We start from the raw sequence: 72089 nt of genomic DNA, 5'->3' as shown, positions 1-72089 counted from the left end.
ATGGGTTGAGAAAAGAACAGTCAAATAAACTGAAGTATAATACAAAACTACTACTACTACCACCAATAATAATAATGATAAGGGAAATAACAAGGGAGAGAATATAAAACTAAAAAGGGAAGAGGAAAAAAACCCCAGTAAACACAAGCGATGCACATTACAATTACTCACCACCCACTGACCGATACTCAGCCCGACCCGAGCAGCGATCTGGCCCTTCAGGGTGACTCCCCCCAGTTTATATAATGGGTATGATGTGCTGTGGTATGGAATATCCCTTTGGCTAGTTTGGGTCAGGTGTCCTGTCTCTGCTCCCTCCCAGCTTCCTGTACCCCTCCTCACTGGCAGAGCATGAGAGACTGAAATGTCCTTGATCAGGGTAAGCATTACTTAGTAACAACTAAAAACATGGGTGTGTTATCAGCACTGTTCCCAGACTAAAGACGAAAATACGGCATTGCACCAGCTACTAGGAAGGAGAAAAATAACTGCTACAGCTGAACCCAGGACAGTATCCACCCCCTTATTCCATACCATTCATGTCATGCTCAGATCCCACATTTTTCAGTATACCATCGTTTTTTGTTTCGTGTATATATATACACACAAAGAGAGCGATGGCATTCCTTAGTCCATGGACCATCCCTATAAAGTTTGCTGAATTCATCCAGTCCATGATGTCAGGCTCCATCTCTTGTAACAGTCTTTGAGGGCAGGAGAGACGGTGTGTAGTGTTGGGTTGTTGCTTCCTGACAACACTGCCGAACTCGTCTGGTTTCATTAAAGTTCGTTCTTTGTTGAGGTGATGATCGGAGGGAAGTCAGGGTCAGTTGATGGTGACCTGAGGACAGTTCTGCTGCTGCTGGCTTTTACCATGACTTTATTCTCCGCTGATGATCATGACAGCACATATCTTCTTTTCAAAGCCCAGAGTGTTGGAGATGGGTATATAGCTGATGGGCTATAGAAGTGTTATATAGCAAGCAACAGCATATAAATGAGTTCATTGGCTGTTTCCCCCCAAATTAAATCCCCTTGAGGTACACACCGGACTTCCCCATCTTCCCGCATTACCCACCAAGTATATCCGTGTCCCTGAGCGAAAGCAATCCCACGAGTGGGTTTGCCTTTACCTGAAGCAGGAATAACCCAGACTGTCTTCCCCAGCAGATTCTTTCTGTGCACCACAGGAACTTTATCCCCCTCTACAGTACGTAAAAGTTCTGATGGGGCTGGGCCAGCCCTGTTGGCAGATCCCCTAGTGTTGAATAATCAGGTGACTTGTGGTAAATCTATATGTCAACGTTTGAAAGTCCTACCACCCATTGCTCTCAGTGTAGTTTTTAGCAGCCCGTTGTACCATTTGATTTTCCTAGAGGCTGGTGCTTGGTAGGGGATGTGATATACCAACTCGATGCTGTGCTTTTTGGCCCAAGTGTCTATAAGGTTATTCCGGAAAAGAGTCCCATTGTCCCACTCCTTCTGGGGTGCCGTGTCACCACAAGCCTTGTTTCTCAAGGCCCAGGAGAGTGTTCTGGGAAGTGGCATGGGGCACAGCATGTGTTTCCAGCCATCCGGTGGTTGCTTCCACCATGGTAAGCACATGGCGCTTGCCTTGGCGGGTCGGTGTGAGTGTGATATAGTCAATCTGCCAGGCCTCCCCATATGTGTTCTTCAGCCATCGTCCTCCATACTAGAGAGGCTTTAACCCCTTGGCTTGCTTAATTGCAGCACATGTTTCACATTCATGAATAACCTGGGCAATAGTGTCTATTGTTAAGTCCGCCCCTTGATCACAAGCCCATCTATATATTTGTCGTGGTTTAAGCACGGCCGGTAACTCAGAACCACACAGCCGCTTGGTCACTCCGCCACTTTATACTTTAGTTCATTTGACTGTTCTTATCTTGACCTGTGGGACTTACATTCTTTCGATTCTCCTCCCCATCCTGCCAGGAGTGGGGTGGGGGAAGAAGGGGGGGGAGTGAGCGAGCGGCTTCGTGGTTCTGAGTTTCCGGCTGGGCTTAAACCGCAACAGTCTTCTACTCACTTTTTGGTACACCGAGTGCACTTGCTTAATTTTCAAATTACTGAAGTTATTTTGAGTGGGTGGTTTCAGTGAGTTGGATTAATCTTGACTGAGTTTCTGAGGGTTCTGCGCAGCCCCTCACACTCCCTTTGCTGGTTTTGTTGCAAGACTGCACATAAATGTATTAATGCTCAACATGTGGATGGTGTGAGGAGGTGTGCTGTGCTGGGGATGTCCCATCCTAGGGTGTGTTCTAGCTATATGATATTAGGCCTGGGTCAGTTGTGAGGATTTAACCCTCAAACTATTACAAATCCCTTTCCCCCTCAATGTGCTGATTCTTTTGTCCTTATGTCCAAGCAGAACCCAGCAACTGAGGTCGTTGCCTGAAATTTTTCAGATATCGTATTTCAGCATGTATTGTTGTTTCTGAATTTTAAGATTTTTGCCTCGTGGAAGGTATTTCAGTGAAGTATTTTCTAGGTTTATATTAGTTTTCTGACAGATATATTAGCTGAAGCTTCAGGGGAAAGAAGATAAAAGCCATGGTTTGATCCACAGGCCTAGTCAGAGACCGGCCTTTCCAGATACTTTGAAGGATGAGACCAGTCACCTACATGGGGGGAGGAAGTATTCTTCCAGTTCCTGATATTGATGCTCTTGAGCATGTGTCTCTGTCACTGGGCTAATAGAGGTCATCTCAGGAAACATTTGTGATCTGCTTAGGCACCATCCTTTATTGACAGTTACTGTTTGTAGCCTTCTAGCCTGGAGTGATAAGCAGAGCAAAAGGAGGCTGGGGACTCTCCAAAATATTTTGCAGGTTGCATGCTAGTGCTCCTGGCCCATGATTTTTCTGCTACCCATGCATCCTGCATTGCAAGTGGGAGTATCTGAGCACAAGAGAACAAACCAGAATGTGAACAAATAGTTTCATCATATCTACCTTTAAATGAGTGTATTACTATATCGTGAGTCCCAAAATGAATACCGCATTGATTAATCTGAACATAGTTCACTGTGTACGCCCTTACTGTAAAGATAAATCACCAAATTATAAAATTATCAGAAATGTTCCTTGTACCTTGCCATAGTATGTGTCATTGTTCATCCTCCTCCTTCAAAATGCACCTGGTCCAGTCATTTTGAGCATTTGGAAGTAGGGGGGAGAACTACATCTGGGATTTGCATTCTGCCTGGATATGACAGCAGCACATCTAAACTTGTATTAATACTGTAGCAGAGTGTCACCATAGTGCAGTAACAAGTGATGGGTGATAAACTGGTTCTGAACATGTGCTAAAAAGGTAAGTTGGGGTCACTGTCCATTTTGCTTGAAGAATATAAACATACAAACTTAAAACCTGTTGTTTTAATAGTAAATTCTAACTTCAAATCTTTTCATAAGAAGGTTTGAATACTTTCAATATAGGAGATGCGACCAAAGTGACTTGTGGCTCACTTTTATATTCCTTGAATGCTCCAAAACTGAATGTTAGAATATGTTGGAAAACCTTAGGAATGTGCAATGATTGCCAGGTGGCATACTGACACTTCAGATTTAATTTGGAAATGTTCTTATGCTGGAGCTGAAGAGGTATTAACAAACTGCAACTGTGGCTAGTTATTGGACTTAATATTTTTATATTATTTAAGTTTGATCTAATGTGTTACTGAAGCAGAGGTGTTCAGAGTTTTATTCTATTCTTGGTTTTCCTGCCTGCTTAGCAGCTGAAGAGCAGGCTTGCTGCATGGGTGGACGCAAGGAGGCTTTCTGGAGTGGGCACACCGCACTTCGGGGTGTGCGTTACAACTTAGGGACACGTTTGTAAGCACTCCTGGTTGCCACTAGGAACTTGGACTTTAAACAGCTTTATGACTTGGCTTTGAGGTGAATGATGTAACCTGGCATTGTGGGAGTGTCTCCTTTCCTAGGGACTGGTGTGGGCTTATTTGGGATTTAAATCAGTTCTGATGGAAGGAGATGGGAGTTAATTACATCGCTCTCCTTCCTTTCATTCAGTTAATCTTTCAAGTCAAATAACTTATCAGGTCATAAATAAGAATATTTGCCAGGCAGAACCTGCTGTGTGTGTGAAAGCAGAGGCCTTTTCTCCACTCTCCTCTGTGTCATGGAATCATAGAATGGTTAGGGTTGGAAAGGACCTTAAGATCATCTAGTTCCAACCCCCCCGCCATGGGCAGGGACACCACACACTAAACCATGTCACCCAAGACTCCGTCCAACCTGGCCTTGAATGCTGCCAGGGATGGAGCATTTACCACTTCTTTGGGCAACCTGTTCTAGTGCCTCACCACTCACAGTAAAGAACTTCTTCCTTATATCTAACCTCAACTTCCCCTGTTTAAGTTTGAACCCATCACCCCTTGTCCTATCGCTACAGTCCCTGATGAGGAGTCCCTCCCCAGCATCCTCATAGGCCCCCTTCGGATATTGGAAGGCTGCTCTGATGTCTCCACACAGCCTTCTCTTCTCCAGGCTGAACAGCCCCAACTTTCTCAGCCTGTCTTCATACGGGAGGTGCTCCAGCCCCCTTATCATCCTCATGGCCCTCCTCTGGACTTGCTTCAACAGCTCCATGTCCTTCTTATGTTGAGGGCACCAGAACTGCACACAGCACTCCAAGTGGGGTCTCACAAGAGCAGAGTAGAGGGGCAGGATCACCTCCTTTGACCTGCTGGTCATGCTTCTTTTGATGCAGCCCAGTATATGGTTGGCTTTCTGAGCTGCGAGCGCACACTAAAGCCGGCTCATGTTCAGTTTCTCATCAACCAACACCCCCAAAGTCCTTCTCTGCAGGGCTGCTCTGAGTCACTTCTCCGCCCAACCTGAAAGCCCTGGTTTGAGCCCCATGCCAGGCTTGCCTGACTCATGCTGGGTGACCTGACGTACATGCAGGTTTGACATGGTAACAAAGGGCTGTGCTGTGAGTTTTTTAGCTCTGATCTGAGTCTTCTGACGGAGGCTTTCTTTAGAACACACATTATCCATCGGAAGTGCTCATCAGCCTGCCAGGAGTGTATTAGTCTTGCTTCTGCCCAGATAGCATGTGGTGTCACTGATTGGCAGGTCACAGATTATTTGTTTATGTGATGATATTTGCTACATTAACAAAATAGTAGCAATATACTAATGATGTATAAAGAACCGTCCTGCTTGCCTGGCTTTATGAAGACGAACAGAAAGGTGTATTAGCTGACCTGCTGTATCCCTCTGTTCTGGTTTAATAGTAACACTACTACTGATACTGATAGTTAATTTTACTTCTTGTTAAGCTCCTGTTTAAAAAAAAGAAGTAAAAATTGTTGTTTGGTTGTCTTGAGTGAGAGCATTTTAAGCAAGGGGAATTGGCAGGCTGAGGAATTATTAATTTCCCACTATAGGAAATAGATACCTTTAACTTCTCTGCGGTTTTAGTTGTTTGGAAATTTACTTCAAGTTGTAATTACAGAATATATGAAGTACATGCTAATAATTACTCTTTAAACTTAAAGATATATGTAAATTATGAGGTTGCAAACTGCATAGCTGGTCTGTATGTGTAACTGTTCCAACAGACTAATACTTTTCTGCAAGTGAGCTAAAGAAAAACCTTGTGGTAGTATTTTATAGGAGATGTTGGAATTATTGGTGTGTTTCAAGATAATTAGATATTGCTAGAGTTGAAGCCTTTTTGTCATTATGAAATAAAAGAGCTATTTGCCATCTCTGCTCTTCCCACTTTGTTTTTCCTGCATGAAACCTTTTTCTCCTGCTTCATCTTGTTCTTTTGTTAGTACTTTTTCTTTCAGCTTGGTTGAGGTAGCTGTTTCTTTTTAGTTATTTTTATTTTTCACTTCTCTGTTAAGTAAAACACATTGCCTGGGAGAAGAGAAGTAGCAGACTCTCATAGCACTTGCTTACAGAGATGCAAAGGAGGGACGATATGTACATACTTTACAGGGAAGAAATAGAAGACTATTCCCACACATTCACATGTAGTGATTCAGCTAGATTGTTGTTGTGTATAGTATCATTAAAAAAAAGGCAATGGGAAGTCAGGGTACTTCTCAAAACGGTCTTTTCAGTTGGCATTTGATGTTTTTGCTGGAAATGGTGTAAAAATAGAGAGCAAGACTGAGTATGTGTATGGCATGGGTTTAAAAGCCAGTGGATCAGTTGCAGAGTTATACTTCAGATCGCTTATTGGTAGGACTAATTCAAACATTTGATTTTTAATTAAAGTTCAGTAGGATTTTTTTCCTCTTAAAAGACAAATTTCTTCAGGAAAAAGTCTAGTACATTTGAGTGTATTTTAGGAAGGCAAAGTACACACTGCAATTTATAAACAGACAAAAAATGCTCACTTCTACCTTGATAGGAAAAAAGAGTCTCTTACATCTTGACTAAAGAATGTGCTTGGCACTTTTAATTAGAAATAACTTGAATGAGTTTAAAGAAGATAGCATTCATCTAGTTGAAGCAAAGGATCTATAAAATAAATAAACTGAAAAGATGGAGATAACAGTTGAAATAATTGAAAGGAGCTGCCCACATTGCTTCTTTCTCCTGTGTTCTAGTGCCTTTTATGGTGCAGTTAAACTTGTAAGTTAATGTTAAATCCAGAACATAAATAAAAAATACATTAATTTGAGGGGTTTGGGATGATGGGGGCTGATTGGGAGGAAGAAAGAGGAAACCGTGCTATATACTTTCAAGTATTTGTGCAGGATAGGTCTTGTAATGTAGATTTAGTGGCATCTTTATTTATTTATTTATTTATTTTTACTCCACAGCATTTGAAGAAACGTTCATAATCAGTCCACCATAAATTGTTGAAATGAACAAACTAACTCCATTCAGAAAAGTGTTTTCAAACTCACTATCAGAGTGATTAGATTAATCCCGAAAAACATTAGTTCTGAAAACAGGATGTGGGTTCCTGAATTATTTACGTATTTGTGAAAATTTTGCTCTCCCTCAGTTCTACAAGGCAATTCTGTGAATTACTCAGCAGACAACTAATGCTAGTCAGTCAGAAAGGTCAAGCTGTTCTTGGGTAAATACCAAAAGCCACTCAAATACCTGCGGGGTTGCCAGAGGTGGTTGTCTGGGTGAAGGTACACCAGGTGAAGGTGTTTCTTCCACTGGCCTCTTTTCACTGCTTGCTGCCTGGGTGGACATGACTGCTGCTGCCACTAGCTTCAGGGGCTCCTCTTCGGGCTCCCTGCTACATTTAGAAGTTGGCTGCTATAGCTGAAGGTGGTGGGAATCAACTTGGCTAACTTTGCCTTGGATGGATCAGCGAGTTTTGTGTAATCCTGTTGTAATAGACCTTGTCTCTGGGAAGCTGGGGAGTGGTAACAAGCACCTGGGCTATAGTGGAAGGGGATGGAAATAAATCTCATTTGCCTGGCACTCCACAAAGTGAAATGCTCCATTTGCATCTTAGGAAACTGTTTATACAGTAGATATCCTGATTTTTAGTGATGTTTAGTAATCGTATGGCAGTGGAATACCTGTTTTTTATGCATGTCTGGTTTTAGGTAAACTGTGAAAAGATGATCTGTGAAGCTGTATTTCAGATGGGTGAACTGAAGAAAAATGTGTGATACCAAAAACCCAGCTCCTTGAGCTTTTCTGGTTTTGTCAGGTTACTAATATCGACATCTTCTGGGATGTTTCATTTTAAAGCTCCCATAGGGCACATGTGGCTCAAAATACAGTTAGTATGTGACCTGTAATATATTAATAAGGTTCAGTAACTAGGGATATAAAAAGTGGTGGTCAAAGTCTCTGAGGCTTTTGAAAATTGTTTGCTTTATTATGCACAATTTTAGTTTCTTATGAGGACTGATGTATCAGTCACTGTTAAACTTAACTGCCTATTAAATCACCTGCAGATGCAGTTAGGTGTGTTTTTTTCAGTAGCTTAAACCAGCAAATATTAAAAGAATTTGCATGCTACAGAGGCCCAGGTGGTTAGAGAGAGGACCTCAGCAGATGCTTTGTATTTACAGTTCCCTTCACAACTCTAATGATAGGTTTTGCTTGAGTTTGTAGGTGGGAAAATAATTTGTGATCCTTACAGTGTCTGTTGTTGTTCCTGCTTCATCATTCAACGTGTGTAGATGGCAATAGTAATCTAGAAATTATTTTATTAAGCTCGTGAGAGACTAATGTTAAAATGTAAAGTTAATTTGGGAAGCTATTGGATTCCCCATCTTGTAGAGTGTCAGTGTTGCTTTTAAAATAAATATAAAAAAACCCAAAACAAAACAAACTCAAACAGTTGTGAGGAGGAGAGGGAGGATTGGGCTCTCTGTGTCTTTCCTTTAGTTGCAATTTTGTTCAACTGCTTCAGCACCAAGTAGGTTGCAGATGGGAGAGGGAAGAGCTTTGTTTAGTTCATGAAACTTCTGAAGGATCAGAATTTCCTGCCATGATTATTTTTTTTTATAGTGGCAAAACTAGTACCATGTTTTTCTTAGTAAAACACCTTGGGAAGCTTCAAACTGGAGATGATATTCTGTCTTCTCCTGTGCAATGCTAGTTTTCCTCTCAGGAGCGGAGGGATGAATGCAGTTAGGACTCTTAAGTATTGATGCTTTGAAGAAGCTAAAATACCTCAGGTTCCTTCTTCACATTCTTCCCCAAAGACACCTGGAATAAACCTGAAATTCTACAATATTTCTCCTTGTTGCCTTTGGTGGTTCCCCCCCTCCCCCAGAGGAGACTTAAAATGGTAGGGGCAACTAAACACTGTCATATAGGAATTATTTATCCAAAGAAAATTTGGATACAAAAGGCTAATTTAGTGCTACAGGAGTATGTTGCAAATATCCCATCCAAGTGTGGATGTAAAATCAATAAACTCTTAAATCAGAAGTGATTCATTTCAAAGCATGGAGTTGGAAGGCAAAAGTCATCACCGAGTTGTTTTTAACCACTGGAGCAGAAGCTATGGGTAACACCCTGATGAAATTAGAACATGCATGCCTGCATAATTTCTCCTATGAAATGAAGAGTGAAGAAGAGCCAGAGGAGAGTGGAAGCATAGCACAGTTCCAGAATGCAAAAGCAGGAAATTTTTCATTTAAAACTTACTGCTCTGGTTAGTATAATACTGCATAGTGGTATGCAAAGGCAACACTTCACTACTAGCCTGTGATTAAGCAAAAGCAGTCAGAATTATCGTTCTCTGGCTGGCTGCTGTGCTTAGCAGGACTGTGCTCTGCTGCTCAGCTGCTTGGGGCAGGTAGGGAAGGTCTGTGGCATGGATCCTAGTGCAGAGGAGTGAAACTTGTAGCATCTCTAGTTACATTTCATAAAGCGATGTACCTCCCAGTATCACTCTTGGTTCCAGTTCTGGACTTGCAACAGTAGCAAGTTGCGCTGGTTTATGTGTCAGGTAACTGAAGCGTATGGTCAAGTGTATATGCTTGTCCACGTATCTGTCTGTGTGCTGTGCATATAAAACAGAAATAACATTTTGTTTGTACGTGATTATTTTTTGATTGCTGGAGGTGCAGTGAGATCCATACTCCAGAATAACAACTGGATATAGGTAAACTCGTTTGAGAATCCTGAGTTGCACATTTAGAGCCCACAAGTTGTGGCAGACCTGTCTTCCTTGTGGTGCTATTTGGTGATGTTACGGTGGGAAGTTCTTCTGATTACAGCTTTTGCAGCCATAATTTATTTTGTAATGAGGCATCACTATCTCTGTCAGGTAAACATAACAGACACTGTAATCCACTAACTTTAGTGGCCTCTATAATCCTGTTCTGTCTGTGAAATTCTGATGGAATAATCTAGGCTTGAAAACAGGGTATAATGCAGTTAGTACTTTGTTTTAAAACATACTCAGAGAAAGTGTAAGAGACTATTTTATTTTTCTTTTTCCCACGTTAAGATTTCCTGAAGTACAAAACAAAGACCCACTTGTACTGCTATTTACTGTAATAAAACCAGGAAACTAATGCTCTTAGGTATTGCAGAGAACTATCTCCATGCATCCTAAGTAGGTCTTGAGTGTTGCTATGCTTCAGTATACCACTATATAGTATATGCGCTATATTCAGTATATACTATACGCTATTCAGTATACACACTATAAAGACAAATAAAATATCTCTCCATAGTGAAGTCGGGTTTATTACAGTGTAACTTCCTTCTAAAATCAAGTCTCCTTTTAAGGACTTTTATCTAAAATAACTAATGAATGTAATGGCATTAAATAATAAAAGACTGTTATGATGCCGAAAATAACTCCTCAGTCTCTTTGATCTTCATTTTGGCTAAAGGTATAAAATTCCACTAGAGGCTTTTGTAAACAGACTTCATTAATACAAGCAATTTTTAAATTTTTTTTTTTAACAGCAACTATAATAGATTAAAACACTAAATAACCTTGAGATTTAATTTTCAGTACAGCTGGAGTTAACTCCGTGTTAATTGGAGTCATGCCTCTAAGTCCTGTTGTACTGCTCTGGAATCCGCATGTGGCTACTTCTGTTTGTCTTGGCTTTACTCAATCATTCCCTTATTTCTTGGCAGCAGCCATTATTGAGCAGGTAGATACAGTTCCAGGTTGTCGTGGTTTAAGCCCAGATGGTAACTCGGAACCACGCAGGCATTCGCTCACTCCCCCCCTTCTTCCTCCCCCCACTCCCAGAGGGATGGGGAGGAGAATCAAGAGAATGTAACTCCCACAGGTTAAGATAAGAACAGTCCAGTAATTAAGGTATAATATAAAACCACTAACTACTACCAACAATAATAATAATGATAAGGGAAATAAAAAGGGGAGAGGATACAATTGATCACCACCCGCTGACAGATACCCAGCCTGACCCGAGTAGCGATCTGGGCCTTCCAGGTAACTCCCCCCAGTTTATATGCTGGGCATGACGTGCCATGGTATGGAATATCCCTTTGGCCAGTTTGGGTCAGGTGTCCTGTCTCTGCTTCCTCCTGGCTTCCCCTCCTCCCTGGCAGAGCATGAGACTGAGAAAGTCCTTGGTCGGAGTAAACATTACTTAGAAACAACTAAAAACACTGGTGTTCTTCAGCCATTGTCCTCCACACCAGAGAAGCTTTAACCACTTGGCTTGTTTCACTGCAGCACGTTTCACATTCGTGAATAACCTGGGCAATAGTATCCATTCTTAAGTCCACCCCTCGATCACGAGCCCATCTATATGTTGCATCTCTGCCTTGATGGCCTGAGGTGTCATGGGCCCACTGGGCTAAAAATAATTCACCTTTATGTTGCCAATCTAAGTCCACCTGAGCCACTTCAATCTTAGCAGCTTTATCCACTTGCTGGTTGTTCTGGTGTTCCTCAGTGGCCCGACTCTTGGGTACATGAGCATCTACATGGCGTACCTTCACCACCAGGTTCTGGACCCGGGCAGTGGTATCTTGCCACAGTGCAGCAGCCCAGATGGGTTTACTTCTGCGTTGCCAGTTGCTCTGCTTCCATTGCTGCAACCACCCCCACAGGGCATTTGCCACCATCCATGAGTCAGTAGAGAGATAAAGTACTGGCCATTTTTCTCATTCAGCAATGTCCAAGGCCAGCTGGATGGCTTTCACCTCTGCAAACTGACTCCATTCACCCTCTCCTTCAGCAGTTTCTGCAACTTGTCATAGGGGACTCCACACAGCTGCCTTCCATCTCCGATGCTTTCCCACAATATGGCAGGACCCATCAGTAAACAAGGCATATTGCTTTTCACTCTCTGACAGTTCATTATATGGTGGGGCCTCTTCAGCACACGTCACCTCCTCTTCTGGTGACATCCCAAAATCTTTGCCCTCTGGCCACTCCATGATGACATCTAAAATTCTTGGATGACTGGGATTTCCTATTTGAGCTCGTTGTGTAATTAGTGCAGGCCACTTACTCCATGTAGCATCAGTTGCATGATGTGTAGAGGAGACCCTGCCTTTGAACATCCAGCCCAGCACAGGCAACCGTGGTGCCAGGAGGAGCTGTGCTTCAGTTCCAATCACTTCTGAAGCAGCTCGAACCCCTTCGTAGGCTGCCAGTATCCCTTTTTCAGTGGGAGTGCATCTGGCCTCGGATCCTCTGCATCCCCAACTCCAAAACCTAAGGGGTCGACCTCGAGTCTCCCCTGGAGCTTTCTGCCAGAGGCTCCAGGTAGGACCATTCTCCACAGCTGCAGTGTAGAGCACATTTTTCACATCTGGCCCGGCCCAGACTGGTCCAAGGGCTACTGCATGAACTATTTCTCGTTTAATTTGTTAAAAGGCTTGTTGTTGCTCAGGGCCCCATTTGAAATCATTCTTCTTCCGGGTCACGTGATAGAGCGGGCTCACAATCCGACTGTAATTTGGGATGTGCATTCTCCAGAACCTCACAACACCTAAGAAAGCTTGTGTTTCTTTCTTGTTAGTTGGTGGAGACATTGCTGTTATCTTGTTGATCACGTCTGTGGGGATCTGGCGACATCCATCTTGCCATTTTATTCCCAAAAATTGAATCTCCTGTGCAGGTCCCTTGACCTTATTCCGTTTTATGGCAAAACCGGCCTTCAGCAGGATTTGGATTATCTTCCTCCCTTTCTCAAAAACTTCTTCCGCTGTATCACCCCACACGATGATGCCATCAATGTATTGCAGGTGTTCTGGAGCTTGCCCCTGTTCCAGTGCAGTCTGGATCAATCCATGGGAGATGGTAGGGCTGTGTTTCCATCCCTGGGGCAGTAGGTTCTAAGTGTACTGAACGACCCTCCAAGTAAAAGTGAATTGTAGCCTGCACTCTGCTGCCAAAGGGATTGAGAAGAATGCATTGGCAGTATCAACTGTGGCATCCCACTTGGCTGCCTTTGACTCCAGTTCATACTGAAGTTCTCGCATGTCCGATACGGCAGAACTCAATGGTGGTGTGACTTCATTTAGGCCATGATAGTCTACTGTTAGTCTCCACTCTCCATTAGACTTTTGCACTGGCCATATGGGGCTATTAAAGGGTGAGCGGGTCCTGCTGATCACTCCTTGGCTCTCCAGTCTACGGATCAGCTTATGGATGGGAATCAGGGAGTCTCAGTTTGTGGCATATTGCCGTTGGTGCACTGTTGTGGTTGCGATTGGCACTTATTGTTCTTCAACCTTCAGTAACCCCACAACAGAAGGATCCTCTGAGAGACTAGGCAAGGTGGACAGCTACTTAATTTCCTCTCTTTCTTAGGCAGCTATACCAAAAGCCCATCGATGCCTTTTTGAGTCTTTGAAGTACCCTCTCCTGAGATAGTCTATGCCAAGGATGCATGGAGCCCCTGGACCAGTCACAGTGGGGTGTTTTTGCCACTCCCTCTCAGTCAGGCTGATTTCAGCCTCCAGTACAGTCAACTCTTGGGATCCTCCTGTCACTCCAGAAATATAAATGGGTTCTACCCCTTGATACCTTGATGGCATCAGGGTACACTGTGCACCTGTGTCTACTAGAGCCTTATACTCCTGTGGGACTGATGTGCCAGGCCATCTGATCCACACAGTCCAGTAAACCCGATTGTCCCTCTCCTCCACCTGGCTGGAGGCAGGGCCCCTCCAAGAGTGATCATAAGATTGTCCACTTATGTCTTGTAGAAAGGGATTAGTATTCCTTATCACAGGAGCTGGAGTAAAATCAGCTCTTCCTCTCCATCTGATAAATTGCTCACCAGAGACTGGAGCAGCAACTTTCATGGGGGGATCATCCTTGACCATTGTTTTCCTCTTCAGTTCACGCACCCATTCCTCCAGAACTGAGGTAGGTTTTCCATCCCACTTTCTCATGTCTTCTCCGTGATCCCGCAGGTAAAACCATACGGTGGCACGTGGCGTGTACCTATTATATTTTCTCTCTCAAGCAGTAAGGCACCTTCTGTTAATAGCTGAGACATGGGTTGGTAGACGTGGGGAGCTGGATAGATCAGATAGATCGTCTCTCAATTGTTTGAACTCCTGGGACAGTTTTTCCACAGCTGAAATGATGGAAGGGGTGAGATTGTCTTTGAACTCTCGGAGCTGATGAATCAGTTCATCCACTGTTGATGGTGTTATGTCATTCCAGGTTACTGATGCCAATGATTGGGCATATGATGATCGCGCACTCCGTACAAGTTTCCGCCACATGGGTCATGTACATTCGACTTCATCCTGATCTACAGATGCATTCCCAGCATCTGGCATAAGATAGATCATCTGTAGAATGGCTGATTCTCTTAGGGACTGGATGCCTCTCTCTATCATGGTCCACTTCACTGAGCAACTCATAATATCGTCCTTGTAGGGAAACCTTTCCTTCATAGCTGCCAAGAGCTGCCTCCAAAGGCTGAGGGCTTGCTTCTCTCTTGCAATCACTTTGTCAATTCCTCCTTCCCTAGCAAGTGATCCCAGCTGCTTGGCTTCCCTACCTTCTAGTTCGTGACCATCACCCCCATTGTCCCAGCATTGGAGCAACCAGGTGACAATGTGCTCCCCTGGAAGACTGGTGAAATCTTTTTGCATATTCCGCAGCTCAGTCGAGGTCCGGGTTCGACAAGTCACCTCTTCTTCCTCTTCCTCTGATCCACGTAGTAATAACTCTTGTTCAGATGCTGTTCCGTGTAGTAATTGCATTGGGATTTCATCTTTCTTCACTGCAGGGGTTGCTTTTTGTACCTCTCATTTGCTTTTCCCCTTGCTTACAGGGGCAACCAATATTGTCACAAATTGGCCATTTGGTTTAGCTGCAGTGTGTATCACTGTGGTTGGAGTGGCTGCAATGTCTGTTGCCAGGGTTGGTGCACCTGCTGTGCTTGGGGGTTGATTAACACCAACAGCTGTGTTGTCTGTTCTGGTCAGGGTTTGAGCAACTGCTGTGCTTGTCACTGGGGTTGGTGTAGCTGCTGTGCTTGGAGTTGGAGTAGCTGCATTGTCTGTTGCTTTGCCATCAGATCCAGAGACATGTTTTTCCCTTTCAAGGTGCTGGATAGTGTTGAGCAGGGCTCTGTAGGCATAGGCCAAGCCCCAGCACATTGCTATGATTTGTCCCTCTCTGGTATAATCAGGATGACAGCACACTCTGTTTAAGTGTTTTATTAGTTTTTCCGGATGTTGCACTTGTTCAGTGGTGAAGGTCCAAAGCACTGGAGGGGCCCACTGGCCTAGATACTTGCCCATACTATCCCACACACCCTGCCACTCATGACTGTCCAGCCTCGGGGAAAATCTCTTGGTGGTCCTCCTATTTCGTCGTCTAACCCTAGACCTGACTTGAACCCGATACTGCTTAACTTTTGAGATCAGACGAAATAGGGTGTTCCCAGGGTGGGATGGCCATGGGTAAAACACACTCCATATGTGTGCCAACATGCTGATCCCCAGCACAATCAGCAGGCAGGTTTCAAGGGTATTCAAAGGCCACCCAAAACCTTCAGAACTCTCAAATGCTATTGTAAATAGCCTGGTGGGGGAGCGGGGTGTGTAAGGGAATGCCTCCTTCGTAGGTTGACCCCCCGAGGAGAAAAAAAAGATATGTAATTGTAAAAAATTTCATTATACCTCCCAAAGTGTAGCAGTGATGACCATGCTGGGAATGCAAGCCAGACCATTTTCATGATAGATGAGTCTATTGTATTACAAGATCCTGCAGGTAAAACCATAGGGTGGCCCGTGGCGTGTACCTTCTATGTTTTCTTTCTGGAGCAGTAGGGCGCCTTCTGTTAATAGCTGAGACATGGGTTGGTACGCGTGGGGGGCTGGATAGATCGGATAAATCGTCTCTCAATTGTTTGAACTCCTGGGACAGTTTTTCCACAGCTGAAATGATGGAAGGGGTGAGATTGTTTTCAAACTCTCGAAGTTGACGAATCAGGCAATCCACTGTTGGTGATATTCCGTCATTCCAGGTCATTGATGCCAATGTGTGGGCATATGATGATGGCGCACTCCGTGTAAGTTTCCGCCACATGGGTCATGTACATTCGACTTCATCTGGATCTACGGATGTGTTCCTGGCATCCGGCCTACGATAGATCATCTCTGGAATGGCTGATTCCCTCAGGGAGTGGATGCCTTTCTCTATCGTGGTCCAGTTGGCTGAGCGACTCATAATATCATCCTTGTAGGGAAACCTTTCCTTCACAGCTGCCAGGAGCCACCTCCAAAGGCTGAGGGCTCGCTTCTCTCTTGCAATCGCTTTGTCAATTCCTCCTTCCTTAGCAAGTGATCCCAGCTGCTTGGCTTCCCTACCTTCTAGTTCATGACCGTCAGCCCCATTGTCCCAGCATCGGAGCAACCAGGTGACACTGTGCTCCCCTGGAAGACAGGTGAAATCTTTTCGCATATTCCGCAGCTCGGTCGAGGTCCGGGGTCGAGAAGTTACCTCTTCTTCCTCTTCCTCTGACCCATGTAGTAGTAACTCTTGTTCAGATGCTGTCCCCTGTAGTAATGGCATTGGGTCTTCATCTTTCTTCACTGCAGGGGTTATTCTTTGTGCCTCTCGTTTGCTTTTGCTTACAGGGGCAACAGACATTGTCACAAACTGGCCATTTGGTTTAGCTGCAGTGTTTGTCACTGTGGTTGGAGTGGCTGCAGTGTCTGCCACTAGGATTGGAGTGGTTGCAATGTCTATTGCTGGGGTTGGTGCAGCTGTTGTGCTTGGGAGTTGAGTAACACCAACAGCTGCATTGTCTGTTGCTGTCGGGGTTTGAGTAGCTACTGTGCTTGTCACTGGGGTTGGTGTAGCTGCGGTGCTTGAAGTAGCCATATTGTCTGTTGCTGTCGGGGTTTGAGTAGCTACTGTGCTTGTCACTGGGGTTGGTGTAGCTGCGGTGCTTGAAGTAGCCATATTGTCTGTTGCTGTCGGGGTTTGAGTAGCTACTGTGCTTGTCACTGGGGTTGATGTGGCTGCGGTGCTTGGAGTAGCTGTGTTGTCTGTTGTGGTCAGGGTTTGAGTAGCTGCTGTGCTTGTAGTTGGCATAGCTGCGTTGTCTGTTGCTTTCCCATCAGATCCAGAGACATCTTTTTCCCTTTGAAGGTGCTGGATAGTGTTGAGCAGGGCTCTGTAGGCATAGGCCAAGCCCCAGCACGTTGCAGCGAGTTGTCTCTCTCTGGTATAACCAGGACGACAGCACACCTCGTTTAAGTGTTTTACCAGTTTTTCTGGATGTTGCACTTGTTCAGGGGTGAAGTTCCAAAGCACTGGAGGGGCCCACTGGCCTAGATACTTGCCCATACTATCCCACACACCCTGCCACTCATGACTGTCCAGCCTCAGGGAAAATCTCTTGGTGGTCCTCCTATATCATCGTCTAATCCTAGACCAGATTTGAACCTGATACTGCTTAACTTTTGAGATTAAACGAAATAGGATGTTCCTACGACGGGATGGCCGTGGGTAAAACACACTCCGTATGTGTGCCAACATGCTGATCCCCAGCACAATCAGCAGGCAGGTTTCGAGGGTATTCAAAGGCCATCTAAAACCTTCAGAACTCTCAACTGCTGTTGCAAATAGGCTGGTGGGGGAACGGGGGGTGAAAGAGAATGCCTCCTTTGTAAGTTGACCCCCTGAGGAGAAAAAAAAAGATGTGTAATTGCTAAAATATTTCATTCTATACCTCCCAAAGTATAGAGGTGATGGCCACGCTGGAAGCACGAACCAGACCAGTTTCATGATCAATGAGTCTATTGTATTACAAGTCATTACCATGAAGTACAGTGAAACAAGAACCTTAGCCCAGGCCCCCCAGCCGATAAATGCTAAAACAGCAAATAGTGGCTGTAAGTAAGGTACAACATGCTGAAACTCTGAGATCAAGCGCAACAAGTCTGAGAGCCAAATAATCACCATTGTGACGAGTAGTAACAATGAATGCTTATCACAAATATGATTAGACACACTCTGGTCAGATCTGTCGTTATCTCAACCCTTCGTGCCCCACGCTGGGCGCCACAAAGAACTGTCGTGGTTTGAGCCCAGCCGGTAACTCAGAACCACGCAGCCGCTCGCTCACTCCCCCCCTTCTTCCTCCCCCTGCTCCCGGAGGGATGGGGAGGAGAATCGGAAGAATGTAACTCCCACGGGTTGAGATAAGAGCAGTCCCGCAACTAAGGTATAATACAAAACCACTACTGCTACCACCAATGATAATAATGATTAGTGAAATAACAAGGGGAGAGGATACAATTGCTCACCACCCGCCGACCGATACCCAGCCCGACCCGAGCAGTGATCTGGGCCTTCCGGGTACCTCCCCCCGGTTTATATACTGGGCATGATGTGCTGTGGTATGGAATACCCCTTTGGCTAGTTTGGGTCAGGTGTCCTGTCTCTGCTTCCTCCCGGCTTCCCCTCCTCCCTGGCAGAGCATGAGACTGAGAAAGTCCTTGGTTGGAATAAACATTACTTAGCAACAAGTAAAAACATTGGTGTTATCAGCATTGTTCCCAGGCTGAAAGTTAAAAAACACAGCACTGCACCAGCTACTAAGAAGGAGAAAAATGACTGCTATAGCTGAACCCAGGACACCTAGCAATGTCAAAATAAATGCTGAAAACAGCATTCGCCAGTATGAATATTGCAGCTGTGTTCAGAACATCCTTGTGGTACCTGAGGTGACGTGTGTGAACAGGGCATGGTGCCATTTTGGCAGTAAGGGGGGAGATGGGAGATGACACCTTGCATTTTTGCAGGTGATCTTCTAGGGGGGGCTTGTTTTGTTTTAGTTTTTAGTTTAAGTGTTTGTAAGGCTCCTTCTGTAGGTGTCAGAGGAGGAGAAGCTTCTCCAAAGGTTGATTAAGCTGTCTGAATTTTGGGTATCTGTCTGGATTTCCCTTTGGAGGAACTCTCTCAGAGTTTTTCTCTTTGTGTTAGCTATAGAGAGCTGTGGTGATGGCCACCACCAGTTGCTATGCTCTTTTGACTATTCCTCTAACCGCGTGTGGGGAAAATTTCCATAAATGCTCAGCGAAAAGTAGCATAAATATCTTATTTCTCTGTCTCTGAAAGAAGCTCATGTTGTTCATAACGCTGCAGTACCGAAGAACATAATGCAGATGGTTTGAGTTTTGTCCCTACCCTGACACTGTTAAATACAACTTTCAGATATTTTAATATTTTGTTGACACCTGTATTCAACTTCCAGTTATTAACATTTGATTTAAGTGTGTATGCAGTGGGGAAGTATTAGATTCCACATCTCATCTGAGGGCTTGCTCTTAATAAATTGCTCTCTTCTGATGGTCCCTCAGAACTTTAAGAGGAGATGCAGTTTTATTTGGTAACTAGAAACAATACATTTTTAAAAAATAGCTATTACTGTAATGCAGGAAACAGATGAAATTAATTTAGTTACTCTGTGGTTGAAATTAAAGGGTTGTGTCTGTTTTTCTAAATACATTTTTAGTCAAGATGATGTGTTTATGATATTACGGAAGCACAGAAATTTGTGGCACTGTATGAAGACATTTTTATTTCAGCTCTAATCATAGGTACTCTAAACACAACTTATTGACTGACATGTAATATGGTAAACTGTCAAATATATGGGTTAACTGTCTGTCAATCACTTACTCTTCTGAGCCACCACTGCTGTATGTGTACTACTTATTTTCTTGTTATGGGGGGAGAGTGCATAGTTTGTGTCTTTAAGCAGTAAAAGAAGCATTTTTTTCTAGCTCTAGTACTGGCACAATTACTATCAACTTTTTAAAAGCTTGGTACTGAACACAGACTGATGCCTGAAACTCCTTTGCTGGTGCCAAGGGCTGACTAGGAAGTGTTGGCTGAAAACCTCCTGTTTAAATTTTTGCAAAGTGTGTACTCAGAGCTTACAGCTGTGTTCAGAGTTGAAGACTGAACCATTTCTGTGTTACACTGGCAATAAAATACAGAGTGTGACTTTCAATGTGAATTGAAGGTGCTTGGATTTAGATTTGCTTCCACACTTTTAGCAAGTGCAGTGCAATATTGACCTATGGCACAAGAAACTAACAGGAAATTAAACATTACCAAGTGGTGTGAACCTGTTTTCTTTTTTAATTTCATGCTACTCTTGAACTGTCCCTTAATTAGGTAGGTAACTAGGAGCTAGAAAATCCTGTTTCATTAGAGTAGTTGCTGTTTCAGTCTCCTGTGGGGTTTTTTCCATTACTTTCTGTTCTTTTATTTTTTTTTTTTCCTTTCTTAGTCTTCATGAAGAAATCATTGACTTTTATAAGTATATGTCTCCCAGACCTGAAGAAGAAAGAATGCGGATGGAAGTGGTGAACAGGATAGAAAACGTTATAAAAGAGCTCTGGCCTAACGCAGATGTGAGTAGGACACTGTTCTGTTTTTTAATATATGAAAGCAACATTTTGTGCCTGTTTACTTTGTGAAGTATTGAATAATGAAAATACTATTTATTTTTCCATATTAAAAAAACACAAACCAAAACAACAACAACAAAAGGATTTCTGGTCAAATGAGAGAGATGATCTTTCTTCCTAGGATAATACAGGTCAACATTTTCTGTCACACATAGGAACAAAGACAAGCTAGATCTACTGTAGTCAAAGAAAGGTCATAAGGTATGGAAACATTTAGTCTCATGAATATTTATTTACTGAAATTAATGAGAACATACCAGGCATGCATGCTTGTAATGTATTGTGTTAAAAAAAATAAAAATAAAATCTACTGAAAGCCATGGCTTTGCTAGTAGCAGGGCTTCTAGTCCAAAGACCTGTGGTCCTGAATAGTCCTGAGTATTAAGGTGGAATGCCAGCAATGCCATGTTATGTAGACCATGCTATTTTTAATAGGCAGTTAAACTAAATTGACATCTTACAAATTTAAAGGAACCAGGTTTTTTGTACAGGAACAAACAAGTCTGTAGATCTGTGTATTGAGCTTAAAATCTGGAATGCTTCTTTCCACTGAAGATGGGTTTTTGCTAGTACTTCATTCAGTCAAAACAAGTTTCTCCTGTGCAGAGCTATGCTTTATTTCAATAAAGGTTGGATTAAAGAGAAGCCAGAGAAGATGCTTTTACAACTCAAGATGGTTTTATGAGCACACAGTTGGATTTTTAGCATAATCGCATCTAGTTTAGTTGTACCCCTCTACTAACATGGTGTTCATTTCCAGAATGCAGATGTATAGCTGTAGTCATCTATCTGTAGATAACAATAACTGAAAATAAGGACTTGTTAGCTGGAATAGCAAACCAAATTCAGATAGCAGAATCTTTAGTATAAGGAATGCTCTTTGATCCTGCCACAGTAAAAGATAGTGTTTTGACATGAATGACTTAAACTCACTGTTCATTTCAGATCTTCTTCACCTGTTTTTTTTGGAATGTTTTTTTTTAGAAATTGGCAGAATATCACAGAATATGAATTCTTTCTAAACTATATGTATGTGGTGTGTGGTTTTGTGTGTAAAATGCACTCACGTTTTCAAGGTGGTTCATATTATGGTCAACGTATTAGTGACGTATCATATGGAAGGAGCACTCTTCACTCAGTGATAGCTGCCTTTGCACAGCTATGATAGTCAGTACAACACGTATCCGGTAATTTTTTCTTTGAGTAAAACAATAACCTTTCCAAGGGGACTCTGTAAGACTTCAGCATATCTCACAGGTGTTGTATAGCTCTCCTCTAACCCAGTGAAACAGTGTCATAGGTCCTAATCAAGAGCAGGAGTATCAGGCTGCCAGTTTGACAGGCAATAGTATAGGAAACCAGTGCTTGCTCTGATACACCCTGCCAAAGTCTTGTAGTAGGGGATTTCACTACAATAGCTGACTGCTTCAGCCTGGAGAAGATGCTGCTATTTCCTAGACAAGTTTGTGTGCTGCAGACTTAACTAGTGTAATGGGGTGAATGGGTTTGTTACCAGAGGATCTTTCTTTGTTACCACTAACACTTTGAATGGGGCACAAGAACTTAGTGCTTCCAGAGATACTCTGTTTGTAGGACAGACTTGATCTGTAAAAGCTAGGTCTTTTGTATTAAAATAATGTTTGGTTTATATATATATATATGACTTTGGGGGCTTGAGAAAAAAGTCTTTAAGCTACTGAAACTGTTTTTTGTAGCTGTAATCTGTTTAAGAGGGGGAAGCAAATTACAAGCCCTGCCACAAGTGACAACTGGCCACTGGACTTAGCTGTAACATGACTGAGAAGAAGCACACACAATGTAGTTGAAAACTGAAGTTCACTTTTCATTTATTGCCAGTTAAAACTGCCACGACCCTCTTTCTTTGCTGTTCTTGAAAATTATAGAGAACAAGAATGTGCCAGTTTTTCTCAAGTCAGTAGCTGCTCTTCAGAGCTTAAATGCGTTTTGTGTGCTGCTGTTACGTTGAGGAAGAATTCTCCTCTTGTATGCCCTTCCATTTTCTGGAGGCTAGAGAGGAACTGAACAGTGACACAGCATGCCAGGTGACAATCTGGAAATTACTGTAATGTTATTTTTCTAATACTTACTTTACAGATCTGGTTGGGAACTGAACTGCTGAACTCGACTGTGTTCAACTTTGACAGTCTTTTGTTGTAATTTCTCAGTTGCTTGAGTCAATCACTAACCTTTTGGAAATCTGTATTGGTTTAGCTACTTGTAAGATTTGAGTACACACTCTGAGAAAATAGAGTGTTATCTGGTCCAATGTCCTTATCTTTAGCTGTGGTATAAAGTGGTAAGTTAATCTTTAAGCTGTTCATTTTGAGTCATAGATGCAGCAAATCCAGCTAAAATAAACTTGTAATTTAAACAGACACATTCAGTTTGTAATTTCTCACTAAACATGTAGGTAAGACATACTCTATAAAAATCAGATACCAAGGAAAATGAAAATCAGGCTTCATGAATCTGAACGTACAGAGAGTGTGTAGAATGTGTCCGCTCCTGTTCCACTTAGGAAAAGGCTGAAAAAACAGATGGAGGGAGGGTAAAACTAGGTATCCTAAACTGTTACTTTATTTACAGAAATTAGCAATTGTGTCATTTGCTCTCTTGCTCAAGGGAATGTGCTTAGAAGGAAACATTCCTACTAAGTGAGAACTGTTCTTGGCATCAGCAAGGCTTTAATTACGCTGAAACTGAACAACCCAAAACATTAAATGGAAGCATTTTAAGACAAAGTTTTTTGACCAATTGAATATGAAAGTTTGACTATTGAACAAATAAGTAGTTATACAGTGGAATTTAGGATATTTGTCATAATGTTCTCAGCTTTATGTCTGAATATTATGTGGCCTCGTGGACCTGAAAAGAGGTAATGTGGCATACTTCACACAATTCAGTTATGAAAATACTGTCATTGCGAATGGAAGTAAAAAGATTAACTCTATTTAGCTTGACAAACTTCAGAAAATTCTACTTAATGATGTAGAAGAAAGGGAACTCTAAATTGGCTACAGATAGATTTTGGTTTGTTTTGATGGAGGGACTTTGGTAGCAAAGAGTTTCCAAGCTTTTGTGGGTTTCCAAGTTCTGTTGTGCATAGTGAGGACATATTTGGACACACACTGTAATTAAAGCTCATTCAGGAACTTTGGAATTTAATATGAGTAAGTTTGAAGAAATGTAGGATAAATAGTAACAATAACATACAGGAGTTGGAGTCCATTACAGTACTGTGAAGTCTTAAGTTATCTTATGAATGCAAATACATATCTCTGTCCGCATAGAATAAAACCATAATTGGCAGCGTTGGCACACTACAAAACTAAATCTCAGGTTTCTCAAGTTATTATAGTGTCCTGTATTTGGGATACTTTAAATATATACATGGCTCCAGAGCTTCAACAGTTTAAATTCCAATTCTATAAATCAAAATCCTTTAATGGTTCTGTTCCGATTTCCTCGCTCTTCCTCTCCCATCTTTCCAGATTTGATGAGAGAGGGATTGAAGTGTGGGTTTCTTTTATAATAATTCAGTGTTTCTCATACTCCAAATTATTGTACAACAGCAGATGTTGTCTCATTCCTTTCTGTAAAGGTCATATATGTTGTATCAGTAAGTTTATTAATATTTTCAGGGTTGTTTATTCAGTAAAGGCTCTCTTTGCTGTTCAGCTGAGCATACTATTTTGTTTGAAAATGTGAAAGGACATTTCTTTTTTTCCAAACCCATCAGTGGTTGTTTGATTGTGGAAAAGCACTTTTCAGATATTTCTGGTGGACAAATAAATCCTGGTTTGACTGAACCCAAACAGTTTTACAGAGGATGCTTTTATTATTATCCTGGATTGAAAAGAGTAATAATAATAATTATTATATTCTTAGCTTTGTGATGCCTTTATGCTTTTGTCAAGATCTAGTACAATATTGATGCTAGTTCTGTGGCATCTCTTGCAGTCTTTTCTAGTTTGAGAAGCTGTGAACTTTCAACATTCAAATTACTGCCAGCATGTGCTTTTTGTTGGGGGTGGGTTGAGGGAGTAAGAAGAGTTAAATGATATAAAATAATCAAGAGGAAGCACGCAAACTAGCTTCCTAGTCTAATAAAGTATCAAAACACTTACTTGCAAAACATCATCTTTTCCCATCTCTCCCTTTTTCTTATCCCTAAGGGGAAAAACATAAAAAGTGGGTCACTTGACATACAAATAAGTGGCAATCAAGCTAGTGCACGAGACTCATTAAAGCAGAATACACAAGTCTGTAAGGTGGCTCCAGGAAACACATCAGAAGACTGTCTGGTTGAAAATTAGTCCAAATGTGTAGATATTTTTACTTTGAAGTCTCACCAGTTCCCGTTTGAGACTTAGCACATGAGTCCAACCTCCCTGTGAGGCTTGGCTAAGTTAGAATCATAGAATCAACTAGGTTGGAAAAGACCTTTAAGATCATCAAGTCCAACCCCAGCACTGCCAAGACCACCACTAAAGCATATCACTGAGGGCCTCATCTACACGGTTTTTGAACACTTTCAGGGATGGTGATTCTACCACTGCCCTGGGCAGCCTGTTCCAATGCCTGACCACCCTCTCTGTGAAGAAATTTTTCCTAATATACAATCTAAACCACCCTGGGGCAGCTTGAGGCCATTCTCTCTTGTCCTATTGCTTGTTACTTGGGAGAAGAGGCCGACCCCCACCTCACTATAACCTCCTGTCAGGTAGTTGTAGAGAGCGATAAGGTCCCCCCTGAGCCTCCTCCAGACTAAACAACCGTGGTTTCGGACAGCTTACAATGGAAACCTCCTTATTTAAACCTCCAGTACTAGTAAAAATCCAGCATAATAAACTAAATCTGGGGGATGTGAAACTCTGAAACTTTTTTGTTTGTTAAGCAGAAATAAACAGAGTTGTGCTACTCACTCTGTAATTCAGAAAAAAATTGTGATACAATTCTTTTTTAGTGTGCAAAGCAATGGAAATATATTAAACTTAGAGAATGTATTTAGAGAATGAAGGGTATACTTTAAGATATGAAAGCAAAAAAGAAATTGAACTGAACTGGGTTTTTCTTAATGTTCTATCATTCTAAAGTGTGCTAAATTTGGTCATGGTGAAATTTTTTATATTGAAAAGACGGTTTTGTAATAGAAAAGTCAAAGTTATTAACGTTTCATGGGTAATAACAATGAAGATTAGCGATTTATACTACACTGAAGATGTAAATGCTTTAACAGAAAAGAGTACTTCTATTCAGAATGTGAACACTGCCAGGGATGGAGCATTCACAACTTCCTTGGACAACCCATTCCAGTGCCTCACCACTCACAGTAAAGAACTTCTTCCTTATATCTAGACCTCAACTTCCACTGTTTAAGTTTGAACCCATCACCTCTTGTCCTATCACTACAGTCCCTGATGAGGAGTCCCTCCCCAGCATCCTTGTAGGCCCCCTTCGGAGATTGGAAGGCTGTTCTGAGGTCTCCATGCAGCCTTCTCTTCTCCAGGCTGAACAGCCCCAACTTTCTCAGCCTGTCTTCATATGGGAGGTGCTCCAGCCCCCTTATCATCCTCGTGGCCCTCCTCTGGACTTGCTCAAACAGCTCCATGTCCTTCTTATGTTGAGGACACCAGAACTGTAGACAGTACTCCAAGTGAGGTCTCAGGAGAGCAGAGTAGAGGGGCAGGATCACCTCCTTTGACCTGCTGGTCACCCTCCTTTTGATGCAGCCCAGGACATGGTTGGCTTTCTGAGCTGCGAGCACACACTAAAGCAGGCTCATGTTCAGTTTCTCATCGACCAACACCCCCAAGTCCTTCTCTGCAGGGCTGCTCTGAATCACTTCTCCTGTTCTTGTGTTTCAGGTGCAGATATTTGGAAGTTTTAAAACTGGTTTATATTTACCTACAAGGTCAGTAATTTTTTAGTGTAAATTCTGTACAAAAGATAGCCTTTTGAACTTATACCTCTGTAGTGACTTATTTGATCTCCTAATATCCATGTTACTTGTGTGTATACTTGTTATATTAAGAAAGTGTTAAGATATTAGTACTCCACAAAGTGTATACAAAAATTAGTCATTAAGACTATTAACTGTAATACCTGTGGCTATATAGATTTTGCATGTATTAGTAAAAGATCTGAAAATACCATGTTGTCAAAAAAGGCTCGTTTTGTGACTTGGCTTCATTACTGACTAAACCAAAATAAGAAGTTGGCCTTAAAAGAAAAGCTAAAATTTATCTCCACAGATGAATAAATTGAAACATTTACCATTACCTTGTTAATGATAATCTTAGCACTGAAGAGACAAGATTGCATACAGAATTGCTTTTTTTCTTTCAGTCTTCTTTAGTGAAATCTGTACAATAGCCACCATCTACCTTTTCCAAATTTATTATTAGTTTTCATAAAGAAAAGTCATTTCTCAGTGACATTGGTATCTTCTGTGTAGAAATTGTAAGTATTTTTGACAATTAAATAGAAATAGAATGAAAGGCTTAAAGGGCTACAGGGGACAAACACATTTAAATAGCATAAGTCTGAGGTTAACACTTGAATTGAGTTCTGTACTTTGGGAACATGAGGAATTGGTATCTAGTACTGACTACAAGTGCTGGATACCCAAGTAATCATTTCATGTAATTTTGAAAAAAGAAGCTGACAGGTGTTTTAATATCTGCTTTAGCCTAAGGGGTTGCAAGAAGACTGAATTGCTCAGTTTCTGTTTGGAAAGTCAGAAGTAAGGTGTACAAATACACATTGTTTTCACAGTGCCTCGTTTTTGGCTTTTTTTAAATTGATTTTAAATAGGCTTGATTAAACTCGATGGGTTGCTGATAATACCTATCCACATGACTGATTGTTTTGAAACTGATGCAACAAAAACACTTTGCTGTTGTCTATTTGTTTACATATACTGCCTTTTCTCCATATTTGTCTCAGCTGAGTTTTGGGGGGAGAAAAAATGCAGGTATTTTTAAACACAGTACATAAACCAACAAAAACCTGTCCTGTGGCAGTACTTGCTATACTTTCAAAATAATGAGTGTTTGCATGTGGGTAATTAATTCACTGTTGCCTTCTATCCAGGCTTCCCTTTGCCCTAAGTTTTCCCTACCTGTCAGTAACTGTATAGTTAATTTAGATTTCAGGTTCTGGGATTCAGAAAGACCTACAGTGTGTTTTTTTTATTCTGTTATTCTGTGTTATATTTTGTCTAATCTTTTACTTAAGCTGATATTGACAGTTTGGGTACAGAGTTGTTTAGCTGCTGGATCTCTGTTATTTTTCAGGCAATATCTATACTCAAGGTGACAACAGAGCTGCTTTTTCTCTCTTGGTGTGTATCAGGAAAAAATGTGTCTTGTTAACTCTCAGCATCAGTCGTGGGTTTAACACCAATTTAGTTTAGAAGTGTCCAGTAGCATTTCCTGCTCTCTAAGCAGGTTTTGAACATAGTTTTCTGCAGCTGGCTGAGTGCTGCCTACCCTTGCCAGCTAAATGGCATGCAGCTTGCATGGCATGCTAAATGACACACTGCTTGTTGGCAAGAGATATTTTGGTTTCTTTGAGGTTGTTAAAGCGGTGTTGTCTGTGAAACAGCAGACCTGTAGAATCTGTTGGGGGGAAAAGTATTCCTAATTTTTTTGGTGTTACCTGTTGCACAGTTTTCTGTGCCACTGAAGTGGCCTGCTTGTATAGCTGCAGGGTTATATGCTCATCTCCTTTGTGTTCCCAACCAAGCAGGGAAAATCAAAGAAGTTGGGGAGCAAAGAGGAAAGAGCTCAAGATCTCACAGTAGCCCTCACTGGCTTTGGTTTGGACACCAGTCACCTTTTGGATTTGAGTTTAGGCATTGAATTAGGGTGTCAACTCCCTTTGTAGTCAGATGAATGTGTATGTGCATAGGGAGGAAGTGTAGTGGGATGGAGACACGTCTTCAAGGAGCTGAGTTAATGAATGAAGTTAATTAGATAGTTTGATCTTGCTTAACAGCTTGTTGCTTCCTCAAGTCAAAGTTGCCACATTTTACTCTCTCCTTCCCTGCTCCTTGTTCTTGGTACTGCAGGCCAGCTGCTTGCCATGTACTGGCTGGTGCTCTGATCACCCAGAAACCCAACTTTGAGATGCAAAGAGGCAGGAAATTACCCCAGAATGTTTTGGGGGTTTTTTAGGGGTGGGGAGTTGGTTTCTGCCAGACCCATTAATATGTTGAGTTGATTTGCTGTGGATTAGACAAACACCAGACCTACAGCAAAGGAAGAGACAGGGCCACGCATCTGGGAGCAGAGGATGGGGAACAGGACTTTCCCTTTCAGTGACAGGCTGTTAAATCGGTGTTACTGATTAATACAGCCCAAAGGTGGTGCTCCACAGCAAGTTAATTTCTTGCTCAGAATCACTCTGGAGAAGCTGATCCATTTCTGCTGACAGTGTGGCCTGAGGAGACTAATCTTGGGCTTTGCAGCCCAAGTGGTTTGCGTGTGTCTGTCCCCTCCCTTGGTAATCTGAAATGTTCTGTAGTTCCCCAGGTGTAAGAGTTCATCCCCCACCTCTTTCCTCAGAAAATTAAGAATAAATTATTTGGTTAATCTACATTCTGTCAGCTTTATTTTAGTTATGTGTGGATGTCAGCTGTTTATCTTTTAAGTGTATTGGTCTTTTAATTTGAATAAATCTGTATTTTCTTTCTATTTCAGTGATATTGATTTAGTTGTGTTTGGAAAATGGGAGACATTGCCTCTTTGGACCCTGGAAGAAGCTCTTAGAAAGCACAATGTAGCAGATGAAAACTCAGTAAAGGTTTTAGATAAAGCAACTGTAAGTTTGGGGGAAGAGGGTGTTTCCTTGTTCTAAGCTAAATGTCTAATAAAATTAGATGAATTTTCATAAGCAGAAGCTATATATAAATATAAGATAGAACCAATAGAACCTTTTTATTTATTACAGTTTTTATTACTCTAAAATAATTCATAGTGCTACAACAGAAGCATTTCCTCTGTTGGGGAAAATAATCTGATTTTTCATACTACACAACATACACTTGCTTTAAAGTGAGATTATACTAGTCATTGTTGTGAATTAATGTGATTAAACTTGTGAATTTCTGGACTCAGTTTTTACATAAGTAATTTTTTCTTATTGTAAGTAAGCAGACATAATACATTTTCACATAGAAGTACTAAGTACAGCCTTATATAAATATGTAATAGTATGCCTTGCACAGGATAGGATAAATTCCATTATAACTTCCTACCTTCTGCTAATTGTAAGAGTATGTAAGTGTGTTGGGGGTTAAACAGGTGTCTAATTGATGGCTATTATTAGTAGAGAGGTAATTTGGAAACCACTTAGGCAGAGATATGTCAGAGTGCTCTCAATATCTTGTGCTTCTTGTCTGAAAATAATTTTGATGAGAAATCAATGACCCACAATGACAGGAGTGTGTATTTTCTTAAGAGTCTCTATTACCATTGATCTTAATTTCTTAAGTGTTTTTCTCCCTCTGGTGTTTGTTTTTCCCACTAGAGCTGTGCTGCTGCACTAGAAGCCGACTAAAAACAATTTAAAAGGAATCACTTTGAAGATGAAGTGTTAAGTTCTGTTAAACAGGATAGTAAATTGAAAATGGCATTTATGAGTTAGAAAAGGAAAGTTGATGTAAACAGATTGGCAAGGAGAGTGCGTTCATAAATAAACGGAGTACTGTTTTCTCTCAACAAAGTCATAAAATGTTTCAGTTTTACTGGTGCATCTAAGTATGAATGAAACTAAATGTCTCTTGGAAATCTATATTGACTTAACCTGTCTTTCTTTTGCAGGTACCTATTATTAAACTGACAGATTGCTTCACTGAAGTAAAAGTTGATATAAGCTTTAATGTACAGAACGGGGTTAAAGCAGCCCAGCTCATCAAAGATTTTATCAAGGTTAGGCAACACTGTAATAGAACTAGAGCTGAATATTTGATGACTTGATTTTGTTTTACTTTAACTGCATCCTGACTAGAGATACACTTTCACTCTGTTATTATTGTTGTCTACTACTACTCCGTGATGTTCTTAGGTTTTAGATATTTTGCCCTGAAAGACATGAAGATAGTAATGTATAAAGTATTGAGAAGTTTTAATGGTACAGTACTTTAATGGTACTAAAGAAAATGCACTAATACCTGTCTTAAATGTTCTGCTCTAACTGTGGCTCATTGAACTTAAAATTAGTAATAACCACACATTGCTGAGAGAGTAGGAATAATCTTGTTCTAGAATGAATATTATTTCAGCATACAAATGCTAATAAGGTAGAATAAGTTAAATTTAGTAAGTTGTTGTTCAGGGTTTCACCAATACCTGTATCATAGATACGTTACAGTTGGTTTTGTTTAGTATATGGGGTCATTTTGTTAGGATTAATGTGTATTTAAAGTTTTGAAGGATCCTTACACTATTTTCCTTTCCTTCCCTTCCCCTATTCAGCGCATTGGGACACTCATAGCAAATGTCTCATAGAAGCAGTAGAAAATTTTTCTTGTATTTTCATGTTCTGTGTAGGGAGATGAAGTGCAGTTCAGTCTCACTTAAGTGTGTAAGTATTACTGTTCTACTACTGACTGCTTGGGTTTTTTAACCAAACTAATGACAGCAGGCGAATCAAAGTATTTCTACAGCTAAACATGTAAAACTCCTTCATAAAACTCCATAAATCTGAATAAAGCAAGCACTTTCAGTCATAAGGGTTAGAAATCGTGTACATCTGCTTTAATAATGTCATTCAGTTGCAAGAGGTCTTCTAAATTTGGGGGGATTTTCAGTTGCTGATGAGTTGAAAGTATGGCCTTCAACTTGTTAATCTTCGGTTCCTTTATGTATGTTTAGTAGCAAGTATGAAAGTAGCTCGGTTTGCTTCTACAGCATCTTATTTCTTTAACCTGTAGAAGGACACAGGAGAAAAACCTCTGTCCTTAGTTTCAGTAGAATAGTCTGAGTTCTTGTCTGCATAGTCTCACCTGTGTGCTTATATATAAACCTTGTGTTGATGAGGCCTCTTGCACCTGCATTCATAGTAAGAGGGTGGGGTGGGTTGAGAGACCTTCCTTCTCTCAGTCTCTATCTGATGGACAGAAGTTGATTGTGTTGGCCAACCTTTTGCTGCTAAATCAAGACCGACAGTTTTGTGCTACGTAGCTTCTTCTTGGGGAAAGAAGATGCCCAGATTCTCTGTCTTAGGACACGTACCTGGAATTTGGCAGCTAACTTCAGTTTTTGCATCCTGTGCATTGTCACATTGCCTTGTGGTGGACAGGAAATCTGTATTTGGTTTTCTGCCACAACACAGGGGCCATATTTCAGTTAGATTCTGCATATACATTTCTCTTTAGGTAAGTCCGTAAGGCCCTGCCTGCTTGCCCAAAATTGCCTATGTGATGCTTAATTTATGACTGGAGTGTTGGAATGGAAGGTTATAGGCTCTTTAGGAAAGACGGGCCAGACAGACGAGGAGGGGGAGTAGCTATTTATGTCAGTGATAGGCTGGAGAGTATAGAACCCTGTCTGGGGACAGGTGATGAGTCAACAGAGAGCTTGTGGGTTAGGGTCAAAGGCAGAACTGCAATGGGGGGCATTACTCTGGGGATCTGCTACAGACCACCCGATCACAAGGACTGTGTGGATGAAGCCCTCTATAGACAGATAGGAGCAGCCTCACGCTCGCAGGCCCTTGTCCTCATGGGGGACTTCAACCACCCCAATATCTGTTGGAGGGACAGTACGGCCCAGCACAAACAATTCAGGAGGTTCCTCGATTGCGTGGAAGACAACTTTCTCTTGCAAGTGATAGAGGAGCCAACAAGGAGAGGTGCCATGCTTGACCTCATGTTCACCAACAGGGAGGGACTGGTTGGAAATGTGATGATCCAGGTCAGCCTTGGCTGTAGCAATCATGAGATGGTTGAGTTCGAGATCCTCAGGACAGTGAGAAGAGTATGCAGCAAGCTCACTGCCCTGGACTTCAAGAGAGCAGACTTTGGCCTCTTCAGGAACCTGCTTATTAAGGTTCCATGGGATAAATCCCTAGAGGGCAGGGGGGCCCAAGACTGCTGGTTGATATTCAAGGATCACCTGCTCCAAGCTCAGGAGTGTTGCATCCCGACTAGAAGGAAATGTGGCAAGAAGGCCAGGAGGCCTCCATGAATGGATAAGGAGCTGCTGAGAAAACTTAAGAGGGGGAAAAAAGAAGCTTATAAAAGGTGGAAGCGAGGACAGGAAGTCTGGGAAGAATACAGGGACATTGTCCAGGAAGCTAGGGACCAGGTCAGGAAAGCTAAAGCCCAGTTAGAATTGAGTCTGGCCAGGGATGCGAAAGATAAAAGGAAGGGCTTCTATAGGTATGTAGCAAACAAAAGATAGACTAGGGATAATGTGGGCCCTCTCCGTAAGCTATCGGGAGAACTGGCTACCCTGGATTTGGAGAAGGCTGAGGTTCTCAACGACTTCTTTGCCTCAGTCTTCACTGGCAAATGCTCTGACCACACCACACAAGTCTTGGAAGGCAGATGCAGGGACTGTGAGAATGAAGACCTTAGGCCCACTGTAGGAGAGGATCGGGTTCAAGATCATCTTGGGAACCTGAATGTGCACAAGTCCATGGGACCTGATGAAATCCGTCCATGGGTCCTGAAGGAGCTGCCGAATGCAGTTGCTAAGCCACTGTCCATCATATTTGAAAAATTATGTCAGTCAGGTGAAGTTCCCGACAACTGGAACAAGGGTAATATAACCCCTATTTTCAAGAAGGGGAAGGTGGAAGACCCAGGGAACTACGGACCAGTCAGCCTCACCTCTGTGCCTGGCAAAATCTTGGAGCAGATTCTCCTGGAAAGCATGCTAAGGCACATGAAAAACAACAAGGTGGTTGGTGACAGCCAACATGGCTTCACTAAGGGGAAATCCTGTCTGACCAATTTGGTGGCCTTCTATGATGGGGCTACGGAACTGATGGAGAGGGGCAGAGCAGTTGACGTCATCTACCTGGACTTGTACAAAGCGTTCGACACTGTCCCACATGACATCCTTGTCTCTAAATTGGAGGGACATAAATTTGATGGATGGACCACCTGGTGGATAAAGAATTGGCTGGATGGCCACACTCAAAGTTTTATGGTCATTGGCTCAATGTCCAATTGGAGACCAGTAACGAGTGGTGTCCCTCAGGGGTCACTGTTGGGACCAATCTTGTTCAACATCTTTGTCGGCGACATGGACAGTGGGATTGATGCACCCTCAGCAAGTTTGCCAACGACACCAAGCTGTGTGGTTTGGTTGATACGCTGGAGGGAAGGGATGCCATCCAGAGGGACCTTGACATACTTGTGAGGTGGGCCAATGCCAGCCTCATGAAGTTCAACATTGTCAAGTGCAAGGTCCTACACCTGGGTGGGGGCAATCCCAGGCACTGCTACAGGTTGGGCAGAGAAGAGATTCAGAGCAGCCCTGTGGAGAAGGATTTGGGGTTGTTGGTTGATGAGAAACTGAACATGAGCCTGCTTTAGTGTGTGCTTGCAGCCCAGAAAGCCAACCATATCCTGGGCTGTATCAAAAGGAGGGTGACCAGCAGGTCGAAGGAAGTGATCCTGCCCCTCTACTCTGCTCTCATGAGACCTCACTTGGAGTATTGTCTACAGTTCGGGTGTCCTCAACATAAGAAGGACATGGAGCTGTTGGAGCAAGTCCAGAGGAGGGCTACGAGGATGATCAGGGGGCTGGAGCACCTCCCATATGAAGACAGGATGAGAAAGTTGGGGCTGTTCAGCCTGGAGAAGAGAAGGCTGCATGGAGACCTCAGAACAGCCTTCCAATCTCCGAAGGGGGCCTACAAGGATGCTGGAGAGGGACTCCTCATCAGGGACTGTAGTGATAGGACAAGGGGTAACGGGTTCAAACTTGAACAGGGTAAGTTGAGGTCTAGATATAAGAAAGAAGTTCTTTACTGTGAGGGTGGCGAGGCACTGAAACAGGTTGCCCAAGGAAATTGTGAATGCTCCATCCCTGGCAGTGTTCAAGGCCAGGTTGGACGGAGTCTTGGGTGACATGGTCTAGGGTGAGGCGTCCCTGCTTATGGCAGGGGGGTTGGAACTAGATGATCTTAAGGTCCTTTCCAACCCTAACTATTCTATGATTCTATGATTCTAATTTCAGGATAGGAGGTAGTCTTCTCTTGGGAGCCTGAAAGCATTTTTGTGTGCTTAGAAGAAAAAAAAAGTGTGTTAGCATGTTCCTGTTGCCTGGGTTATTTTAACTGGTTGGAGAGGCCCCTTTGGCCTTGGGTCAGGGCATGGTGAGAGCAGGCTGTGCCCCTAGGGAGGGAGTGGGAGCTGTGAGTGGCAGCCAGGCACGCACCGGGCGGGGGTGCACGCCTGTGGTACCCCAACCCAAGGAGCAGAGCAGGTCTGGTGACAGTAGTCGGGGTCAGCTCACAGGCCGGCTGGCAGCTGGAAGTCAGTTTCCCAGTGAGGAGGTTGAGGCTGAGGACGCCGTGTCAGTGGTTAGGGTCAGGATCAGCATCAGTGCACAGCAGCATGGCTCAGGCAGACACCGGGGCAACAGCAGAGATGAAAGCAGCTCTTGAGCGAGGTGGAGGGATTCCCAACAAAGCTTCCCACATGGCGCTTTCCCACAGGGCTGTTTTCCCAGCAGCCCAAGCCCAGGCCATGCAGCTGTGCCGCACCAGTGCTGGCCTTGAGCACAGGTGGCTGATCCTGGTGTGGCAGGCAGAGGTGGCATTCAGCCCTGGCACACACTGGTAATGGTGTTCTTAAGGATCTCTCTATGAAACACTTGCAGAGCATTTTCTTGGGTCTTATTTTTTCCCACATAACTTTGAATTACCTAACAGGGGTGTCGTGCTCAGTATTACCCTTGGAAATGCCTATTTCTGTTAATTCAGTTTATTTGGAGGTTTGAGGCAGCTGAAGCCTTAATTAAGGGTTTGCAGTTTCCTGAGAAAAATCCCATCTTTGAATTTTGGTATATACAGATAGTCAACACTCCAGCTTGTAACTCTTAAGTTCTTAATAGTTCAAAAAAGTGATCTTGGGATCTTCAGTTAAATAGAGCTCCTAATACCCTAAGACTCACGCAGAGAAGTTCTTGGAGAAATTCCCAATTTCCCTTTAATCTTTTGCAATCATAGATACCATGATCCACATCTCTGAAAGTAAGGAACTTGGCTCTGTATTGATATTATTGAGCCTCTTTTGCCCCCTGCCCTGTGAGGGGGTGTTCAGAGTGCAGGTGTAGCCCCAGCCTCCACTATTGTCCAAAAGGTCCATGTTCTCTGCATGTGCAGTGTATGCACACTTCTAAAGAAATCCATACTGACAAACCTATTGAAGGACCGGGTACCCAAAGGTAAGTATTTGGCTCCTCCAAAAGTGTTATCTGGGTGTAGTAATATTGAAGAACTGTTTTGAACTCTGGGCATCTGAAGAATTTTCAAGACAGAAGTTTCAGCCCGCTGTGGGATATCAGCTTGGTTGTGGCAGGAAGGTTTTGTTACAGACATGGATATCTCCACAGTTCTTCCTTTTCACTTGTATGAGAAAATCAAATGTATTTATGTATTCAAACAAAATAATTCTGATTTTATGAGGTAGTAACTTTTTTTCTATTGTTAATATCTGCCACTGGAGTTGAAGAGGTAAAATACCTGTACTGACCACAGGCAGAGCAGTTAGCTTCTCCCCTGGTACTAAAAATAATAAATTAGAATTATACTTAGCTTTGAGATGTAATATAACAGCTTCAGTGTGCTTTCTTAGTATCAGTTGTAGATATGCATCACAGTGTCCTAACACCTTTGCTTTTCTCTTTCAGAAATACCCTGTGTTACCATATCTAGTTTTAGTATTGAAACAGTTCCTGTTGCAGAGGGACCTTAATGAAGTATTTACAGGTGGAATCGGTTCTTATAGTCTTTTTTTAATGGCTGTCAGCTTCCTTCAGGTAAGCTTAGTGAAATCTATTGATGCCATTGGTGCAAAATTAAGAATTTGATCAATCCTTAAACTTAATCATCTAAGCTCTCCTGTTTGTGGTTTTGCATCCCCTTTTCATTTAAAAACGGACAACATCCCACCTGTCTTCTGTTCTTTTTCCCCTACTGGCACTTTTGGTATTAGAGGTGTTTGAAACATCCGTTGGTGTATCAGTACCAGGCACACGTGTCATTCCTGGTAAAATAACTTGACTATTGTATGATTTATTTGGAACAAACTAGTTAGGTTACTGTTAGATGCAGCTGTCCTTTATAACACTTGTTTTCCAGGTCTGACACCCTGGATGTGCTTTAATGAATGCAGCGGGATTTTGCTAGTTTGTCTAGGGTTTTAAGCTGAAATCAAACATGTTTTACAACTTTCTCTTAAATCTAAGAGAACAAAATGCATGAGCTAAATCTATATTGTTGTGCCTGGGGGAGAAAAATGTAGAAATATGAAGTAGCCAGGTTTTGGCTTTATCAGCCTTGTTCTTTTTCTTGTACTAAATGTTATTGTGTAACTGTGTGTGCATGTGTATGTCTGTACTTTCCAGATTGCAGTTACTTTTAAACCTGAGCCTTGAGCTGGAGCTTGGTGTTTGCTGAGTGCTAGTGCAGTTGCTTGCTGAGCACAAAAGAAATGAAGACAACAGGCATATATTTTTGAAAGAAACTAAAATCTCAGTCTCTTCCAACCCCAATTTTTTCTTATATTGACTAATAGCATCTCCATTTGCTCTGCAAAAAAAGCAGTTAGGTTTTGTATCTGTTAAAATTATGAACTGGTTTTGTACATAATCTCTCAGGTTGCATACTTAAAAGCAGAGGGGATCATTTACATAGCTGTGAATGTTAGAAGCCTGTATTTGTATTCCAAACCTAGGTTTGTGAAGTGCAGATATATATTTATGGGTTGGTTTTTTTTACCAGAACCCTACCATTAGTGCTGGAAGTTCACTTACTGAACTGAAAGTTCAAATACAAAAACATTAATACTTGACAGCCTTATTTTTAAGAGGTAATTAGTTTATAAAAGTTTTGATAGCATCTTGTTTTAAAGATTTAAAACTGCTTTATCAAGGAAAATATTCTATTTAGACAAGTTTGCTTTATATATTCTGTTTTATTATTTTTAATTGTATTTAGACATGCTTGCTGTGAAAAAGCAAAGGCACTTAAAGGTACTTGAAACTTGAAGTCTTAAGAAAATTTTTTTTTTTTTCTCTCAATAGCTGCATCCCAGGGAAGATGCCTGTATGCCCAATGCCAACTATGGTGTTCTTTTAATAGAGTTTTTTGAATTATATGGACGTCACTTCAATTATCTGAAGACTGGAATCCGAATAAAGGATGGTGGATCTTATGTTGCCAAAGATGAAGTGCAAAAAAGCATGCTGGATGGCTACAGACCATCAATGCTGTATATTGAAGATCCATTACAGCCAGGTATCCTCATAAACCAACACTTAACATACAAAAATTATGGGAATGCTTAATCTAGAGGAGTTAAATCAAAGAATAGTAGAATGACCACCAAAAACCAAACAGAAACACCTCATTCATGTCTTTGAACACAAGATGCACTCGGAATACAACGATGTTCTTTAAGACATGTTCCTAGTAAATTACCATGTCAGCCCAGAGCATGCCTGTGCTGCAATAAGTGCTACATAAATCCATAGTGGCTTCATTCTGTACTATTACCTTTATGTTAAGGTTGATTGTTGGCTTCAATGGGGTGGCTTCTGGAATGGTGAGTCAAGTGCTGCTGAAAGAGTTAACATATTTCTGATCTAGAAAAATGTTATCCAGAACAGTCCTGTTACATGTGTGATATAAGCAGTGCAGGATTTTATGGTTGCTTATTTTTTGATTTATGTATTGCACTTTTACCCAGAGAATTGCCATTTTGAACCTCTGTGCATGTAAATATCTATAGGTCTTTTAAGCTCTTTCAAATATCTATGCTCCAGTAATCCTATTCTACAAGAGGTAACCGCAGTGAGTTGGGACGTAAGGGCAATTTTTAAAAAATACCACTGTCTCCTGTCTGAAAGGAGATAACCACAGTTTCAATCTTATTTATTTATTTAATTGTATTCTTACTTTAAGGTAATGATGTTGGGAGGAGTTCCTATGGTGCCATGCAAGTGAAACAGGCTTTTGATTATGCCTATGTTGTTTTGAGCCATGCAGTTTCCCCAATAGCTAAATATTATCCTAACAACGAAACGGAAAGGTAAATTTTATGAGTCTAAATCTCAGACATAAATTGCTTATATTTTTGTGTGTCTAAAAATTAATTGTGTTCATGGTTTTGGTTTTTTTTCCTCATTTACAGTATATTAGGTAGAATAATTAGAGTAACACAAGAGGTGGCCACATACAGAGACTGGATATCAAAGCAGTGGGGAATGCAAAGTAAGACAGAGTCTTTGTGTAACGGTAAGTTTTGACTAAGCATGGCTGATAGTGGGAAGCTTCCTGCGTGCTTTGATCAGATTTTGTTGTTGCTTTTGCCTCACATAAGGCAATGCATGCATTTTAATATGAGTTCACTTTTTTGCTTTTCCTTTTGTTCTTATCCAGAAGATGTAGATTTGTATAAGAGTAAAAAGGCCATACCACGTTTATATTTATTCTACTGCAGTAGATGTGGCCAGCATATATTATTTTATTTATTTTCATTGCCCGTCTTCTGACTTCACCAGCCAGTTGCCAGCCTCTTTTGGTGTAGGTGTATCTGCTGTCTGGAAGTTTTAAAAGTAAAATGAATTCTAATACTCTCCAGTTAATTTTAGAATGTTGCCTTCTAGAAGTCTTCTCTTGTTAGGGGTTAAGGAGAGAAGATGACACAACTACCAAGTCTTTAGGCTAGTATGGGATTTTGTTTAGTTTTTAAAGCTTTTGTTAGTGATTTCCCTCACTGTCCTTGTAAATTGAATGTGCTCCTGGACCATTTGTGTTTTATCAGTCTGCAGACCCTTGCGGCACTGCTGTACAACCTGGTCATGGCAGACAACCCCTGTTCAGTCCCACAAGCTCCAGAGTAACACTTGGCTACCTGATGTGATCTATGTATTAACCTCCGTATGCAAACACAGCTAGTGAGGCAGCAAGTGTATGCTGTGTAAATCAGAGGTAACTCCTGGGAGTCTTACGTAAGATAAAACAGTAATAAAATAACCCTGTATCAGGAAGATAATGGTGGCAGTTACAGTAGTTGTCTTGTAGATTTAGTTTAGATTTAAGTTCTGATTCTTTCTTTTTATACTTAAGGTAGAAGTTAGTGAGATATGAGAGTTCTGTATCTCGTATTTTCAGTGTAGGGTATCATACAAAGCAACCAGGCTTATTTGAAGTTCTTATGATGCTAGCAGCTCCAGCAGAAGAAAAATGGGAGCTGCTGAGTATTGGGCACATAGGAACGGAATTTAAACCTATCTGAGTGCTGTTGAAGTGTGTCGTGGATCAATCTCATCAAGCAGCACATCTGAACTTTGTTACTACCTTCTTCCATCTCTTATCTCTCTAATTTCCAGCTTGAACTGTTGGTAATGCTTGGTGGTTTCCACAGTGTATGTTAATGGATCTTCTTGGGAAACCACTGCACCCTCTGTGAGTTGTTGGCTTGCTGCAGGCAGTACATACACACAAAACATGTGTCTGCATGTATTAAAAGTATGTACATGTGCAGATGTCTGTACATGTCCTGCTGGATATAATAGATATATAATACCTGAGGGGGTATATTAAAAAAAAACAAAATATTTTAGTAGTTACTGTGTGGTGATGCTTCCATTTTGGTTTTTAATAGGTAACGGAGTAACCTTGATAGTAGATACTCAGCAGCTAGATAAATGCAACAATAATCTTGCTGAAGAGGATGAAGTACTGTCAAAACCTAGAAATAAAACTTCAGAAACACTTAGTAAACATTCTTCAAATTCTTCATCAGGTCCTTTATCATCATCATCATCCTCTACACTGTCCAGCTCTAGTGATGTAGTAAGTACTGGTGGTTTTCTGATTTCGTTTTTGGTTTTTTGGTTTTGTTTTTTTGGGGGGGTTTTTTCCAGTTTGTTTGTGTTTTGGGTTTTTTTTTCCTGATCTTTACTTCCACAGAATACATTTTGAAAGCTTGGAATCCTAGTTAGTTATTTCATCCAGAATCCTAACTTGCATAAGATGTTACCTCTTATGCAATTTCTACACATGTAAGTTGCAGTGTGTTTTTGACACAACACGTAGAAAGTGAATACAGCAGATAGAGTTACATAGCCCTCTTTTTCTCTGGGAAAACTGTGTTTAAAAAAAAAAAAAAGCCTTAAAAAATGTTTGGGAATTTTATTTAAAAAAACCCCAACTAAATCCCAAAATCAGAATCATGCATCAATACATTTTTAAATCTGTCCGGTTTACTCAGTAAGATTGAAAGAATTTTAATATCTAATAAACGCATTTGAAGTTTTGTCCACTGCTAGCTTTATTTTTATGGGAAAACTCACTAATAGAAAAAAAAACCTCACTCTTAAGAAAAACTCACTAATACTTTACATTTTCCTGAAGGATTCTGATGGAACACCTTGCAAAACCTCTAAACAGTTGAGTTGTCGTCAGTCTACCACAAACAGAGTGGGGTCACAAGACGTGTCATTGGAATCTTCCCAGTCAAGTGGGAAAACACAAAATAGCCAAACAGCAAATACTTCCAGCAACACGAACAAATCTCAGGTTTGTGAAACGTTTGGAAACAACTGTATAGATCATTTGAATATTACACGTCCTTCATGGAAGAGTAGCTTGTTCTGGAAAGGAAACACTGTGTTTTTCACCTCCCCTTCATCCCACTAAAAAGCTTTGAGCACTGGTTCTCTGTTTAGTTTACACAGAGGACTTTGCAGCAGTGGCTTTCCCAGCCTTAAACCAGATGAAATCAGATTGACTTTATTTTGGGAAACCTAGAGTTGCCAGAAGCATACAGCTGTGCTGCACCCATTTCCTTTGTGCAGAAAGCATGTCAGTCCAGTCGTGACAGCAGAATTTGAGAACTAAAGAGACTTGCCTACACTTAGTGAAAGACAGTTAGTAAAATTGTATGTTTCAAACTATGACTGACAGCTCTGTTAGCTGTTGGTACTTGCTGAACGGTCTTTCATTAAGGGAGATGAAGACTGCTTGCTGATACATGAAATCCCCTCTCATTTCCCCCTAAAGACAAACATCTTTATGATGAGACCTACCAGAGCTCATGCATTTAAGGGATTTCTCATTTTGAGGAATGCTTCTGTGACAAGTCAGTAATCTGGAAATACTATATGCCTTTATATAGAATATACTTTGGATATATGCAGTTTAAATTTTTATAATTTTTCAGAATTTAAGACTTCTTTAATATATGGAAAATAGTCTGGAATCTTCTGGAATATTACTCCTGAAAAGTAATGCTGGAGACTTTCCTCCTACTTGCTGACAATCTCTCTCTAGCTAGTACTGAGTTTACAAGCTAGGCCTTGGATATACCATGAATGTGTACCAGAACTAATTCTGGTGCTGGAATGTGAAAATGCACGATCTGAGATACTCTACATCTGTAAAAAGATGTGTTATAAAATTAGTCCTGGCCTTAAAAGAATCTTGTCGTAATTTTGCACAGAAGATGAGATTTGATTAGTCTTCATCTCTTGTCTTGGATTGTGGTGGTCTGCTTCTGTAAAACATTTTTTTGATCATTGCAAAATGGGAGCAACAGAACAGTTCCATCCTTTCTAAAATTCAGAATGCTCTGCTCTTCTTTCTTGACCTGCATGGATTTGGGTCTAGAGATGAACATTTTTTTGCAGCCACCAAAGTGAAAGATTTGTGGTACTGTGCTGCTGTCCTGGCTTCTTTTGCCATATCAGTTGTTTCAAGCGTAATGCTTTCATGAGTTAATGTCCTCATTATCCAGAAATAGGGTTGTGTAGTTGCCACACTTTGTTTCCTTTTAGCACTGATTTACCATGTTCTCCTTATTTCACAGCATGGATCTGCACGGTTATTTCGCTCTTCTAACAAAGGCTTCCAAGGTCCAACAAACTCAAGCCACAGTACCTCAGTCACAAACAAACAACATCAAGGCAGCAAATCACACCATCAGTTCTTCCACGGCAAAAAGAGGAAACACAAGAGGGATGCAGCCCTTTCAGACCTTTGTAGATAGTTGCCTATTTTATGACTGTCCTTCTGTGTGCAATGATCTCATGCTACAGGATAGTTTGATAGTGACTCCTTGGATCTCTTCCAGAGCTTCAGACTGTTATTGATTAGCAACTGCAATTTTTTTTTTCCCAGCTCACCACGGAACAGATCATGAAGATTGATCACTGCAAAAAATATCCAAACAAAAAAAAAAAAAAAAAAGGAAAACATTAAAAAAAGAGGAAAAGGCTGCTCATCTAATAAGTCATATGCTACAACAGGGTCATTTAAGATATAAATGCTTGAATGTAAAATAAATGTATTTCCCATCAGCTCATGCTGACCTGTAGAGGTAGTACTCAGTGTGTCTAGGGGGTGGTAACAAACAAATAAAACACAAAAAATAGGGGAAAAAAAGGCAAAAAGTTGTATTTTGAGGGAAACCCATCCTTTAAAGGTGAAAGTAATTTGTGCATGATTTTCTTATTATTTTTGCATATACTTACCATTTTATTGTGTATGTATACATGACCATATAGGAAAACTGACATTTGTAATAGTGGATTTGTTAATACTTTTTATATAACATTACTGTTTAAATTGTAAACATACATTTTTCTCAGGATTAGTTTGGAAAATAATCTGAATTGTCATCTTAACATCCATATAAAGAGACATTACTTGTTATATTGCTCAGAATTTCTTTTCTTGGCATTTAAAAGATTTAATAGAACATTTGATCTGCAAAAGCTGTTCCTCTGCAAGAAAGGCTTATGGTGACAAATTAAGTTTTTCATTTGTATAAAGTGTACATGTACTTTGTGTAGACACTGAGTTTGTCATCTTGGAGAAGTAACCTTCACCTTGTTTTCTAGAGTGCCATCATTTGAACAGAGTTTTGGGTGACATGGTTTAGTGTGTGGTGTCCCTGCCTATGGCACGGGGGGTTGAAACTAGATGATCTTAAGGTCCTTTCCAACCCTAACTATTCTATGATTTCAGGCAATGGGGTTTTACAGTTGCATCCTTCTCTTCCTCCCCTTAGTGGTCTCTCCCCAACCCTTTCTCTTTTTTTAAAGAAATATAAAGCCACTTGGGGGGGGGGGGTGGTGGTGGTGGTGGTGGTTGGTTGTTGTTGGTGATTGTTTTATTCTTGTTTGTTTGTTTAAAAAAAACCCATAAAGGACAGAACTGGATTTGTTAGACATTTGCATTCCTGGGCTGCTTTAATCCCATGCCTCTTTGTTTGTGCCTTCCCCTCTCCCTTCCAGGTCTGGGTTTTTTTGTGTTTTGTATTTTTGCTAACTCCTGTAGGAGATGATAACTGTTGAAACGTTAAGTAAATTTTACAATTAAAGTAATTTTTCTCACTCCCCTCTGAGGCATTTTTATATTTACACTTAATTATTTTAAAAAAACAAAATGACTTCAAATAATAAAATATTTTGTACTGCCTTAAAGACCCAAACCTTTCATATCTCATAGTATTTCTTGTTGAACTAGTTATCATTTAATTTCAGCTCTGCGTTTGTCCGGTTCAGTTGCATTACAAGTCTAGGTTGCAGTAACTCTGATGCCATGAATGTGAATGAAATGTGTAATTGCCCTCACACACAGGCATAGCTTGGGACAGGAGTTGGGACACTTCAGTAGAGGAAAGTTAAGTGGCATTTACTTTCACATACTTCTTTAAAGAGGAAGGTGTGCACTCAACATACATGGCTGTATTTAATGCAGCTGTTCTGGAGATAATGCTTTTATAAAAAGTACTATTAGCTTTTAGAAATGTTTTATAATATGCATTTACAGAATACTACGGACCAACCTGACCTTTAACGGGCACTAATGAGTGCAGTGATTTTTAAAGTAAAATAATGCTAAAATAAGACCAGAACTGATGTCATCATCACTTAAATTAATAAACATTTTCAATGTGTTAAAGTGGTTTACTTCAAAAAGGAAAATATATGTATTCAAAAAAATGGAAAGTCATAACATTTACTCGAACACTAAGCTTAAGTGATGTTAATTTGACAATGGTTTGGTGTTTTTTTAATTTTTTGATTCATATTTTAATTTGATCAGATAATTTTATCAACAAGATGCTGAGCTTTTGTTTATAGAAACTAGTAAAAGTTGTACCACATTATACATAATCACAGTATTGTTTTAGATTCTTGTGAATGTGTAGACTTACTTATATTCACCGCTTAGGGAAAAATTATTTATAAATTATATTAATCCAGTATTGTTAGCTGCTATTAGCAAAACTGTTCTAAAACTTAATACTTGCAAAGATCTGTATTGCATTTCCCACACTGAAGTGTTTTTAAAAGGATCGGCCTCATCGTTGAAAGCAAATGTACTCTTAGGGTGCAGATATTAGTGTTCCAATAAGCATGTGATAATTTTAAAGTGGTGGTAGCGGGAAGATAATCTTGATTCCATTGGGAATCTTAGCTTTGCCTCGATTTATGGTTTTCATAAATTTAATGTAAAATAGCTTTTCCTGGACTGCTCAAGTTTCTTTTTGGTAGACAGTATCTTTCTAAAAGAAAAAAAAGAAAAAAAGCATGAAGGAAAAATTGAGGTATTTTACATTGCCTCAAAGTGACCAGCATTGTATTAATAAAATACTATATATCTTGCAAATCTTTATTTAAACAGAACAATTGAACTGTTCATTTTTCAATCTGAAGTAAAATACTTTCAAGACCTTTTAGTTTGCCTGCTCATTTGTCTTGTACATTTCCTCTCTGTATTTGACTCAAGTCTAATTCCTTTTTGAGTGTCAATACTTTTGTGAAGATTTTGTGAATATATGAAAAATAAATGTTTAATCTAACTACTGCAGTTTATCACCATTCTTGACACTTACCCTATTTTTTCCTTCACAGCACTGTGTGTGGAAAGAGCAGGCTACCTTTGTAGTCTTGCTACTGGTAGTCTACCAAAGATCATCTGAAATACATAAATAAGCTGAAATGTTAATGTATCTATCTTATCTTCTGTTTGACATTAGCTTGATTTGTTAAAGATGGGGTTTTTATTTGTTTGTTTGGGTTTTTTTACTTAACAAATAGTTCAAAGGGTGTTTATAGTTAAAAAGATGTGTATTACTTATTATTTTTTTTAATTGTCAGTCTTCTACCTTGTGGCAGAAAAGAAGCTGAAATGTAAGGAAATCTTCCTGTTTGAGAGACATGATGTGATCCTGTTTACTAACAACCTCCATGTTCTGTGCAGCTTCCTCAGAACTTGCAGCTCAGATTTTTAAATGTTTATAATAAATTTGTTTTCCTAGAACTTAATCTTTAGAAAATAATAGTCCAATGGCTGGTGGCAACTTTTTTATGTACTTTCAACATGGACCTTTCCCATTTTACAGCTGGCGTCATCATGAGTGCATCCTAAATATAATATGAGCAACTGGTTGGAAAGCAGTGTCATCTTGAAAATGTATTGCAAATAAAAGCAGCCAGCCCCAAAGAAGTGGTAAATGCTCCATCCCTGGCACTGTTCAAGGCCAGGTTGGACAAAGCCTTGGGCGACATGGTCTAGGGTGAGGCATCTTTGCCCATGGCAGGGGGGTTGGAACTAGATGATCCTTTCCAACCCCAACCATTCTATGATTCTATGACATCTTGATGGATGTTAAAACTCATGATAGATGTTAAAACTGAATGTGTGACTCCAACTTTATTTCCTGAAGAGTAAAAGCTATAGGAGATTACAAAGTATGTACTTATTCAAGAAAGGAGTATATTTACCTGTTTAGGGCCTGTAACAAAAAAGAACATTTAATTACTGTTAAAGTGAAAAAAAGCGATTATTTATTCTGCCGACTCCTAGAACTTGCTTCTTTTGCTTAATGATGCAAAATAATTTTTGAAGAATTGTCTACTGCATCTTGAAAATGCAGAATTTGAGTGCTTAATTTTCTAATGTGTGTATAGTGTTTCCATCAGTTTTCCTCAAAAATGTTTTCCAGGTGCAGTGACTTAAATGTAAATGTGTCTTGACTGTATTTCCATGAGTCATTTACCAGCAGTTGACATACATATTCATGGTTTCATCTGTAAGTTGAAACCAGCTTTGCAGTTCTCAAGGTGCTTAATTACCTTACGGTTGTAGATTTTTCCTGTGCCAAAGTTACTGGGCTCTTCTCCATAGTAATTTGCTCTGAGCCTAATTAACTAATCTTCAAAGGTTGGTTGTTAGGATGTTTGAGGTGATCCCGGAGAACTTACCCAACACCAAGAATCCTTTGCAAGTTACTTAATGGACAATGTCCTGAGTAACACAAGAATTAAAATTCAAATGGCCTTACTGGGTTTTTACAAGCCCAAAGTTTGTGTGAAGTATCTACTTGAAAAGGAAATAGGAATGCAAGAGCCGGAAAGTGGCTGTTACTTGTGCATTTGAGCATGGTAGCGCTAAACCAAATTAATCTACATTTCAGATTACTCTAAAATTTAGATCAGTCAATTCTGAACAGCTTTTATCTTAATTCTTGGTCACCATGACCATTTTATCAATTTGTGGACTCCAAAAACTTGTAACAGAAATGTGGTGCCTTTGGCAGACACCTTGACCATACAGTTCAGTAGGCCTCTCTTGGCAGTAGCCAGCTTAAAAATTGCCTGTTCCCATTTGCTCTTTCCTATAGCAGTGCAACCAGTGGGGAAGTTGAATATGTATGAAATGGGGGGGGAAAAATGTGAATCTTTAGTTTGTTGTAAATTAATGGGTAAAAGCTGATGGGATCCTGAAAATTACTTACATACACAAATAAGTAAAGGAAGATGAAGAAATCTTGGAGATCCTCTGCATAAAAGCCCTTTGGAGGAACACTGTCTTTCTGCCTTCCAAGGTGCACAAACAATGAGGTGCTGCAAGTTTTCTGGCTGTTGCAGATTATTTTAAGTTTTACTAAATCTTTCTATATTTTGTGTTTGATTGTGAAGCAGTTATCTATAGGAACAACTTGATTCAAGAAGTAAGCCTCTATGTTAGCACGAGATGCTGTGTTAGCTTAGAAATTAGGAGCTGTGTAGCTTGAAGTCCCCATTCTCTGTGACATGCTAGCCTTAGTCCTTACTCTCTAGAGCATAACTGAAGCACCTAGGGTCTATTGTATATAGGATGAGTTATGTGACAACCTGGCAAGGTAGAAATCTAGCTGGCCAACTTGGCAACAAAACTTACTTTTAAGGTGACCTGAAGTAAACTGCCTTCAATATAATACTAAAAATCACACCCAGAGATCGAGAAGACCCTCGCCCAAGTGAAGACCCTTCCCCCACGCAAGAGAATGACACTGCAGATATTATAATTGTATGCAAATCACTAACCATTCATTGTAACTGGGAGTGTACTATCTTGTAATTTTTGTGTATAAATATAACAATGAAATCGGCATTGGGTGTGCTTGATTAATGAAATTCCACCTAGCACCCAGTGCTGCAATAAAGAAGTGCCTGCTTCTTAATGCTACATTGGTGTTAAGGAGTTTTATTCTCCCAAATTTAGGTGACATGGCTACCCTGGATTTGGAGAAAGCTGAGGTTCTCAATGACTTCTTTGCCTCAGTCTTCACCGGCAAGTGCTCTGACCACACCACCCAAGTCTTGGAAGACAGATGCAGGGACTGTGAGAATGAAGACCTTAGGACCACTGTAGGAGAGGATCAGGTTCAAGATCATCTTGGGAACCTGAATGTGCACAAGTCCATGGTCCTGAAGGAGCTGGCGAATGAAGTTGCTAAGCCACTGTCCATCATATTTAAAAAATTATGGCAGTCAGGTGAAGTTCCCGACGACTGGAAGAAGGGTAATATAACCCCCATTTTCAAGAAGGGGAAGGTGGAAGACCCAGGGAACCACAGACCAGTCAGCCTCACCTCTGTGCCTGGCAAAATCTTGGAGCAGATTCTCCTGGAAAGCATGCTAAGGCACATGAAAAACAACAAGGTGGTTGGTGACAGCCAACATGGCTTCACTAAGAGGAAATCCTGCCTGACCAATTTGGTGGCCTTCTATGATGGGGCTACTGAACTGATGGAGAGGGGCAGAGCAGTTGACATCATCTACCTGGACTTGTGCAAGGCATTTGACACTGTCCCACACAACATCCTTGTCTCTAAATTGGAGGGACATAAATTTGATGGATGGACCACTCGGTACATAAAGAATTGGCTGGATGGCCGCACGCAAAGAGTTGTAGTCGATGGCTCGATGTCCAACTGGAGACGGGTAACGAGTGGTGTCCCTCAGGGGTCACTGTTGAGACCGATCCTGTTCAACATCTTTGTCGGCGACATGGACAGTGGGATTGATGCACCCTCAGCAAGTTTGCCAACGACACCAAGCTGTGTGGTTTGGTTGATACGCTGGAGGGAAGGGATGCCATCCAGAGGGACCTTGACTCACTTGTGAGGTGGGCCAATGCCAACCTCATGAAATTCAACCAAGCCAAGTGCAAGGTCCTACACCTGGGTGGGGGCAATCCCAGGCACTGCTACAGGTTGGGCAGAGAAGAGATTCAGAGCAGCCCTGTGGAGAAGGACTTGGGGGTGTTGGTTGATGAGAAACTGAATATGAGCCAGCTTCAGTGTGTACTTGCAGCCCAGAAAGCCAACCGTATCCTAGACTGCATCAAAAGAAGCATGACCAGCAGTTCGAAGGAGGTGATCCTGCCCCTCTACTCTGCTCTCCTGAGACCTCACTTGGAGTACTGTGTATAATTCTGGTGTCCTCAACATAAAAAGGGCATGGTGCTGTTGGAGCAAGTCCAGAAGAGGGCCACGAGGATGATAAGAGGATGAGAGCACCTCCCATATGAAGATGGGCTGAGAAAGTTGGGGCTGTTCAGCCTGGAGAAGGCTGTGGGGAGACCTCATAGCAGCCTTCCAATATCTGAAGGGGGCCTACAAGGATGCTGGAGAGAGACTCCTCATCAGGGACTGTAGTGATAGGACAAGGGGTAATGGGTTCAAACTTGAACAGGGGAAGTTGAGGTCTAGATATAAGAAAGAAGTTCTTTACTGTGAGGGTGGTGAGGCACTGGAACAGGTTGCCCAAGGAAATTGTGAATGCTCCATCCCTGGCAGTGTTCAAGGCCAGGTTGGACAGAGCCTTGAGTGACATGGTCTAGGGTGAGGCGTCCCTGCCCATGGCGGGGGGGTTGGAACTAGATGAACTTAAGGTCCTTTCCAACCCTAACCACTCTATGATTCTATATGAATTGAGTCTCCTAACCCTTTTTTAACCGAGTCCGCTCTTTGTTTTCTGTGGCCCAGATATTTGGTGGTACGGCATTTATCAAATCTTGTCCATAGAATCATAGAATCATAGAATAGTAAGGGTTGCAAAGGACCTTAAGATCATCTAGTTCCAACCCCCTGCCATGGGCAGGGACACCTTGCCCTAAACCATGTGGTCCAAGGCTCTGTCCAACCTGGCCTTGAACACTGCCAGGGATGGCGCATCCACAACCTCCCTGGGCAACCCATTCCAGTGCCTCACCACCCTCACTGTAAATAACTTCTTCCTTATATCTAATCTAAACTTCCCCTGTTTAGGTTTGAAGCCATTACCCCTTGTCCTACCACTACAGTCCCTAAGGAAGAGTCCTTCCCCAGCATCCTTATAGACCCCCTTCAGATACTGGAAGGCTGCTATGAGGTCTCCATGCAGCCTTCTCTTCTCCAGGCTGAACAGCCCCAACTCTCTCAGCCTGTCTTCATACGGGAGGTGCTCCAGCCCTCTTATCATCCTCGTGGCCCTCCTCTGGACTCACTCCAACAGCTCCATGTCCTTTTTATGTTGAGGACACCAGAACTGCATGCAGTACTCCAAGTGAGGTCTCACAAGAGCAGAGTAGAGGGGCAGGATCACCTCCTTTGACCTGCTGGTCACGCTTCTTTTGATGCAGCCCAGGATACGGTTGGCTTTCTGGGCTGCAAGCGCACACTGCCAGCTCGTGTTAAGCTTTTCATCAACCAACACCCCCAAGTCCTTTTCTGCAGGGCTGCTCTGAATCTCTTCTCTGCCCAACCTGTAGCTGTGCCTGGGATTGCCCCCACCCAGGTGTAGGACCTTGCACTTGACAATGTTGAACTTCATAAGGTTGGCATTGGCCCACCTCACAAGCGTGTCAAGGTCCCTCTGGATGGCATCCCTTCCCTCCAGCGTATCAACCGAACCACACAGCTTGGTGTCGTCAGAAAACTTGCTGAGGGCACACTCAATCCCACTGTCCATGTCGCCAACAAAGATGTTGAACAGGACCGGTCCCAACAGTGACCCCTGAGGGACACCACTCGTTACAGTTTTCCAACTGGACATCGAGCCATTTACCACAACTCTTTGTGTGTGGCCATCGAGCCAGTTTTTTATCCACTGAGTGGTCCATCTATCAAATTGATGTCTCTCCAATTTAGAGACAAGGATGTCATGCAGGACAGTGTCGAACGCTTTGCACAAGTCCAGGTAGATGACGTCAACTGCTCTGCCCCTGTCCAATGCGCTAGAGTGAAGCAGAAAAGGGATGGAGATTGATAGCACGTTAAAAATAGTATTTCCTGCTGCTATAGCTGCTTTTTAAAGAAAAATAAAACCACAAAGCTCATGATTTGAGCAGGCTGAAGTAGGAATATGTCCCTGCAGCCCTCTTACAGCCATATTTGAAGCTAGTTTCTGTGCAGATCTGTGTCATGTTTGGTGCTAGGCTGATTTTTTTTTTTCCCCAAGTCCTTCTGTATAATGAAATCCTAATTTCCAATAGTACAGAACACCTGAGGAAGAAACCGCTTGGCTGTATGCAGGAGCTGGCTTGTAAAGAATGCGTTTGTGTGGTGGTAGAGGAAGTCTGAGGAACCATGGGTGCAGATGTGGTGTTTTGCTTGTTTAAAAAGAAAAAAAAATGCTCTTGTACAGGTATATAAAACTACTTTTGCTTATGTATGAAGCAATGTTTGATTTTTGAGCTGAAATATCATTAAGCAATCCAGTGCTTCTGTATAGCTAATTAGAGAAAGTAATCTGTGCTCTCAGCTGCATTTTCCCAGGTCTAAAGTTTGTTTACCACATTTGGTGACACTGAAATCTGAAAATAAACCTGGTTCAAACTGCTTGTTTATGCCACCTGGCAATGTAACACAACAATATCTATTCTCAATGTAAAGCTCCCATTTCAAAAAACCCCAAAACAAATCCACCTTGCTGGTGCATGTACAACAGATTGTTGCACCAGGAGCATGCAGACATATTTTTCTTACGAAAACAGCATTATGTGGTTTAGGTGAAATACACATTAATAGTTGCTGTTTGCATTTCCCTCCTCCTGTGGCCTATTTTTAAACAAGACTTATGTTCATTCTTACAGTAGGGGACTGATTAAGGTTGGGTTGGAGTTTTTTTTCCACTTCACTGTAGTGGATCTTGACTCAAACTCCCTTGTGGTTGCCTGGTAACTAGTAACTGTGAAAAGACCATTCTCAGTCATAAAAATCAATGGCCCACCCAACAGCAGGTAGAAATCTTTCATATTGTCTTCCTTCAGTGCTAGCGTGTTTGCTTTTTCTTCTCAAAGTTTTTGACAGTGCAAGGGAGGAATAACTTGTAAAATAATGTCACCTTTTCTATAAGATCTTTATTCACTTCAAAGCATGTCTTACTAAATGTGTTATAATACCAACTTTTTTCCATCAAGGTAACATAATAAAGCAATCTAGTTGCTGAAAACTTCAAGTATCTCTGAGGTGGTGTGGGTGCCATCTAGTGAATTACTTTGTGCATTGTCTAAGCCACATATTCCAACTATGAAAGGTAATTTGAAGGCTCCTGTTTTATAATGTTTGTATGCAGACAAGAGCACCTTCAGGTTGTAATAACTTATCTGGTATTGCTGAGCTACTGCCTGCAAGTATGCATCCTACATCCCACAGAATCCCACTACTCTGAGGGTATAGCTGAGAAAACTGAATTTTGTTGCCTACAAAAAATATTTAAGCACTATTAGTAGGGTCAAAAGTCAAGGTGGTAAGAGTGGTACCTGCTACTAGAACAGGAGCTGGTGCAGTGAGTTGTCCTAGCACCTCCAGCTGCACAGGCAGGTGGCCTTCATCTCCTCCAACAAATGGGGCCAGAGACCACCATGGCCAGCTCTTACTCCCCAGGCCTGCTTCCCTACACAGAGTGCTTTACAAAAATGCATTTATCAGCTAAGTACTTAAAAATTCTTCAGAACAAAGTCATGTGATGGCCTATCAAAACCAGAACAAACTTCTCGGAGAGTACAGGCAAACACAGAATTTAGGAATCTGGAAGCTGAAGCACTAACATAAAAGGGAAGGAATCCAACTTTGGCAGTTACAGAGAGTGCTGGTTTTGGAACTTCACCATGCATGGATAGTCTGATTGAAAAAAAACCAACCAAACCAACCCCTAAATCTTCAAATGACATTACTGCACTTTATTTCTATTGAATAAAGTAATATTTTAGATTACAGCAGTGATTTTAGAGTAGTTAGAACTAAAAGCAATAGAGCACAATAACAAGTAATGAAATAATGCTAGTTCTATAGTTTCTGTATTATATACTTTTTCCTAGTTATCAACACTTACACATAAAGATCTGCCCCAAAAACCAGTAGCTGTGAATGCTAATTACTGTATTTGTACTTTGGGAGAGTCTGAACGTTCTGGTGCTGCTTAGAACAGAAAACTACAATTAATAATTGTGACAAGCTGGTGCCATCCTAAAAGGACATAAATTAGAACTGACATTTACTCTTCTGATGTCATTATTGGAAAGTTATTTATTTTAATTTCTTGTTTTGCATCCTCATCAATAGCTCAATTTTGATACACTTTACCTACCTTTGTGCCTCATCTGGCCTGCACAGGCAATCACAGCTCTCCTGTAGCCTAAGCTGGCTGCTGGCATTGCTGAGAACTTAATTTTATGAGCTGGATTGATTACTGTTTAAGCACAGCAAGTATCCATTTTTCATACAATCATGTTAGAAGGTAGCTAAGTTTTTCCCCTGTTCTGTAGTTTATCCACATGGAAGTTTTATCAGAACACTACCAGTACAAGCCACTATCATGTGGACATGCTAAAGCCCTAGACAATCCTTATCCTGAAATTATCATAGAATCATAAAATAGTTAGGGTTGGAAAGGACCTTAAGATCATCTAGTTCCAACCCCCCTGCCATGGGCAGGGACACCACACACTAAACCATGTCACCCAAGACTCCATCCAACCTGGCCTTGAACACTGCCAAGGATGGAGCATTCACAACTTCCTTGGGCAACCCTTTCCAGTGCCTCACCACCCTCACAGTAAAGAACTTCTTCCTTATATTTAGACCTCAACTTCCCCTGTTTAAGTCTGAACCTGTTACCCCTTGTCCTATCACTACAGTCCCTGATGAGGAGTCCCTCTCCAGCATCCTTGTAGGCCCCCTTCAGATACTGGAAGGCTGCTTGACAGGTCCCAACACCGATCCCTGAGGGACACCACTCGTTACTGTTTTCCAACTGGACATTGAGCCTTTAACCACAAGTCTGCATGCAGCCATCCAGCCAGTCCTTTATCTACTGAGTGGTCCATCCATCAAATTTATGTCCCTCCAATTTAGAGACAAGGATGTCGTGCGGGACAGTGTTGAATGCTTTGCACAAGTCCAGGTAGATGACGTCAAGTGCTCTGCTGCTGTCCATCAGTTCTGTAGCCTCATCATAGAAGGCCACCAAATTGGTCAGGCAGGATTTCCCCTTAGTGAAGCCATGTTGGCTGTCACCAACCACCTTGTTGTTTTTCATGTGCCTTAGCATGCTTTCCAGGAGAATCTGCTCCAAGATTTTGCCAGGCACAGAGGTGAGGCTGACTGGTCTGTAGTTCCCTGGGTCTTCCACCTTTCCCTTCTTGAAAATAGGGGTTATATTTCCCTTTTTCCAGTCATCGGGAACTTCACCTTACTGCCATGATTTTTCAAATATGATGGACAGTGGCTTAGCAACTTCATTTGTCAGCTCCTTCAGGACCCCCGGATGGATTTCATCAGGTCCCATGGACTTGTGCACATTCAGGTTCCCAAGATGATCTTGAACATGATCCTCTCCTACAGTGGGCCTAAGGTCTTCATTCTCACCATCCCTGCATCTGCCTTCCAGGACTTGGGTGGCGTATTCAGAAGACGGTGAAGACTAAGGCAAAGAAGTCATTAACAACCTCAGCTTTCTCCAAATCCAGGGTAGCCAGTTCTCCTGATAGCTTCCGGACAGGGCCCACATTATCCCTAGTCTGTCATTTGTTTGCTACATACTGTAGAAGCCCTTCCTGTTATCTTTCACATCCCTGGCCAGATTTAATTCTAACTGGGCCTTAGCTTTCCTAACCTGGTCCCTAGCTTCCCAGACAACATTCCTATATTCTTCCCAGGCCGCCTGTCCTCGCTTCCACCTTCTATAAGCTTCTTTTTTCCCTCTAAGTTTCCTCAGCAGCTCCTTATCCATCCATGGAGGTCTCCTGGCCCTCCTCCGCACTTCCTTCTAGTCAGGACGCAACACTGCTGAGCTTGGAGCAGGTGATCCTTGAATATCAACCAGCAGTCTTAGGCCTCCCTGCCCTCTAGGGCTTTATCCCATGGAACCTTACTAAGCAGGTTCCTGAAGAGGCCAAAGTCTGCTCTCTTGAAGTCCAGGGCAGTGAGCTTGCTGCATGCTCTTCTCACTGTCCTGAGGATCTCGAACTCAACCATCTCATGATTGCTACAGCCAAGGCTGACCTGGATCATCACATTTCCAACCAGTCCCTCCCTGTTGGTGAGCACGAGGTCAAGCATGGCACCTCTCCTTGTTGGCTCCTCTATCACTTGCAAGAGAAAGTTGTCTTCAACACAATCAAGGAACCTCCTGGATTGTTTGTGCCGGGCCGTACCGTCCCTCCAACAGATATCAGGATGGCTGAAGTCCCCCATGAGGACAAGGGCCTGCAAGTGTGAGGCTGCTCCTATCTGTCTGTAGAGCGCTTCATCCAGAGTCCTCTTGATCAGGCGGCCTGTAACAGGTCCCCACAGTCATGTCCCCCATCACTGTTCTCCCTTTGACCCTGACCCACAAGCTCTCTGTTGACTCATCACCTGTCCCCAGAGTTCCATACTTTCCAGCCTATCAGTGACATAAACAGCAAGTCCCCCTCCCCATCTGCCTGGCCTGTCTTTTCTAAAGAGCCTATAACCTTCCATTCCAACACTCCGTTCATAGGAGCCATCCCACCATGTTTCTGTGATGCCAATGATATCATATCCCTGTAGCCTTGCACACATCTCTAATTCCTCTTGTTTATTCCCCATACTACAGGCATTTGTATAGAGGCACCTGAGCTGAGTTCCAAATAAAGCTGACTCATTGGCTGGAGCAGCTGAAATATCTCTGCATCGCTCCAAGCATTTATTACAGGTGCTGGCAACTGACTGGGAATGTTGGGATGGATCGATGCCCCCCTCCCCCAACACATCTAGTTTAAAGCTGCCTTGACCAGCCTGGCAAGTCTCCTACCAAAGCACTTCTTCCCTTTTTTTGTCAGACCAGCTCCACCAGCCTCCAGTAGACCTGGCCTCCCAAATTGAGTCCCATGTTCTAAATACACAAACCCCTGACTATGGCACCACCCTTCTAACCATTTATTAACCTGCCAAATCCGCCTGGTCTTTTTAAGGTCCTCCCCTTTAACCTGGAGGATTGATGAAAAAACTATCTGACCTCAGGGCCCCTAACCACCTCTCCCAGGGCTCTGTAGTCTTTCTTAATGTTCTCCGGGCTACTGCTATCTATATCACTAGCACCCACATGGACCACTAGAAGGGGGTAATAGTCAGCGGGACTTACTAAACCAGGTAGCCTCTCAGCAACATCCCTGATCTGAGCCCCTGGCAGGCAACACACCTCCCTCAAGGCTGGGTCAGGCCAACAGATGGGTGCCTCTGTGCCTTTCAAAGTAGAGTCCCCTACTACTATGACCCGCTGCTTTTTCCTGGAGGCACCAGTAGTGATCCTCTTTACTGGTGCATCAGCTGGTTGTTCATTTGGTGAGGTGTGTGTTTCCTTGTTAGCCCCCCTGCAGAACTGCAGAGCAGTTCTGGGTGGGGACATCAGATTTAGGAGGAAGCCCCTTGCTGTTAATTGTCCTCTTCCTCCCCTTTTTATTTTTTCTTTGTTACTAGTTCCCAGATTCCTGGGTTGTTGCCCTCCTTCTTTCCTGTATGAGCTATGATGGACGCTTGTGACCCCTGCACAGTTTGGGCATGGAGCAAGCACCCCGGCTTCCTCTCAGCTTCCCTGGCATCTTTTAGCTTACTGACAGTCTCCCGCAGCTGAGCCACCTGCTGCAGGAGGACGTCCACTAGGGCGCACCGAGTGCAGCCCTGTCCGTTGTGCACCCTCGCCTCAAGAGATCAGTGGAGGCACTTTCTACACTCCGAGGTCTGGGCTGCAGCTTCCCCTCTCATCTGCTCCTTCTGAGTGCCTACGCTGGCCACCGCTGGGGCAGCCAGAACAGAGCTCCCAGACCGGGCCCTCATCCTGAGGCGAGTGCTCACATTCCCACTTGCTACCTGTTCGCCCTGCCTGTACAAACTGCTGCGCAAACTGCTACACGTTAATCGCCACACTCCTAGTCGCTTATGTTCCCTGGGGTGGGTTTGTTACCCACTCAGGGCTGGTGCCTTCACTCCTGGCACCGCCCCCTGTGAGTCAGCTGCTCGCGTCAGCTGAGCTGCTGGCTCCTGGGCAAGTCCTGTCAAGGACTTGAGGCTCCCTCGGTGGTTCTTGCTGCTCGGAACTGAGGCTCCTGGATGCTATGCTTCCCCCCCCCCCCCCCCCCCCCCCCCCCCGCTCCAGTGTTGAAGGTGTCATCTCTGGAGATACCTCGGCAATTGACTGTTAGTGGTCGATGATGACCCGTCAATTGGAATTGATAATGTGTTGCATGAACAGCGAAGACGGAGTATGAACTCAATTTTAATGTTACTATATCATTAAAAATTCTTAGATTTTATTGCAAAGGGGAGAAACCTTTGCTGTTGCAAATTTGAGGTTACTTATTTGCCTTAATCTAAGAATTACCACTAAAATCCTGGTTCTCTTGAATTTATGCGGAGTTTTCCCACTGATTTCAGTGAGATCAATTTATTCTGTTTTTTTCTCTGTTTTATCAATCTCTTGATTTCAGAGCTTCAAAGACTCTTAACTTTTTATAGGTAAAAGCTTATACATCAGTAGAGCAATTAGAACTATGCAGGCATCTTGCTAAGTTCCAGGCCACCTGTTAAGAGTTAGTGATTTGTCCTAACTCAAGGTTTGTTTAGGAAACAATTAATCACAACTGCAATGTCAGAAACCCTGTGTCATGGTTTAAGCCCAGCTGGTAACTCAGAACCACGCAGCTGCTGGCTCACTCCCCCTCTTCTTCCCTTCCCCCTGCTCCTGGAGGGATGGGGAGGAGAACTGAAAGAATACAAATCCCATGGGTTGAGATAAGAACAGTCCAGTAACTAAGGTATAATACAAAACTACTGTAGGATCTTGCACTTGGCTTGGTTAACTTCATGAGGTTGGCATTGGCCCACCTCACAAGCATGACAAGGTCCCTCTGGATGGCATCCCTTCCCTCCAGCGTTATCAACCAAACCACACAGCTTAGTGTCATCTGCAAACTTGCTGAGGGTGCATCAGTCCCACTGTCCATGTCGCCAACAAAGATGTTGAACAGGATCGGTCCCAACAGTGACCCCTGAGGGACACCACTCGTTACCCATCTCCAGTTGGGCATTGAGCCATTGACCACAACTCTCTGCGTGCGGCCATCCAGCCAATTCTTTATCCACCAGGTGGTCCATCCATCGAATTTATGTCCCTCCAATTTAGAGACAAGGATGTCATGTGGGACAGTGTTGAATGCCTTGCACAAGTCCAGGTAGATGACGTCAAGTGCTCTGCTGCTGTCCATCAGTTCAGTAGCCCCATCATAGAAGGCCACCAAATTGGTCAGGCAGGATTTCCCCTTAGTGAAGCCATGTTGGCTGTCACCAACCACCTTGTTGTTTTTCATGTGCCTTAGCATGCTTTCCAGGAGAATCTGCTCCAAGATTTTGCCAGGCACAGAGGTGAGACTGACTGGTCTGTAGTTCCCTGGGTCTTCCATTTTCCCCTTCTTGAAAATGGGGATTATATTTCCCTTTTTCCAGTCATGGGAACTTCACCTGACTGCCATGATTTTTCAAATATGATGGACAGATCAATAAAAATGAATCTATTCTCCATGTAATATTTTTCATGAGTAGAAAAAGCTGAGGTGAATGCAAGCTAGCATTTGAAAGCGAAGTTTAAAAGGAAGAAGTGTTGTCTTTAGCATGAATGATATTTCCTGTGGTGTATGTTTGGATTGCTAATGTTCATTTCCTAGACTGAATTAGGTGTGGAGTCCACTAGACTGGAGAATATTTTTGCCTGAGATTCATAATTCATGTATTGATCTTCGATTATTCTCCTGGATGTTTATAGATTCTTGATTCTCTTTTAATATCTGCGAATGGGTAATTACAGTCAGCAATCATTGCTGTCATGGAAATTCCTAAAGTAATTTTAGAAACATTGTTGTCATTATGTGAAACAAAATATGGAATGGAAATCAAAACTGTAACCTCTGTCTTTGATGCTGTAGTAGTTAAATATGGAAAAACTGATTCTGCTTGCTTTTGTGCAGCAGTTCCTGAAAGGAATAAGGCAATGTATATCACTTGGTTCTTGCTGTTAGGATTTGTTTTAATATTTCATGGGCAAGTGTCATGGTTTAAGCCTAGCCGGTAACTCAAAACCACGCAGCCACTCGCTCACTCCCCCCTTTCTTCTCCCCTGCTCCTGGAGGGATGGGGAAGAGAATCAAAAGAATGTAAATCCCACGGGTTGAGATAAGAACAGTCCAGTAACTAAGGTACCATCCAAAACTGCTACTACCACCACCACCAATAATAATAATGATAAGGGAAATGACAAGGGGAGAGAATATAAAACTAAAAGGGAAAAGGAAAAAAACACAATAAACACAAGTGATGCACAATGCAATTGCTCACCACCTGCCAAACGACACCCAGCCCAACCCGAGCAGCAATCTGGGCCTTCCGGGTAACTCCCCCCAGTTTCTATACTGGGCATGACATTCTATGGTATGGAATACCCCTTTGGCTCGTTTGGGTCAGGTGTCCTGTCTCTGCTTCCTTCCGGCTTCTTGTGCCTGTCCTCACTGGCAGAGCATGAGACTGAGAAAGTCCTTGATCGGGGTAAGCATTACTTAGCAACAACTCAAAACATCAGTGTGTTATCAGCATTGTTCTCGGACTAAAGTCAAAAACACAGCATTGCACCAGCTACTAAGAAGGAGAAAAATAACTGTTACAGCTGAACCCAGGACAGCGAGACTGCTTTTTAGTAAACACCTTTAGGTGAGCAAGACATGAGTCCTTGGAAAATGAAGAGCTAAGTGAAAAAATACTTCAGAAATTGTCCAAGCGGATGTGGATGTGTTTCTGAACACATCAGTAATTTTGAAATGAAGAACCAACCTGCAACATTCTGATCCCATTTGGAAAGGCATTAACTTGGTCAGTAGCTGCTGTGAATGACTCTCCCAAGAGAAGGGGGAAAGGACATTATCACTGGCCATCTGTGCATCAGTTGTGTGTTTGAGAAAGTGGGCAGGAGGGTGCAGTTTTACCAGATCCACTCCCCAGCCGGTGACAGAGCTAGCACCTGAAAACTGTTCATGCTCTGCAAATCCAGAGATGAGGAGGGCCATCCCAAGAACTCTCTTGTTGTTATCAGTCTGATTTCTGTATTGGGTAACACATCATTCTTCCTATTGCTCCACATTGCATTGCTGGAGGGAGCATGCTCTTTGTGCCACATTTCGAGAGATGTCACTGTGATGAGTGGCTTTCTGCTCTCTCGATGCCTTCAATGTTCTTCTGTTTCTCCCTGCACCATCTGCCCTCGCATTGCTCCTTGTGGCCAATTGCTGAGGAGGAAGGTGCTGAAGTTGCATCAACATTCTTGGGCTGATGTGTGACCTGCAGTGATTTGAAAAAGGAAAAAGAAAGAAAAAAAAGGCCCAAAGCAGTGTGCCTGAAACAAATGCACCTGCATATTGTGAGGGCAAACTGATGGGCCTCTGCTACTTGAGCTGTAGATGGGATGGATGTGTGTAGAAAAGCAGCTCCTACCTTTGGCTCCAAGCAGGCAGTGGGGACTAGGGACTTTCTGGAGGCAAGGCAGCTGTCCAGACAGCAGGAAAGGTAGCTGGAACTGAAAAAGAGCTGCTGGATAGTGATCACTAACTACTGCTGGTCAAAAGAGCTGGGGCCTAGGGGCAAAACTCTTTAGTTATTACCAGGACAAAGACTCAAGCCAAACTTTTAATCTCAATATATTGAGAGGCATCTCAAGAAGCCTGGAGCTTCATGGCATTTGCTTATTTACTGTTGTTTCAGAGAAATAAATCCTTAGCAGCCAAAACTTCAAGGGGCTTATGAAATGCAAGAATTTGATGTGGTTCCTTTTCAAGTTGATAGAAAAATCAACTTGTTTTTTTCCTGGCTGTTTAGTGCTGCTGTGCAGGCAGGGCTGAATGAATCGCTGGAAGGCAAAAATCCTCTCCATTTCACAAACTTTTACATTATTTTACAGATGCTCACCTCACCAGATGATGAAATTTGAGGTGCTAACAAATTTATTTGGGTGACAGTTGGCTATTAGAATGGATGATGCGCCTTGGAAAGTAGTAATAGCCTATTTAGAAAATAAGACAAGAGGAAGAATGCTCTGTTTAGTAACCAGCCATATTATGAAAATGCATTATGAAAATACATTATGAAAATATGCCTGCAGTGCAGACGTGTGTGGGAAGGCTGTGACCTAGAGATACATTGCATATTGTTTATGACAAGGCTGGATATGGGAAATGAGGGAAGTCCTTGCTGCTTTGGAGGCACAAGGAATTGTGTTCTTACCCCATCAGTTGATTTGCCTCATCTGCCCTGAACTTTCTGCATTGCCTCAGTAAAAGGTTGGTCTGTGTGATGCATGTTCCCAGATTAGTTTTCCTTGTGAAGAGACTTGTTTTTTTCTAGCTACTTACCTTGAGCAAACTGCCAAAGAAAGAGGCTTCTCTGACTTTTGTAGCATGACTTGTTAGCATAGCCCATGATACCATGTTTCAGTTAGTTTTCTTTAAAACACTTGGTCTCTGTAGCATGGTCGTGTCTATTTTGCAATGGTTGAGTTCAGGCCAATTCTTAAGAAAACATTGTGTATTAACACAAAGCACTCTGGACAGTTTTAACTAGCCTGGGAGAACAAAAGAGCTTCAGTCCAAGCCTGGTAGCCTAATGAAATGTCTGCTTTCATATATTCTGTAAAATTCTACGGCTTTTTCAGTAGGAGACCAGAGTTTAGCAATGCTTGAAGCTTCATATCTGTGGGGAGGAAAGTACAGAGCAGTCAGAAATACCCAGATTTGTGGAAGATGGAAATGTCTTTTTTGCTTGCAGGTGAAAGGTGGCTGTGAGTGTGCGCCAGGTCTTGCCCGGTACGTACCTAGGTAAGTTTCTGTTGCTGAATCTGAACACAGCCTTATTCCCAGTGGCTTGAAACAGAGTAGATTTGGAAGGCTGTAGCTGTTCTGATTCATGTTCCGGAAGAAATCCTATTGTCCAATTTTTTATGCCTACCACATGTCCAATGTTTGTTCTCACATTCTCATTAGGCAAATTTCTTTATGTGACCAAATGTTTTTCATGTTAATTGGCATGCAGATGGCTGTGGAGCTCACTCAAATCTGACTAAATCATATTTGTTTTTTTGGTAGACATTCCTGTAGGTTCTTAGTGCAGTTTTCAACCCCTATTGCTGGGGTTGTTTCTTATATATACTGATCTGGTTGACAAATTGTTCCTTCTCCTTTCTAATTCTTCAGAACACAATGAAGGCTTCTAAAGAAATGAGTTTTTTCTTGATAAACAGATGATTAGAACTCCATGGTTTTATGGCAGCAGCCCAGATTCAGTCCCCATTTGGCTTGGTGTGTTTCCACTGGTGCTTCTGAGAGTGCTGCTTGGTTTTTGTGGCCTTGTTGCCATTTCAGGGTTGCACCTCTCTTGTGGTGTGAGAACGGCAGATCTCCAAGAAACAATGACCAAAAAAAAGCAAAAATGATGCTGTGGTGCACAGGGCTCATGTGAGCCTTAAATATATGAACAGGAGTGTGTTAAATTGATGATTTTACTAGTGTGTGATGCTGTCCGTGAGACAGAAGCTTTTTCTCTCTCTCAAGGCTGTCTTCTACATTTTCAGAGGGTTGCTGGAAAAAAATTCAGAGAAGGGGGAAGGGCACAAAAAGTGGTGACTTCCAGCTAAGTCTGTGGAAGTTTCTTAAACAAAAGAAGATTGTCTTGTATGTTAATGGAAAGAGGTAATGCTGGTAGTGTTAAAAAAAACAAAACAAAACAAAACAAAACAAAACAAAACAAAACAAAAGCAACAAGCTGTTTAAGTGTTTGTAGTGGGTTTGGAGCCAAAATACAATTCCTATGCTAATATACATGTGTGTGTGTATTTCTGGTTTTGATTGTAAGGTGATGATTGGGAGATCATTATGTTTGTCATGTGTAAAAATGTGTTTATTTAACTAATGCATAATTGTATGATTCTCAACTAGCTAATTTTGTGTGTTGCAAGTAATTTGCAATTTAAATAATATTTAACTTGTTCTGAAGGAGCACGAGTTGCTCTGGTACTTCTTAAGAAGGGGTGCAGTAGCAGCAGTGGGACATGGGATGCAAATCGAAACTAGTTCAGAGTTGAATTATTCATCTCAAAGTAGCATTTATGCAGTGTATTATAGATTCTTGATAAACCAATACAGTACTGTTTGGAGGTTTCTTTACCTAACAGAGTTTTGAGAAGCAAATGCTATGACATTCATAATTACTTGTGTATCTACAAAGATTAGTGGAGGAATAAAATCGATAAGGCAGCAATCTCTTTTTCATTAAGATGGATGAAACCATTGGAGAGACATGTCTCTTCAACTTGGTATCCTGTAAAACTCTTAAATAATATTGAGAGATAATCCCAAGCTGACATTTGACATCTTTTTCATCTTTGGAACATTTTGAACTGAATCACAGCCACACAGTATAGTTCTGTAAAATAGAGATTGACCCTGGTATTGTTTTTTTCATTGACATAGAAGCATAAATTACAGAAAGCGAGATGTGAAGTAATTTTTCTTGGATTTCAATATTAAGTAGCCCAAGACAGGATTGCTTATCTCTCATAATTGTGAATGCATTACTGCTTAGCAATGAACAGTTATTTTTAGAAAATGGATTTGGATCAGCTAACTGAAAAAATAAAGTTGCCTCTCATAATACCCATTATCATAAAAATTACCCTCAAAATCATATTTCTGCAAGTATTTTAAACAACTTTTTCATAGGTTTTTATTCTAAAAATACACTTTTAGTGGGAACTGGGACAGAAAACCTATCATCTCTTATGTATAGTGGATCACATCAGGCAGAGTGTGTTCCTGCACCCCCGCCCTCATGGTAAAGGAATTCTTCAGGCTGTTCAGTGAGTTGTTGGCTTCTCTGGCGCATCACAGCCATACCCTTCCCACTGTCTATAGCGTTTTGTATTTGTTACTGAAAGATGAATTCAAATTAAAATACTTGCCCCTGATAGTCTCCTCTTCAGAAAAAACTGGCCTATACTCAAGTAATTCTGCAGACACCTGCATGACTTGGAAAATGCATTAGGGCATGATCTGAATGTTCTTGGCATCTCCTTTACTTTAAGTGTCAGTCATTTCCAGGATGTATTTGCACACCTTTGCAAGAGCATTACTATGCACAGCAGATGTATGAGTACCAGAAGAATTTTTTTTTTTCAGGAGAAAAGTGGGAGGTCTTTTATTATGAAGAAAAGCTCAGTAATAACCAGTACAGGTGAGATATTATGTGTACCATTAACTATATGCAGGAAAGATGTATTGAAAGATGTCTTTTATTTCAGTTTTTAATACATATATGAGTTTATTCTGGGTGTTAATGAATAAAAATCATGCAGTATGGTCTTTCCTGGTTTTGTGATTAATCTAAGTTTGTGATAGACTCTGGACATGAAGTTGTAGTTACTCATTTTGCTGCAAAAGTTAACTTTTTTGTCCAGTCTCACCATTGGCATATCTGGTTTTGCCTGCTTGGCCATTAGTAATTGGATAGTATGCTGGTGTTTGGCTCTATTTACATAGGCTAAATCACTCAGTATGGCTTCTGAAACATTTTCCTTTGCACCACTTCTGGTTGTAGTGTGAATGCAGTCTCAACACGTGTGTGTGGTTAAATGTTTTGCCTTTTGAGAGTAACTGCCTAGGATTTGGCTTTTCTGCAAGTCTTTTAGTGGGTTCTTTCTTCCCAGAGTAATGACCTTGGGCAAAAAAAACTGTTGTGCTGCTATAAAGTTTTAATAAGACTCCTTCTGAAATCCTGTTTTTCATGCTTCCCTCCATCCTATCCCCCGTTTGTTTTTTTTTTTTTTTTGTTTCGTGAATCTATTTGAAAAACACTGATCATTAGTAATTAGCAATACAGTTCATTCCTTAACGTTCATTGTTAACAGAACACACCTATTGCCTTGGAAACACTAGTAATTAGAGTTGAATGAAATATATAGAAATAGATGTTAACTATCATTTTTGTTAAAAAAAAGTTTAGTGAATTTTGGTTTGGACAGTTTTTGTATTCTTTTCTCTTTTTTGTTCTGAAAAAGGATACAATGTGTAATGTGATTAAAGCTTTCATGTATATATACACACACAGACGCATGCACATCACTTCAGAAGAGTTAGTATTCAGTTGTTACACAACACGCTCATAGAAACTCTGTCATTTGCTCAAAAGGCAGCAAAAAAGATTTAGCACATTTTTGATATGAAGATGTTTCAGCTGGTAGAGCAGGGCACAGTCAGTGTGCGCAGGGCAGGCGCTGGCGAGTGCTGCCTGAGCCCTGCCCCTGCAGCTGTCGGGCACTGTTGCTGGCTGTTGGGCTTCCACCCTGCCAGCAAGAAACTGCATTTGCTCACTGGTTAGAGCATGCAGATAGGAAGTTTAAGGAATGCTCTTTGCGTCTTTTTTTTCCTTGGGGAACACTGTATACATGTAAATGAATAAGTTCAATTAATGATACTGTATCTCTGCAGAGTTGTCCTGGGTTCAGCTGTAGCAGTTATTTTTCTTCTTCCTAGTAGCTGGTGCAGTGCTGCGTTTTCGACTTTAGTCTGAGAACAATGCTGATAACACACTGATGTTTTGAGTTGTTGCTAAGTAATGCTTACCCCGATCAAGGACTTTCTCAGTCTCATGCTCTGCCAGTGAGGACAGGCACAAGAAGCCGGAAGGAAGCAGAGACAGGACACCTGACCCAAACTAGCCAAAGGGGTATTCCATACCAGAGCACGTCATGCCCAGCATATAAACTAGGGGAGTCACCCAGAAGGCCCAGATCGCTACTCGTGTTGGGCTGGGTATCAGTCAGCTGGTGGTGAGCGATTGTAATGTGCATCAGTTGTGTTTGACGGTTTTTTCTTCCCTTCCCTTTTAGTTTTAAATTCCCTCCCCTTGTTATTTCCCTTATCATTATTATTATTGGTAGTAGTACTAGTGGTTTTGTATTATACCTTAGTTACTGGACTGTTCTTATCTCAACCCATGGGATTCAGATTCTTTTGATTCTCCTCCCCATCCCTCCGGGAGCAGGGGGGGAGAGGAAGAAGGGGGGGAGTGACCAAGCGGCTGCATGGTTCTGAGTTACCAGCTGGGCTTAAACCATGACAGTCCTTTTTAGTGCCCAATGTGGGGCTCAAAGATTGAGATAACGACAGATCTGACCAGTGTGTGTCTAATTATTATTATTATAATTATTATAATAATATAATAATTAAAATATAATAATATAATAATTATATGATAAAATAATTATAATATGATAATAATATAATAATATGATAATTATTATTATAATTATTATTTCTGATAAGCGTTCATTGTTTCAGATTAATAATCACTTGTCACAGTGCTGATTTATTTGCTCTCAGAGTTGATGAGCTTGGTCTCAGAGTTTTAGCATGTCATACCTTACTTGCAGCCAGTATTTGCTGTTTTAGTGTTTATTGACTTTGGGGCCTTGCGCTAAGGTTCTCGTTTCGCTGTACTTTATGGTAGTGACTTGTAATACAATAGAATCATTGATCGTGAAACTGGTCTGGCATGCGTTCTCAGTGTGGTCATCACCTCTATACTTTGGGAGATATATAATGGGAATTTTTAGCAATTAGACATCTTTTTCCTCCAAAGAGGGTCAACCTACGAAGGAGACATTCCCTCACACCCTCCGCTCCCCCACCAGGCCATTTACAGCAGCATTTAAGAATTCTAAAGGTTTTGGATGGCCTTTGGATACCCTTGAAATCTGTCTGCTGCTTTGCTAGGAGTCAGCATGTTGCCACAAATACTGCATGTGTTTTACCCATGGCCATCCCACCCTGAGAACACCCTATTTCGTCTGATCTTGAAAGTTAAGCAGGGTCGGGCTTGGGTCTTGTCTAAGGTGAAACGACGATGTAGGAGGACCACCAAGAGATTTTCCCCGTGGCTGGACAGTCATGAGTGGCAGGGTGTGTGGGATAGTGGCAAGTATCTAGGCCAGTGGGCCCCTCCAGTGCTTTGGAACTTCACCACTGAACAAGTGCAACACCCGGAAAAACTAGTAGAACACTTAAACGAGGTGTGCTGTCATCCTGGCAATACCAGAGAGGGACAAATCATGGCAACGTACTGGGGCTTGGCCTACACCTACAGAGCCCTGCTCTGCAAGGAGTAGGAAAAAGATGTCTCTGGATCTGATGGCAAAGCAACAGACAACGCTGCTACTTAACCCCCAAGCACAGCAGCTACATACACCCTGACAACAGACACTGCAGCTGCTCCAATCGTAGTGAAAGACACTGCAGCCACTCTAACCATGGTGATAGACACTCCAGCTAAACCAAAGGACCAAACTGTGCCAATATTAGTAGCCCATATAAGCAAGGGGAAAAGCAAACGAGAGCCATGAAGAGCAACTCGTGCAGTGAAGGAAGATGAAGTCCCAAAGCACGTACTACAGGGGAGAGCATCTGAACAAGAATTATTAATATGTAAATCAGAGGAAGAGGAAGAAGAAGAGGTGACTTCTCGACCCTGGACCTCGACCGAGCTGTGGAATATGCAAAAAGATTTCACCCGTCTTCCAGGGGAGCACATTGTCACCTGGTTGCTCTGATGCTGGGACAATGGGGATGACAGTCACGAACTAGAAGGTAGGGAAGCCAAGCAGCTGGGATCACTTGCTAGGGAAGGAGGAATTGACAAAGCAATTGCAAGAGAGAAGCAAGCCCTCAGGCTTTGGAGGCAGCTCTTGGCAGCTGTGAAGGAAAGGTATCCCTACAAGGACAATGTTATGAGTCGCTCAGCCAAGTGGACCATGATAGAGAAAGGCATCCAGTCCCTGAGGGAATCAGCCATTCTAGAGATGATCTATCGTAGGCCGGATGCTAGTAATGCACCCATAGATCCAGATGAAGTCGAATGTACACGACCCACGTGGCGGAAACTTACACAGAGTGCGCCATCATCATATGCCCACTCATTGGCATCAACGACCTAGAGTGAGCCAGCACCACCAACAGTGGGTGAAGTGACTCGTCAACTCCAAGAGTTCGAAGACAATCTCACCCCTTCCATCATTTCAGCTGTGGAAAAACTGTCCCAGGAGTTCAAACAATTGAGAGACGATCTATCTGATCTATCCAGCTCCCCACGTGTACCAACCCGTGTCTCAGCTATTAACAGAAGACGCCCTATTGCTTGAGAGAGAAGATATAGGAGGTACATGCCATGGGCCACCGTATGATTTTACCTGTGGGATCACGGAGAAGACATGAGAAAGTAGGATGGAAAACCTACCTCAGTTCTGGAGGAACAGGTGCATGAACTGAAGAGGAAAACAAAGGTCAAGGATGATCCTCCCATGAAAGTTGCTGCTCTAGTCTTCAGTGAGCTGCTTCCCAGATGGAGTGGAAGAGCTGATTTTACTCCAGCTCCTGTGATAAGGAATACTAATCACTATCTACCAGCTGTAAGTGGAGAAACTTATGATCACTATTAGAGGGGCCCTGCCTCCAGCCAGGTGGAGGAGAGGGACAATTGGGTTTACTGGACTGTGTGGATCAGATGGCCTGGCACATCAGTCCCACAGGAGTATAAGGCTCTAGTAGATACCGGTGCACAGTGTACCCTGATGCCATCAAGCTATCAAGGGGTGGAACCCATTTGTATTTCTGGAGTGACAGGAGGATCCCAAGAGTTGAGTGTACTGGAGGCTGAAATCAGCCTGATTGGGAAGGAGTGCCAAAAGCACCCTATTGTGACTGGTCCAGAGGCTCCATGCATCCGTGGCATAGACTATCTCAGGAGAGGGTACTTCACAGACCCAAAAGGGCTTTCGGTATAGCTGGCCTTGGACATTGCTGAACGAGAATAATGGCCAGTATTTTATCTCTACACTGACTCATGGATGGTGGCAAATGCCCTGTGGGGGTGGTTGCAGCAATGGAAGCAGAGCAACTGGCAACGCAGAGGGAAACCCCTCTGCGCTGCTGCATTGTGGCAAGATATCGCTGCTCGGGTGCAGAACCTGGTGGTGTAGGTACACCACGTCATGTACCAGGTCATGTACCCAAGAGTCGGGCCACTGAGGAACACCAGAACAACCAACAGGTGGATCAAGCTGCTAAGATTGAAGTGGCTCAGATGGACTTAGATTGGCAACATAAGGGTGAATTATTTTTAGCCCAGTGGGCCCATGACACCTCAGGCCATCAAGGCAGAGATGCAACATATAGATGGGCTCGTGATCGAGGGGTGGACTTAACAATGGACACTATTGCCGAGGTTATTCATGAATGTGAAACATGTGCTGCAATTAAGCAAGCCAAGCGGTTAAAGCCTCTCTGGTATGGAGGACAATGGCTGAAGTACAAATATGGGGAGGCCTGGCAGACTGACTCTATCACACTCCCACCAACCCGCCAAGGCAAGTACTGTGTGCTTACCATGGTGGAAGCAACCACCGGCTGGCTGGAAACATACGCTGTGCCCCACGCCACTGCCAGGAATACTCTCCTGGGCCTTGAGAAACAAGTCTTGTGGCGACACGGCACCCCAGAGACAACTGAGTCAGACAGTTGGACTCATTTCCGGAACAAGCTTATAGACACTTGGGCCAAAGAGCATGGCATTGAGTGGGTATATCATGTCCCCTGTCATGCACCAGCCTCTGGGAAAATCGAACCATACAATGGGCTGTTAAAAACTACACTGAGAGCAATGGGTGGTTGGACTTTCAAACACTGGGATACACATTTACCAAAAGCCACCCGGTTGGTCAACACTAGGGGATCTGCCAACAGGGCTGGCCCAGCCCCGTCAGAACTTTTACGCACCGTAGAGGGGGATAAAGTTCCTGTGGTGCACAGAAAGAATCTGCTGGGGAAGACAGTCTATGTTATTCCTACTTCAGTTAAAGGCAAACCCTCTCATGAGATTGCTTTCACTCAGGGACCTGTATATACTTGGTGGGTAATGCGGGAAGATGGGGAAGTCCGGTGTGTACCTCAAGGGGATTTAATTTGGGGGGAAAAAGCCAATGAACTCATTTATATGCTGTTGCCTGCTATATAACTCTTCTATAGCCCATCAGCTATATACCCATTTCCACCACTCTGGGCTTTGAAAATAAGATATGTGCTGTCATGATCATCAGCAGAGAATAATGTCATGGGAAAAGTCAGGAGCAGCAGAACTGTCCTCAGGTCACCATCGACTGACCCTGACTTCCCTTCCATTGTCACCTAAACAAAGAACGAACTTTGATGAAGCCAGACGAGCTCAGCAGTCACCAGATGAGTTCAGCAGTGTTGTCAGTAGGCAACAATCCAGCACTACACAGCGTCTCTCCTGCCCTGAAAGATGGTTACAAGAGATGGAGCCTGACATCATGGACTGAAGGAATTCAGCAAACTTAATAGGGATGATCCATGAACTAAGGATCTTAGTTACTGGACTGTTCTTATCTCAGCCCATGAGATTTACATTCTTTTGATTCTCCTCCCCATCCCTCCGGGAGCAGCGGGGGGAAGAAGGGGGGGATTGAGTGAGCAGCTGCATGGTACTGAGTTACCGGCTGGGCTTAAACCACGACACGGGCACATGCACAGTTCCTATAAGGATTGTTCTTGCCTTCCTATATGTTATGAACAAATCATAATCTATGCTAAATGGTAGCTACGATAGAAGATTAGTAATAAAGGGAACAAGGACGTAATAAGAAAATAAGTTAAAATTTCCTTCATTTCTCAGATTTTATTTTTAGAGTCAGCAAAGAAATGTAAAATAATATTTCATTGGTTATGAATTCCTTGGTGATTTTTTTTTATTTAAGCATTTGTAGATATTAATTCAAACACAACAGGAATCTCCCAGTACAACGGGTTATCCATTGAATCAGTTGTTACTTATTAAAGAGCAGAGATCCCATAGGCATAGGAAAGATGCAGCTTAAAGAATTTGTTTTTGTGTAGTATAAGATTTTCTGTAAAGAAATTAAGTGTTCAAGCCGGGCCAGTTGACAGCTGTTGAAAAGGGGATTTGATTTACTGATTATGTTGTAAAACGGTAATAAGGAAGCTGTTCTAATCCTTCATTTCCTTCTAACACTGCTCTCCAAATACTGTGCTTCATGATAAAGTGGCTTTAAGTCTCTCTTTAGCAATGAATCTAATCTTACCAATTGCACTTGTATCCCTTTTAGCTTTTATTATCTTAAAAAAAGAAAGAAGTAGCAATGCTATTTGTATGTAAGAAGTCATCTCCTGTAAAACTTAGGGAAAGAGCTGTTACACATTTTTAGTAAAGCTTGAACTCCTTAAATGCATTTCTTTGGGTAGACCTGTGTTGTACAATATAGTATAATTAAAGCTTAGTTTAAAGGCAAACCTAAGCCCACTAATTTTGGAAATAATAATGGTGTAACTGGGGTTGACAGGGTATCTATAATAGTATTTGTTATATTATCTCTGTATGTGTAAATAGGAGGAAGTGTTAATGCTGCCACAGTTAGACTACTTGTGAACTCAGGTTCATATTTTAAAGCTACCTAAGCTGTTACCAGGACAGTATAGTATAGCATTTTACATTTGTTTTTTTCTGAAGGGGACATTTAGACCAAC

At 42.1% G+C, this 72089-nt stretch overlaps 1 protein-coding gene across 1 annotated transcript; it reads left to right on the top strand.

Moving 5' to 3' along the window:
- Positions 1-20142: 20142 nt before the first annotated feature.
- Positions 20143-43043, top strand: LOC115619088 (terminal nucleotidyltransferase 4B-like). The gene is made up of 11 exons (XM_030511117.1): positions 20143-20339; positions 26285-26331; positions 29123-29243; positions 30245-30352; positions 36293-36421; positions 37688-37901; positions 38568-38694; positions 38797-38900; positions 40273-40463; positions 41025-41189; positions 42478-43043. Exons 1-11 carry the CDS (start codon positions 20250-20252, stop codon positions 42655-42657), a joined length of 1476 nt encoding a protein of 491 aa, XP_030366977.1. The 5' UTR covers positions 20143-20249; the 3' UTR covers positions 42658-43043.
- Positions 43044-72089: the final 29046 nt, after the last annotated feature.

This window comes from Strigops habroptila, chromosome W (genome assembly GCF_004027225.2).
Source record: "Strigops habroptila isolate Jane chromosome W, bStrHab1.2.pri, whole genome shotgun sequence".
Classification (NCBI taxonomy): domain Eukaryota; kingdom Metazoa; phylum Chordata; class Aves; order Psittaciformes; family Psittacidae; genus Strigops; species Strigops habroptila.
This window is presented reverse-complemented; position numbering and strand designations above follow the sequence as displayed.

Coding starts and splice junctions, on each gene's coding strand:
- LOC115619088 (XM_030511117.1), top strand. CDS start 20,250: ATGTCTCCCAGACCTGAAGAAGAAAGAATGCGGATGGAAGTGGTGAAC. Junction 30,353..36,292: donor TCATCAAAGATTTTATCAAG/GTTAGGCAACAC, acceptor TTTCTCTTTCAG/AAATACCCTGTGTTACCATA. Junction 38,901..40,272: donor GACAGAGTCTTTGTGTAACG/GTAAGTTTTGAC, acceptor GGTTTTTAATAG/GTAACGGAGTAACCTTGATA.